The 54,214-nt window shown below is 45.8% G+C and overlaps 1 protein-coding gene across 1 annotated transcript; it reads right to left on the minus strand.

Moving 5' to 3' along the window:
- Window positions 1–29,081: 29,081 nt before the first annotated feature.
- Window positions 29,082–40,326, minus strand: LOC143981837 (uncharacterized). The gene is made up of 2 exons (XM_077479967.1): window positions 40,216–40,326; window positions 29,082–30,393 (listed from the first exon to the last, which is right to left on the minus strand). Exon 2 carries the CDS (start codon window positions 30,265–30,267, stop codon window positions 29,689–29,691), a length of 579 nt encoding a protein of 192 aa, XP_077336093.1. The 5' UTR covers window positions 30,268–30,393; window positions 40,216–40,326; the 3' UTR covers window positions 29,082–29,688.
- Between the last annotated feature and the right edge of the window lie 13,888 nt (window positions 40,327–54,214).

A 54,214-nucleotide genomic window follows, 5' to 3' on the forward strand; every position in this document is an offset into this window, starting at 1 on the left:
TAGTAGGGCAGTGGATGGTGTCAGGATGTTAGTAGGGCAGCACAGTTCACTTACGGAGTGTCAGTCAGCGTATACAATGGAGAGGTGAGGGGCCTCTTACCCGAGCAAGCACCAGATTCAGTGCAATAGTTTGTCGATCGGCTTGTACACTCTTGTACTCTCTCACTGGCCTCCCACCTGTCCCCTGTGACACTTCCCCCCACATGTCACCTGTGACACTGGCCCCCCCACTTGTCACCTGTGACACTGGTCCCCCACCTGTCACCTGTGACACTGGCTCCCCACCTGCAACACTGGCTTCCCACCTGTCACCTGTGACACTGCCTCCCCATGTGTCACCTGTGACACTGGCCCCCCCCATTGTCACCTGTGACACTGGCTCCCCACCTGTGACACTGGCCCCACACCTGTCATCTGTGACACTGGCTCCTCACCTCTCACCTGTGACACTGCCCCCACCTGTCACCTGTAACACTGCCCCCCCCACCTGTGACACTGGCTCCCCACCTCTCACCTGTGACACTGGCTCCCCACCTGTGACACTGCCCCCCCCACCTGTCACCTGCGACACTGGCTCCCTACCTCTCACCTGTGACACTGGCCCCCCACCCATGAAACTGACTCCCCACCTGTGACACTGGCCCCCCCACCTGTCATCTGGGCAGGGGACACTGATGGGCGGGTCTTTCGGGGCAGGGCACCTGTGACACTAGCTCCCGACCTCTCACCTGTGACACTGGCTCCCCACCTGTGACACTGCCCCCCCCCACCTGTCACCTGTGACACTGGCTCCCTACCTCTCACCTGTGACACTGGCCCCCCACCCATGACCCTTAATCCCCACCTGTGACACTGGCCCCCCCACCTGTCATCTGTGACACTGGCTCCTCACCTGTGACCACTGGCCCCCCACCTGTCACCTATGACACTGCCCTCCCATCTGTCACCTGTAACACTGCCCCCCCCCCCCCACCTGTCACCTGTGACACTGGCCCCCCACCCGTGACACTGCCCCCCCACCCATCACACTGCCCACCCCCCCACATAGTATGATGTGGGCAGTGTGATAAAAGAGGGACTATCTCCCCATCACACTGCCCCCAACCTGTCATACTGTCCCCTGTCACACTATCCTTCTGTAACACTGCCCCCCTCCTGTAACACTGCCCATCCATCATTCTGTCACACTACCACCTCCTTTCACAGTGCTCCCCCATTACACTGCCCCCTCCTTTCATACTTCCCAAGTATCCTTTTCCTGTCACACTGCCCCCCTCTTGTCACAATATCCCCCTGTCATACTCATACCTCCCAACATTTTGAGATGGGGATGAGGGACACCTACTAGCAAACATATGTAGGCATAGGACATGCCCCCTGCCACACCCCCTTAAAGGGGACACAACCAAAAAAAAAGGTTAATTAAATCCAAAAGGTTTTTTTTTTTTACCATTACTATTCCTTTATATTGGCTTTTAAAATTGACAAATGCGGCAATTTAAAATTTGGATGGAAGATTTAGCACTGGGAAGCACTTTTTGAAAGATAAAAAGTGCATTTTATATACAACTATATAGATCAGACCAAAATGATGGACAAATGAGGGGGAAAGAGGGACATTGCTCCAAATCAGGGACAGTCCCTCAAAATCAGGGACAGTCCCTCAAAATCAGGGACAGTTGGGAGGTATGCATACTGCCCCCTCCTGTCACACTGCCCCCTCCTGTCACACTGCCCCCATCATACTGCCCCGTGTTGTCACACTGCCCCTCTCCTGTCAAAATACCCTGTCACACTGCCCCCCATCCTTTCACAATATCCCTCAACATAATACAGGTCAGGGACCCTTGATGGTTTCTTGCACTGGGGCCCTGAAGGTTATAGTTACGCCTCTGTCTGTCAGGAAGTTTTGTCCCTGGAATTGTGCCCATGCATACGCCTTGGCCTCTGCCTATCTGCTGCACTATGGCCAGAATCTCCCTGCCAGTATTAGTGGAAGGGATAGTGCCCCTTTAATGGTGTCAGTGGGAGGAATAGTACCCCATCATTGGTCTTAGCAGGAGGAGTAGTGCCCCATTGATGGTGTCAGTGGGAGGAATAGAGCCCCATTAATAGTGTCAGTGGGAGAAATGGTGCCTCATCCTTGGTGTCAGTTGGAGGAATAATGTCCCATGGTCCGGATAAAGGCAAGCAGAGGGCAGCTTCTGGCCACTGGGCCGCAGTTTGGAGACCACTGCTCTAGATCTTAAAAATCAAGTATAAAGGGAAAAAAGTGGTGAAAAAAATAAATTGTGGGTTTTATCCAAATGTTTTTTGCACATTTATTCTTCATGGGCCATGTAACTCGGTGTGTAATAGAGGTATGTCTTTTGCTTACATACGTTGTGCTAAAGGGAAAGGAAGTAATACGAACATAAAGTTAGTAAAATACTTATACTAATGGTATCCATATTCTGACAGTTTTTAACATAATAATGTAACTTAAAGCAGTGAAATGTGACCGTATATATTTAATAACCCGGCTAAGTATTACATTTATCTTCCCCAACCTTTTCAGAATTTATATTTCCACTTTGGAAGACAAACAATCTGAAGCAAAAGTGCAGACAGAATTCTGTTCTCTTACAGGTTTAGGAGTTTAAATGATTCCAAAAGTATAGCCATAGCAGCCATACAGCTGTTATGGGGTCCGGGAAAGGGAGGGGCCTCACTAGGGAGGTTGTGCATGTAAAGATAACACTAATCCAGTCCTGTGTCTCACACCAGAACATCAAGCCCCAGAACATGCAAGTTTTGGCAGGGCTGGAACAAGTGGTGGTCAAGAGGGGCCGCTGCCTTGGGTGTAATGGTTTACGGTAGGGATGAGGGTGTCTTCCTTCTCTCACAAAGCTGACAGGAGGAGTGACAGTGGCATTGATTTTGACAAATGAGTGACAGTTGGAATGGGGGTGGGCAGGTTCGATTTTGGCATGGCGCTGCATGTCCTTGTCCCGGCACTGGGTGTGGGTATACTTTAAAGCGGTTGTAAGCTGCTGGTTGATTTTCTTTTTCAGACCTGCAATGTAAAGCCATAATGTGCTAGTATGCATACTAGAACATTATTTGAAACTTACCTGAAAAGGAAGTACTCCATCTTCAATTGTCTTCCTTTCGGGTCCGCAGACTCTGGCTGTGTGAGTGGCTGGAGCCGTGATGACGTCACTCTTGCGCATGCATGGGGGAGCCGTCATTTACAGCAGAGATATCTGAAGGAACGGCCTGGGTGGCTGTTCCTTCAGCGCGCATGTGCTGATTACATCATCGGCTGCTTATATAGTAAATATCTCCCAAACTATGCAAGTTTAGGAGATATTTACAGTACCCATATGTAGCCCCCTGTTCCCAAAAATGGGGCTATATTGTAAATTGACTGTGTTGTGCATTTCCCACTGTTGCTAGTAGGTGTCACTGGTACCACAGGACAGTGGGAGAATAACAACTAAGATAAAGTGGTTGTAAACCCTTACAAACCACTTTGACCTACAGGTAAGCCTAGATTAAGGCTTACCTGTAGGTCAGGGCCGTCTTTAAGGCAGGGCAAAAGGGGCAGCTGCCCTGGGCCCTGTCATTGTTGTGGGGCCCAAAACAGCTGCCTCATACTTGCCAACTATCTCAGTTTAAATTCCCTTGTCCCTTAAAGTTTTAGTCCTGTGCTGTGTCCCGATATCTCAGTGTAAAGTGCTGGTCCTAATGCTGCCCAACTCTGCCCTATTGATGTGTACAGATGACTCACCTGCAGACCCTGTGTTTACATGGAAATAACCGCCATTCATATGTAAATAGCGGCTGCAATACTAAGTAAAAAGCCAAGGCCGGTGGCATTGATATGTAAATAAAGGTGGCATTCATATGTATATCATGCTCCCCTGCAGTGAGGAGTTGAGTAGGTGCTGTAACCTCTAGCAACTAATCAGTGAGCCGCAATGTGTGCTGTAACTTCTAGCAACTATTCAGTAAGCAGTAATGAAATGCTGTAACTGCTGGCAACCAATCACAATTGCTGCCTGATTTGATACACTAAACTGATTTTAAGTCTAGCTGCTATTTATTGTATGTCTCAGAGCAGGTGGAGAGTGAAATTGCCGGGGGGGCAAGAAAATGTTTGCCCAGGGCCCAATCAATAATAAAGATGGTCCTGCTGTAGGTCCAAGAAATATCTCCTAAACCTACACGGTTTGGGAAATATTTACAAAAAGACAGACACCGCTGTCTATGGCGCATGCAGAGGTGCGCAGGCGCACTATCGCCGTTAGCAGCATGCCGCTGCTAATGGCGATATGCCGTTAGTGATGGCTCCCGTTCGCATGTGCGGGAGTGACGTCATGCGATGTGAGTGGCCGGAGCAGCGATACCCGGAAGAAGATGGATGCTCCGGACTACAGTGGACAGCAGTGACATCGCTGGCTCCTGTGTCAGGTAAGTGATACATAATGGGCTACTATGTGATGCACAGTAGCCCATTATGCTTTAACTTTGCAGGGAGACAAAGAAGTAAATCCATCAGGGTTTACTTCCTCTTTAAGCTGTACTGAATATTCTTTTTCCAGAAACAGCCCAGTAGGAGGTTCCTGCCGCTGTACATTCTGGGAGGGGGTATTTATTGAACAGATGCCATGTGCTCTAATTAGTCCTGACCTCGTGGACCTCCATGCCCGGAGGCTACGCTGCTGCAAGCTGTGCAAGTAGGCCCAGAAGCCTGTCTGGGGCCTAATAATTCTGAGGCGGTCCTTAGGCTGCCTTGCCTGATTGGAAGAAGCCGAGCCTAGCTAAGGAGATCCAGGGGAGGACCCTTGCTGGAGAGAGCCAGGATGAAGGCTGGTCTATCAGAAGGGCCTGGTGACTTACTTGGAGGACGCACCTACATCTAACCTACCCTCACAGTACTGTTGTGTCCTCTTAAAGGTTCGGGTATTGTGACGCTGTTCTACAATTCAATCAAGGTAATATATTCCTGGCTGCTGAGGTTGTGAGAGAGACTTATCCAGGTATCTGCTGGCTGCTAAGTCCTGTGAGAGAGGCTTATCCAGACATCGTACTATTTGTTAGGTCTGTGGCAGAGACCTATCCAGCTATACAAGATTCTGCTAAGAGAAAGCTGTTTTGTCCTTTATGCTGAAGAGTCTGTAAGTAATCTTCTACAAAAAGGTATCTGCAACTTTCCCCTCAACCTCTTTACTACTACTTCTTTTCAAGTTCTTCATTAAAGCATTGAAAACTATCTAAAGTGACTGGCGCCCACATTTGTTCTCACTTCCCATTATAGCCATGGACTCAGCCCTGGGGTGAATGTAAGCCCGCTCCCTGTCTCTGGAGGTACCTTTCTGCTCCCAGGAGATCCAGGGGGGCGCTACACATAGGTAAGCCTTATTATAAGCTTACCTATAAGTACAGGACTGAAGTTTACTTCCAGTTTAAAAATCTAGATGCAGTCTTGGTCCCCAATCATGACTGTTTCCTTACAGGAAGAACTGTGGTGCCTTCGCCAATATTAAAATCAGCGTCCACTCCAGATCATTCCATCTCTGCTTTCTTCTCTCCTTCTGCCAGTTAGGTTGTGTTCAGCAAATGCAGTTGTGTCCTGGTTACCTGGGAGAGGTTTCTCATGGTAATATGTTCAGTGTCATAACTACGATTGTAATAGCCTCTGTAATGCCACCTTTTCTTCAAGTCAAACCTGAACACTTTAGCGGCTCACAGCAATATTTGATAGTATAAACTATACATATGTTGCTATTACATAACATTTCTAATCATATGAAGTTAATAACAAGAGCCCCCTTTACATCAGAGTCCACAGCATTCCCCTTTTACATCAGAACTCGCAGAGTTCCCTTTCACTGTAAGGGAGGACTCTGCAGACTCTGATGTAAGGGAGAACTCTGGGGACTTTAACATAAGGGATGCTCTGGGAACCCTGATTTAAGGGGGAACACTGTGGCCTCTGGTGTAAAGGGGAAATCTGATGTAAGGGGTGCTCTGAGAACCCTGCTTTTCCCTAGTGTACTTACTCAGATGCAGAAGAGAGCAGGGGAAGACTTCAGTCACAAACAGGGATGGATGGTGAGCTCACTCACCCATTGGCAGTCAGCACTTCTCATCCAGATGTATCTGAGGCTGCTGGACTTCAAATTTCCAGCCCCAAAGTTCCTTTTTTGAGGCACAGCACCGGGGATTGGAGTGTGGGCAGATACAGAGGGGTAGGGGTGGGGGGAAGAGGTGCAGATCGAGCGGCAAACAAATCTATCACAACTTTTATTTATTTATGCAAAACCTGTATTCCAAAAGGGAATAAGAACTATGTCTATAAGGCTCCTTTCACACTATCGGTCCAATCAGGTCCACCTATCTGTTTTTCAGGCGGACCCAATCAGACCCCCTGTTCTCAAATGAAGAAAGGACAAGGTGCGCCAAAGTGCAGTAAGTAGGAACAGTTTTCATGAAGCTATAGTAAAGGTGGCCAAATGGCTACTTACAACTTAGCAGTGGACGTGTCACACTTTGTGATACAGAATCCATTGAGGTTTGCGTTCCACGCTGGTTGTCCTTCCAGTTCTGTTTTCCGGCATCCCAGTAGGTGCGTTCCACGCTGGTTGTCTTTCCATTTCCGGTCTCCAGTACTACCGAGGATGGACGGACGGCATGTAGCTAGGCCCCAATAACCAGGAACCTCTGCATATCCAATGGACTTCCATAAAGACGGTGCCTACCACCTGCAAGACCCACAGATTGTCCTGCCGTGTACCCTTATCTAAGGGCATCCATCTCCAGACCCTGCTGGGACCTCTTCCACCGCAGACTTCACAAGGGACCATGGACTCCAATACATGTACCTACATGCTTGATTCTCACTGCTAAGTTGTGAGTAGCCATTTGGCCACCTTTACTATATCTTCATTAAAACTGTTCCTACTTACTGCACTTAGATTGGCGCACCTTGTCCTTTCTTCATTTGTTTGCCAGAGTATTTTCTTCATCTCCTAAGGGAGCTTCCGCTGGTGCTAATTACCTTTTAATCTTCCCCCATCTCTCATTGCCGGGACTTCTATTGTAATTTTAACATTTATTTATTTTATTATATTCTATTTTTTGATTGATGCTATAATGTATGGTTAAGTCTTTGCGCCATTATTTCCCTTTCCTATTGACCCCCTGTTCTCTATGGAGTGGTTGATGTAAATGGACATTTACATCCAACCGCCCATAGAGAATGGGCTGTGTCTGTGTCCATAAGCGAAGCAGACACAGACCAGTCATCCGCCTCCTCAGTAGGATCGGTGGACAGATCCCCCGCTGAGTAAGCAGACTCCCGACAGAGTCCACTCCATGTGCAAGGGGCCTATTGCCTTATAAATTGTGAGTTGGAGCTTGGCCTACAATTTGTTAGTGTATCTAAACCTACTAGTACATCTAACACTCCCCTCCCCACACATTGAGGTTGATTTACTAAAGATAAATATACTTTGCACTGCAAGTGCACTTTAAAGAGGAAGTAAACCCTGATGGGTTTACTTCCTCTTTGATTCCCTGCAAAGGCAAAGCATAATGGACTACTATGCATCGCATAGTAGTCCATTATGTGTCACTTACCTGACACAGGAGCCAGCGAAGTCACCGCTGTCCCCTGTAGTCCGGAGCATCCATCTTCTTGGTGGGTCTCGCAGCTCCGCCGCTGTCATTCGACGAAGCCGCGATGACGTCACTCCCGCACATGCGCACGGGAGCCTCCACTCGCGGCATATCGCCGTTGACAGTGGCGCGCTCAGTGCGCCTGCGCGCCACTGTCTACGGCGCATGCGCCGTAGACAACGGTGCTTGTCTTTGGGCAAATATCTCCTAAACCGTGTAGGTTTAGGAGATATTTCTTGGATCTACAGGTAAGCCTTAATCTAGGCTTACCTCTAGGTCAAAGTGGTTTGTAAGGGTTTACAACCACTTTAAGGCTGGGTTCAAACTGCCGCATGGGAGCGACTCGCAGCAGGGGTCTGGTGCGTCCCTGTTCACCGCTTGATGTGCGATTTCAGTATACATTTTTGACTGGATTTGGACCTGAAACAGACCAGAAAACACACAGGACTCCTTTGCAATTCGCTCCAAAGCTGCTCCGGAGATGTGTGAACCGGCTCCATAGAGAGGCGGTTACAATCTCCTGACATGCGAATTGGATGCAGGGAAACGCACACCCAATTCGCAATAGTTTGAACCCAGCCTTAAGTGCACTGCAAGTGCATTTGCTCTAGATCTGAGGGGAAGCTCTGCTGATTTCTATCATCCAATCATGTACAAGCAAAAAATCTGTTTTTTTTTTCAATTTTCCTTGCGTGTGATTGGGTATTCTTTGCAAAGTGCAGCTTTACATCATTTACAAACGTTTGGAGTGTGTGTACTTGCAGTGCACAGTATATTTGCCTTTAGTAAATCAACCCCAATGACAATGCTGCTGCCTGATGTGTCTCCGGTGCTTTTTCATCCAGAGTGTGGGTACGCTAAGCCAGGTGGTGTGTTACTGGACAGATCGCCATGTGAAAACAGAGGGAAAAAAATAAAACAAATGCAGCCACCACATCTAATGACTGGTAAGTTGCAGTATATTAAATTTTTGGTTTAATACCGCTTTAAGAGCTCAGAGTCCTGTCGAAGAGGTCAGTGACATTCAAATCTGAGTAGACAACAAAAAACCCTCTAAATGAGCTGTAAATATCAAACTAAGACCAAGCGCTGGGTTGGAAGACAACCAGACAGCGCAGAAAGAAAAATGATAAAAAAAATAAAATTGCTTCCTCTTTCTTTTGTTTCATATGAAACCTAAAATTCTGCAGATGTTACAATAGCTATTATTATTAACCACTTCAGTACCGCCCATAGTCATATGATGTCTGCAGGAGGGATTTCCCATCCTAGCAGTGGCGGAACTACCGCCATAGCAACACATGCGGGCGCTATGGGGCCCGCAGTCAAGTGGGGCCCGGTGAGGACAGGCGCCACGGCTCCGCGGGAGATAGCCGGCGGCTCCGCGGGAGGTCCGCGGGCGGCTCCGCGGGCAGTCCGCGGCTCCGCGGGCGGTCCGCGGGCGGCTCCGCGGGTGGTCCGCGGGCGGTCCGCGGGCGGCTCCGCGGGTGGTCCGCGGGCGGCTCCGCGGGTAGTCCGCGGCTCCGCGGGTGGTCCGCGGGCGGCTCCGCGGGTAGTCCGCGGCTCCGCGGGTGGTCCACAGGCGGCTCAGTGAGTGAGAGCGGGCGGTCAGAGGATCCGTGGGAGGCGGATGAGAGTGGCCAGTTCGCTGGTGAGAGAGTGGGCTGGCCAATCAGGGAGCTGACAGGCGGGGAGCATAGAGATGACATCATCTCTGGCCGCCCTGCATCCCTGCAGTGCAGTTCCCCCCTGACTGGGCAGGCAGCCAGGAAGCAGAGAGCTGACATTATCTCTCTGCTGTCTGACTGATAATCTGCTGCCTGACTCAGTGACACAGCAGGAAAGTGGCAGAGCAAGTGACAATCCATAATGTGTGGCAGGCGACGTGGCAAGTGACAATACGTAACGTGTGGCAGGTGACGTGGCAAGTGAAAATCCATGACGTGGCAAATGACAATCCATAATGTGTGGCAGGCGACGTGGCAAGTGACAACCCGGGACGTGGCAAGTGACAATCCATAACGTGTGGCAGGTGACATGGCAAGTGACAACCTGGATGTGGCAAGTGACAATCCATAACATGTGGCAGGTGACGTGGCAAGTGAAAATCCGTGACGTGACAAGTGTCAATCCGTAATGTGTGGCAGGTGACGTGGCAAGTGACAACCCGGGACGTGCAAGTGACAATCCATAATGTATGGCAAGTGACAATCTAGGATGTGGCAAGTGACAATCTGTAATGACGTGGCAAGTGACAATCCGTAATGTGTGGCAGGTGACGTGGCAAGTGACAACCTGGATGTGGCAAGTGACAATCCGTAACATGTGGCAGGGGACGTAGCAAGTGAAAATCCGTGACGTGGCAAGTGACATTCCGTAATGTGTGGCAGGTGATGTGGCAAGTGACAATCCGTAATGTGTGGCAGGTGACGTGGCAAGTGACAACCCGGGACGTGGCAAGTGACAATCTAGGACGTGGCAAGTGACAATCCGTAATGTGTGGCAGGTAACGTGGCAAGTGACAATCCGGGATGTGGCAAGTGGACAATCCACAACATGTGGCAGGTGACATTCTGCAACGTGTGACAAGTGACAATCTGCATCTGGTGGCAGGCGATGTGGCAAGTGGACAATCCGCAACATGTAGCAGGTGATGTGACAAGTGACAATCCTTAATGTGTGGCAAGTGACAATCCAGGACGTGGCAAGTGACAATCCATAATGTGTGGCAAGTGATGTGGCAAGTGACAATCCAGGACGTGGCAAGTGACAATCCATAATGTGTGGCAAGTGATGTGGCAAGTGACAATCCAGGACGTGGCAAGTGACAATCCATAATGTGTGGCAAGTGACGTGGCAAGTGACAATCCAGGACGTGGCAAGTGACAATCCATAATGTGTGGCAAGTGATGTGGCAAGTGACAATCCAGGACGTGGCAAGTGACAATCCATAATGTTTAGCAAGTGACGTGGCAAGTGACAATCCAGGACGTGGCAAGTGACAATCCATAATGTGTGGCATAATGTGTGACTTATCTATCTTGGCAAGTGACAATCTGGGATGTGGCAAGTGGACAATCTGCAACATGTGGTAGGTGACATTCCGCAACCTGTGACAAGTTACAATCTGCATCTGGTGGCAGGCGATGATGGCAAGTGACACACTCAGGGATCCCACTGATTTTGCATTATGGTGAGTTGAACTATTTCATTTTATATAACAGAACAGAAATTGGTTAGAAGGCCTGGAGGTCTGCAATGTGTTCCCTTCAGGGGCTGCATACAGTATAGTGCATACTTTGTTGTTCAAAATTAATATAAGCTGTTGCCTGGGTACTGTGCCACATGGGTGTGGTAGTCTGTTGTTCAATGGCATTAGTTCATTTTTTTTTTTTTTTTGATGGGGGGGGGGGGCCCATACAACATTTTGCTATGGGGCCCTGTGATTTCTAGTTACGCCCCTGCATCCTAGGCGGGCGTCATATGGGCTTCCCGGCCATCTGGGGTCACAATAAAAATTGCAGTTCGCCGCCATTACTAATAATAGACACTATGGCTTTTGCACAAACCAATCAATATACACTTATTGCGTTTTTTGTACCAAAAATATGTAGAAGAATACATATCGGCCTAAACCGAGGAAAAAAAAATTGGGATATTTATTATAGTAAAAAAATATAGTTTTTTTTTCAAACTTGTCGCTTTTCTTTTATTTATAACGCAAAAAATAAAAACCGCAGAGATGATCAAATACCACCAAAAAAAAGCTCTATTTGTGGGAAAAAAAACTATAAAAATTTCATTTGGGTACAGTGTTGCATGACCGCGCCATTGTCATTCAAATTGTGACAGCGCTGAAAGCGGAAAATTGGCCTGGGCAGGAAGGGGTGAAAATGCCCTGTATTGAAGTGGTTAAACACAAAAAAGGTGTGGTTTGTGCTAATATTCAAGGGCAGTCACATATTTTGAAGATTGGACTCCACTCAATTCCAAAAGCAGGATATTAATGGAAAGCAAAACTCTGCCATGAAAAAAAAACTTTTCCATAGTTTTCCAGATGAGCAGAGGTATTATAAGTACCCAAGGGCTCATTTACACTTCCTTCAAAACATGGTTTCAGACACGCTTTTTTAAGCTCTCTCAGTGCCAGTCAAAGCTCCTGTCAATAAATAAAATGGTTAGCTTACAGTCCTGTTTACACCTTGCGCTTGCTTAGCTTCAAAAATGATACCCCATGTCGCTTTAGTGGTGCTTCAAAGCCTCCATAGAAGTCTATGACAAAGCTCGCTTGAAGCACCTGTAGCTTTTGAGAGGCTTTAATTCAGCTTTAGCTTCACTTTGTTTTGGAGAAATTGCAGGTATGAGATATCAACACACGGGGGGCGTGGCCAGCGCATGAGCTGAATGGAAGCTCTGTGAGAGAGCTCTGTGACACGAACGGGCATATTAGCGACAATTCACAGCGAATATCGGTAAAAAAGATACGAACAGACAACGGAAGAGTTCCTGAATCCGAAGGTGATGTCAAAAAAGCGGAAAGACGAACGGAAAATGAAAAAACTAACCACATTCTCCTCTCAGTCAGCGGGTGGGAGAAAAAAAGATGGCACAGATCCTCTCACAGCTGCTGTACCAGCAACAGCCTCCTCAGGGAGAGCGCAATACACTGACAGGCCTGATGCTGCTCTAGAAGAATCACCTCAGAAAACACATCTGGAATCTCCTCATGAGGAAGATTACCTCAGCCCTACATGTCGCAGCCCGGCTAAAACTCGTATCAAACTGGATTTCACAGGCCAGGAGGTAAGCTATAAAAATACCTCATATTAGTCAAGATAACACAGTCATAACTCCTATAGCTTCACCTATAGCCGCATTCCCCACTAATAACCAGCCTATTCTGGACACCCAATTAAAAGAAATGCTATTAACTTTACATACTTCGCTTCATACGGATATTTTACAACTCACAAATCAATTCTCCAAAGCAGTGAACTCCTTAGGTGAAAGAGTACACACTATTGAGAACTCTATGGGAGACATGACCAATACTATTAATGATTTAATAGATGCTCATGAAGAAAATAAAGCTGAAAAAGAGTGGCTTAAATTTAAAATCGCAGATTTAGAAGACCGCTCAAGGAAGAACAATCTCAAAATCAGGGGTATCCCTGAAAATATACAGCAGTCTGATCTTAAAAAATATGCCACTGACTTATTCTCCAACTTGCTGCCAGCTATACCAGCCTTAGAGCTCACAATTGATCGTATCCATCGGATTCCGAAACCGTCATTTCTCCCTCCACAGATACCACGTGATGTACTACTTAGAGTACACTTCTACCATGTTAAAGAACAAATCCTATATAAAGTGCGACATCTAGGACAACTTCCTGTTAGGTTTCCTGGTGATGAGCCCGACTTGATGGAAGAAGACTTCTCTTACAGCTCTGGTTCAGGGACCACTGGAATGGAGACAGTGGCCCCGTGAGCGCAGCGGGGTAGGAGTGTCTGACTGGAAGCAGCGGCTGGTTCTTCTGGATGCTGGAACTGCAGAGAAGTTGGTAGACAGGCAGGCAGCGATCAGCAGGCAAGGCAGTGGCAGCAAGGACTGGGTGCAGCACACTTGAACAGCAGAAGAATAGTCAGACGGGCCGGGTCACAACGGATAAGCAGGCAGGTAAGTACAGCAGGCAGAAGAGAAGTGCAGGCAGGCAGAGGTTCGGCAACAAAGGTACAGTCCAAAGCAAGGTCAGGCAGGCCGGGGTCAGAGCAGGAGAGGTCAGCGAGGTCAGACGGTAGCCGGGTCAGATATCACAACAGCAGGCAGATAGCAGGTATTTCGGGTACAGAGCTGCAGACAAACAGCACTGAGTAGATGCAGCAGCCTTCTTTAAATAGGCCCACTGGCGCCAAATCGCGCTGATGCGCACGCGCACGACGCGCACGCGCACGCGCGTGCACGCGAACACCGCGAACGGCGCGATCACGTACGCGCACATCGCGTACGCGCACCCGCGCATCCGCCCGTTTCGTGCGGGAGAAACCCTGACATTGCCCCCCCCCACAAGGGGCAACCTCCGGGTGCCCACAAGGTGCCTCTTTTCCGGATGAGCAGAGAAAAAGGCACGGACCAGTCTGTTGGCATGCAAATTACCATCGGGTTCCCACGAATTACTTTCTGGACCGTACCCCTTCCACTTAACCAAAAACTGTCTCTGACCTTGTCTCCTTCTACACTCGAGGATAGCCTCTACCTCATACTCTTCGCTACCATCGATAAAAATGGGTTGAGGTGGTCTGGAACTTCTACCCGGGAAGGGATCGGGCACCGAGGGCTTCAGCAAGGACACATGAAAGACCGGGTGGATTTTCATTGAATCAGGCAAGACCAACTCATACGACACCTCATTAATCCTTCTCTTTACAGGAAAGGGTCCCAAAAATTTGGGCGCAAGTTTCTTAGAAGGACAGGCTAATTTAAGATTGTTCGTGGAAAGCCATACCTGATCTCCGACCTGCAGGTTCAATTCCCCTCTTCTCTTCCGATCAAAGGCCTTCTTGCTGTCTGCTTGAGCTTTGGATACCGCCTCTTGTAACACCCGATTGTTATGACTGAGGAAGGTCACTGTGTCCTGAACCGCTGGAACTGGTGACTCTGGAAGAAAGTCAGGCAGAAAGGTTAAGTGAAACCCGTAATTAGCAAAAAACGGGGACTGCCCTGTGGCTGAGTGACTAGCGTTGTTGTAGGCAAACTCCGCAAGGGGCAGCAGAGATACCCAATCATCCTGGACAGAGGACGTGAAACATCTAATGTACTGCTCCAGGGTCTGGTTGGTACGCTCAGTCTGTCCATTGGTCTGGGGGTGGTAGGCAGATGACAGAGCCAGCTCGATCTTCAAACACTCACACAGGGCCCTCCAGAACCGGGAGGTGAATTGGACCCCTGTCAGACACGATGTTAGCAGGTACTCCATGCAGTCTGACTATCTCCTTTATGAAGACACGGGCCGTCTCTGGAGCAGATGGAGTCCCTTTCAAGGGCAAGAAATGGGCCATCTTAGTCAGTCTATCTACAACCACAAAAATGGCCGTGCAACCTTCAGAGCAGGGAAGCTCGACAATAAAGTCCATCGTGATCATCCTCCAAGGCCGATCAGGTGCAGGAAGAGGCTTCAGAAGTCCCCAGGCCCGATTCCTTGTTGCCTTGCTCCGGATGCACACAGGACAGGAGTCGACATACTTCTTGCAGAAATCCTTCAGGCCGGGCCACCAGAAGGTACGCTGTACCAATTCCAAGGTCTTACGGGGCCCAAAGTGTCCTGCTAACGGGTGATCATGGAGGAGGGCTAGAACTTTAATCCGGATGCTTTCAGGCACAAAAACTTGGCTCTCCTTCCATAGAAGACCCCCTCTGGAAATCAGTGTGACCTCTGGTGGTGCAGGTGAATTAGTGGATGCCTCCCTGATCTGCGCCAGCAAGTCTGGTTGCACAAGTAGAAAGGTACTCGCAGGTAGTATGGTGTCCGGAGCAGCAAGGTCTTTGGGGCAATCGTACATACGCGAGAGCGCGTCTGGTTTCACATTTTTAGATCCGGGACGGTAAGTAATGTGGAAACAGAAACGTGAGAAAAACAGGGCCCAACGGGCCTGTCGGGGTTTCAGACGCTTGGCAGTCCTCAGGTATTCGAGGTTCTTGTGGTCGGTGTAGATCAGCACTGGATGAACTGCACCTTCCAACAAGTACCTCCATTCCTCCAAGGCAGATTTGATAGCGAGTAATTCACGGTCACCGACATCATAATTCTTCTCGGCAGGGGAAAGCTTTCGGGAGAAGAACCCTACGGGGTGCATCAAATCATTGCCGCCTTGCCTCTGGGACACAACTGCCCCCACAGCTACTTCGGAAGCGTCCACTTCAAGAATATATGGTAGGGAAGGATCTGGGTGGCTGAGGATGGGGGCAGAGGTGAACAGTCTTTTGAGTCTCTCAAAGGCCTCCTGGGCTTCCGACCCCCAGTGGAAACGTACACACTGTTTTGTCAACTGGGTAATGGGGGCAATTATGGCGGAAAATCCCTTAATAAATTTTCTGTAAAAATTTGCAAAGCCCACAAAACGTTGTACCCCCTTTTTATCCGTAGGTGCAGGCCAGTCCAGAACAGCGGAAACCTTCTGAGGATCCATCTTGATGCCAGCCGGGGAGATCTCAAGCCCGAGGAATTGGATGTTCCGTTGCTCAAAGCTACACTTCTCGGCCTTAGCATACAGTCCATGCTGACGGAGCCGGAGTAGCACCCTGCCCACGTGACCCCGATGCTGTTCGAGAGACCCCGAAAAAATCAAAATGTCATCCAAGTAGACGATCACAAAAATGTCCAGGAAGTCCTTGAACACATCATTAATAAGATGCTGGAAGGTGGCAGGAGCATTACAAAGGCCAAAGGGCATGACCAGGTATTCATAATGCCCGAAACGGGTCCTGAATGCTGTCTTCCACTCGTCCCCAGCCCGAATGCGAACCAGGTTGTAAGCCCCCCTTAAGTCCAACTTGGAGAAAATCGTGGCTGATCTCAGTTTCTGAAAGAGCTCCGGCATCAGAGGAAGAGGGTAACGGTTCTTGACCGTGATCTTATTAAGCTCACGATAGTCCACGCAGGGCCGGAGCGACTGGTCTTTCTTGGTCACAAAAAATATTCCAGCGCCTGCTGGGGAGGTGGAATGACGAATGAACCCCTTCTCCAAGTTTTCTGTAATATAAACCTTTAAGGCCTCCTGCTCCTTTTCAGACAGGGGGAAGATACGCCCAAACGGGATCTCAGCTCCTGGAAGAAGTTCAATAGGGCAGTCATAGGGGCGGTGAGGTGGAAGTGTGTCTGCTCCTCGCTTGCTGAAAACATCTAAAAATTCATGGTATGGTTCAGGCACCAGCTGGCATAAGTCCTGATCAGAATCAAGGCAAAGAAGGGTAGAGGGCACAACAGAATTCACACAAAGACAGTGCTCTTGGCAGTAGCTGGACTGGAACTTGATCTCCCCTGTAGCCCAGTTGATGCAGGGATTATGGGCCTGAAGCCAGGGGATGCCCAGGATCACAGGAAATAGAGGGGAAGAAATCACATCAAGGGTGAGGAGCTCCTTGTGCTGGGAAGGGGTACAAGCCATCAAGGGTAGCGTCTCTTGGGTTACTTGCCCTGATTTGATGCGGGACCCATCAGCCAAGAACACAGACAGTCCGTGGGTTTTCTTCTGAAGGGGCAAGGCTTGCAGACTGGCAAAGGTGGCATCGACAAAACAACTGCAAGCCCCAGAATCAATGATGGCGCTGGTGGAGACCGTCCTTCCCTGGAACTGCAATGAGAGAGGGAGAGCAAGGTGGGTTGTGCTGGCTGGCAGGGGAACAGGAACAGGAGACACAGAGGAAAGGCACTTATGTGTCTTAACAGGGCAGTTGTTAACATAATGTCCGGACCCCCCGCAGTAAAGGCACAAATTCAGCTGGCGACGATGGGCACGTTCCTCTGGAGACAAGGTGGGACGCATCAATCCCAGCTGCATTGGCTCAGGAGTGTCAGGAGCAGGACTGGCAGGGTCCCTTTGCAGAGCAGGCTGAGGACAGAAGGTGGGAATAGGAACCCTTGCAGTCATCCAATTCGAGCGCTGGGACTGAGTTGAGCGCTCGGCCCGCCGTTCCCGAAGTCGACGGTCAATCTGTATGGCCAAGGTGATCAACTCCTCAAAAGAGTCCGGGATGCCGACACGGGCCAGTTCATCTTTCAGTCCCTCAGAGAGGCCCATGCGGAACTGATGTCTTAGAGCAGAGTCATTCCATTGGGTGTCTGCGCTCCAGCGCCGAAAGTCAGTAACATAGTCCTCAGCCGCACGGCGGCCCTGCTGGAGCGCAGACAGAGCAGATTCGGCTGTGGCAGTTCGCTGAGGATCTTCATAAAGCTGTGCCATAGCCTCAAAGAATGAAGAAAGGGAATGGGTAATAGCACTGTCACCCTCCAGGAGACGGTGGGCCCATGTCTGGGGTTCTCCCTGTAGTAGCGATATCACAAACCCCACCTTGGTAGCTTCAAGTGAAAAAGTCCTGGGTTGGAGGGCGAAGTATAGCTGACAGGCATTACGAAAGGCCCGGAACTTGGATCGGTCTCCTGAGAACCTTTCTGGAACAGGTACTCTCGGTTCAGGAGGGAGCATCACCACTGCAGGCTGGGTAGCAGGCTGAGTATGAAGAGGAGGTGATGCTGAGGTGGAAGGACTGGTACCGGAAAGGTGTTGAACTTGCTCTTCCAGTCTGGTATATCCCTCTTGGAGCGACTTCACAGCCTGTGTAAGGGCCGCTAAGTGGGTGCAGATCTCCTTCATGGCAGAAGCTTCTCCCGCAGGCTCAGTCATGGGCTGTTTGTACTGTTAGGTTTCCTGGTGATGAGCCCGACTTGATGGAAGAAGACTTCTCTTACAGCTCTGGTTTAGGGACCACTGGAATGGAGACAGTGGCCCCATGAGCGCAGCGGGGTAGGAGTGTCTGACTGGAAGCAGCGGCTGGTTCTTCTGGATGCTGGAACTGCAGAGAAGTTGGTAGACAGGCAGGCAGCGATCAGCAGGCAAGGCAGTGGCAGCAAGGACTGGGTGCAGCACACTTGAACAGCAGAAGAATAGTCAGACGGGCCGGGTCACAACGGATAAGCAGGCAGGTAAGTACAGCAGGCAGAAGAGAAGTGCAGGCAGGCAGAGGTTCGGCAACAAAGGTACAGTCCAAAGCAAGGTCAGGCAGGCCGGGGTCAGAGCAGGAGAGGTCAGCGAGGTCAGACGGTAGCCGGGTCAGATATCACAACAGCAGGCAGATAGCAGGTATTTCGGGTACAGAGCTGCAGACAAACAGCACTGAGTAGATGCAGCAGCCTTCTTTAAATAGGCCCACTGGCGCCAAATCGCGCTAATGCGCACGCGCACGACGCGCACTGGCGTGCACGCGAACACCGCGAACGGCACGATCGCGTACGCGCACATCGCGTACGCGCACCCGCGCATCCGCCCGTTTCGTGCGGGAGAAACCCTGACACTTCCACAACCATATAATACAATCCAGATTTATGCTGACTTGTCTAAACATACTCTAGATATGAGAAGACAACTTTCCACGATTACAAAAGCTCTGCGTAATCATAAAATTGAATACCGTTGGAAACAACCATCTAAACTACTGATACAGAAGAACGACACCTACCATACAATCACTTCTGTGGAACAAGGCATTAAGTTACTTCACGCATGGGGTCAGGGCTTGACAAATTTGCTTGGAATCTAGGAGCCAGCTAAAAAAGTTAGGAGCCGGGTCGGTAACGGCAATCCAGACCTGTCCCTGGCCTGACATGGAGACGAGTGAGGGGAGGATAGCGCGGCCCCCCCACCTGTCTCCATGTCATTGCCCATAGCTCTTAGAGGGAAATTTTTTTTTTTTTTTTTTTTTTTCAAATGACAATTTTTTTTTTTTTTTTTATTGCATTTTAGTGTAAATTTGAGATCTGAGGTCTCTCTGACCCCAGATCTCATATATTTAAGAGGACCTGTCCTGTTTTTTTCAATTACAAGGGATTTTTACATTCCTTGTAATAGGAATAAAAGTGACAATTTTTTTTTTTTAAAAGCACCGTGAAAAAATAAAAAGTTAAAATAAGGAAAAAAAAAATGTTTTAAATGCGCCCTGTCCTGCCAAGCTTGCGTGCAGAAGCGAACGCATACGTGAGTAGCGCCCGCATAGGAAAGCGGTGTTCAAACCACACATGAGGTATCGCTGCGTTCGGTAGAGCGAGAGCAATAATTCTAGCCCTAGACCTCCTCTGTAACCCAAAACGTGCAACCTGTAGAATTTTTTAAACGTCGCCTATGGAGATTTTAAAGGCTAAAAGTTTGTCGCCATTCCATGAGCGGACGCAATTTTGAAGCGTGACATGTTGGGTATCAATTTATTCGGTGTAACATTATTTTTCACAATATAAAAAAATTGGGCCAACTTTACTGTTATATTTAATTAAAAAAATAAGACTTTTTCCCCGAAAATGCGCTTGTAAGTCCGCTGCACAAATACGGTGTGACAGACAGTATTGCAACGACCACCATTTTATTCTCTAGGTTGTTAGAACTCCTAAACACACATATATATATATATATATATATATATATATATATATATATATATATATATATACACACATACATACACATACACACACACACACACATTTTTTTTTTTTTTATTCTAAGTAAAGGTGAGATGGGTGGGCAGTGAAAGCTTCATTAGCATCGCTGGCTGTCATACCAACAGCCACCACTAGATGGCGCCAGATTACAGAACTAAACATAGGACCACAGAAGGCCTCAAAGCCGCGGCCTCAATTACCGGCCGGCGGCGGCGCGGCCCGACACGATCACGCCAGGGGGGGGGGGGGGGTGGAAGGAGACAGGATACCCCCGCTGTGCTGCCCCAGGCGCCAGATCACAAATTCTAGTCGCCAATGCGATCTGGCGCCCGGGGTTTGTCGAGCCCTGCATGGGGTATTATCCCCGAACCAACTCCACCTATCGGAGCTAAGAAGAATCTGGAGAAACTTACGCCACAATGGCATTAGCTTTCATTGACTAGATCCGGTCAAAATACAATCCTATCTATAGGAAACCGATCTATCAGCTTGCCCGCCGTGCCGTGCGATACTAAATCTTTGGAACAGCTGACCTTTGAACTAATTCCCCATTCTAATGTTGCAGTATACATTGAAATGTTTACCACTGCAAGTTAAGTTTAATGTTTGGTTATATTTTTGTTTGTGCTTTTACTTTTATTTTTTTCTTCACAGTATCCTATACACAACTCATAGCATTCAAAGGGACAGGTATGTTGTGAACCTACAAAATTTGAATCAAAACTTTTCAGTCACTAAATTTTTGGACATTCATAGTCATTTCAGACTACAGATTGTTCACATGGAAGTAGAATTTAAAGCTATTATCAGGCTAGTATGTACTTACTTTTTCCATCTTATTAATATGCTTTTATGAGTATAAAGTTAATATCTTTAAATACTAATGGTCTTAACCATCCAGCAAAAAGAGCATCGATGTGGCAAATGGCTAACACCCAGCGATGTCAAATATTGTGTATACAAGAAACCCATTTCAAAACAGGCGCTACTCCCACTTGCACCCATAAGAACTTTCCTCACATATTTACAGCATCAGGCCAACAGAAAAAAAGAGGAGTACTTATTGCCATACATCATTCAGTTAATTTTCAATTGCATGAATCTATTGTAGATACCAATGGACGATACCTCATATTAATATGTACCATTGATAATACACTTACTACATTGGTAAATGTGTATGCGCCTAATAAAAGGCAATCCCATTTTCTGAATGGCCTGATGAGAAAAATAGGTAAATGCCGAAAAGGTGCCTTAATAATTTGTGGAGACTTCAACACAATACATGAACAAGAACTAGACACTTCTAATCCCAAAACCAGAACCAACTGTGCACTTAAATTTTTTTTGAATAAAAGCGATCTCTATGATGTATGGAGATGCCATCATCCTGGAGATCGTGAATACACATATCATTCCCTGGTACATAATACCTATACTCGTATTGATTATATTTTTACGGATAAGTGGTTATTGCAGCGGGTGAGGGAGTCTGACATTGCACCCATCACTTGGACTGATCATGCCCCAATTAGTATGACTATTCTACCTAAACACTCTCAAACGACCCATTTTCTATGGAGAACAAATGCATATCTTATCAAAATGCCTACCTATGCTACAGCTATACAAAACCAGATAACTGAATTCTTTAAATATAATGTGGGATCGGTGTCAGACTCCGCCACCCTATGGGGTGCTCATAAAGCATTTAGTAGGGGAATCCTAATGCAACTGAATGCTCAATTCAGGAAAAATAAAACAAAACTCATTGAGAAACTTACTGCTGACATTAAAACATTAGATTCCCAAAACCAATCTCACCCATCACAACAACTGAAAACTAAACTACAAATATTACGACAGGAACTCAGAACGACTTTATTGGATACATTTGAAAAACATACTAGAAAACTTAAAGCTAAATATTACCATACTAGCAACAAAGCAGGAAAAAACATGGCACTTCGGATCAAAGGCAGATATTCCAAATCAAAGATTCCATATCTATACCACCCTATTACTAGTGAAAAATTGCAAGACCCCCAAGACATAGCGAATGCATTTAGCTGTTATTATAGCTCCCTTTACAATCTTAAAGATGATTCTCAAACTCCCACACCTACCCCAAGGATAATACGTGATTTCTTAGATACTATTAGTCTCCCATCATTAACTACTGATCAAATCTCTGATCTTAACGTCCCATTTTCAGTGGAAGAAATTGCTAGAACTATAGACTCCCTGCCCAACAATAAATCTCCGAGCCCAGATAGAATGATAGGAGAATACTATAAATTACTTCGAGATATACTGGCTCCCCACTTATGCTCACTTTTTAACGAAGCGGCATCCAAATCAGAATTTCCGGCTGAGATGCTTCAGGCCTTGATCATAACACTGCCGAAACCAGGCAAAGATCCCAATGCTCCCCAAAATTTCAGACCAATTTCATTATTGAACATTGACATCAAAATATACGCCAAAGCAATAGCGAATCGACTGATGAACTACATACCAGACCTCATTCACAAAGATCAATCTGGCTTTACTAAAGGTCGACAATCTTCAGATGCAACAAGACGTCTGATTGATATTATACACTTCACTGAGAGACATCAAACGCCTTCTCTGCTCCTTTCTTTGGATGCAGAGAAGGCGTTTGATAGGGTCCATTGGGGCTATTTACAGTCAGTGCTTTTAAAATTCGGCTTTCATGGAAATATTTTATCGGCAATTTTTGCACTGTATAAGGGCCCCTCAGCGAGAGTATACACAAATGATATGATGTCTAGGCCCTTTGGCATCTCGAATGGAACACGACAAGGTTGCCCCTTATCTCCTTTAATATTTAATTTAGCCATCGAACCTCTAGCAGAACGTATACGATCTGACACAAAACTATCTGGTATAAAAATTGGGCAAATAGATAATAAAATAAGTCTGTTCGCAGATGACATAGTGCTTATAGTGTCTGATCCTATTTCATCTCTCCCGAATCTCCAAAATATACTAACGACATTTGGAGCAGCATCATATTATAAAATCAATGAAACTTAGGGTCCTTTCACACGGGGCGGATCAGTTCTGATCCGCCCCGTGGATATCCGTTTGCTCAGCGGGGATCACTCCGTCGATCCCCGCTGAGCAGGGAGATGACAGCTCCGTCTCTGCACACTGCGCAGGGACGGACCTGTCACAGCGCCGCTCTCCCCTATGGGAGATCGGATGACGACGGACCGCAGTGCCCGTTGTCATCCGATCCGATCCGCAAACGGATGGAAAAATTGCTTTTTCCTCCGTTACACTTTTTCGGATCGGAGCGGGTCGGATGTCAGCGGACATGTCACCGCTGACATCCGACGCTCCATAGACCTCTATGGAGCACCCGTTCAGGTCCGCCTGAAAAACTGACAGGCGGGCCTGAACGGAACGTCAATGTGAAAGGACCCTAAGTCCAATATTTTAGATCTAGGATTAGATAACACAACCAGGCAGTTATTGTCTAATAAATACCCCTACCACTGGAAAGACGAGGGGATTCTCACTAACAAAACAAAACAGTTATTTAAAACAAACTTTTTACCATTTAAGAAACATTTTGAAACAGATCTGACAACACTTAGTAAATTCAAATTTACATGGGCTGGTCGCCTGGCAGCTTTCAAAATGATGACCTTACCAAAATTATTATATCAACTCAGGTCCCTTCCAATATGTATCCCTAAATACTACTTTAAATCCTTACAAAGCAGTTTGGGAAAATATCTATGGAATGGCAAAAAATCCCGTTGCGCATACCATATACTAATTAAACATAGAAATATAGGTGGTGCGACTGTACCTGATCTACAGGATTATTATGACGCAACTCTTTTGACCCAATTGCAAGAATGGTTCTTGCCTACTCCTAAAACTTTATGGGGACAAATTGAGAAAGACATCACACGACAGCCTAATATGCAATTCTGGTTACTTAGTAGGAAAATTAAGTCCACAATTACAGCTCAATACCCACCAACGGTGAAAGCGACGCTACACTCTTGGCAGAGAATCATCACATACAAATGGGATAAAACTCCAATCACGGTGTTAAACCCTTCTCTAACAATTATACCAACATTAATTCCTGGCGTACAAATACACGACTGGAATTTGGGTGGGGATATCAAACTTGGTTCCTTCTTCCAACAGGGCTCATTAAAGTCTTTTTCTCAGTTAAGTAATGAATTACAGCTTCCGAATTCTGAGCGATCTACATATATTCAAATAGAAAAGTGTCTGCTACATAATCCACAACTCAGAGCTTCAATCCCGGTTAAAATATGGTCTTTCCTCAATAACCATGCCACCTCACAGAAAGGAGTAGCTACAATATACCCAATTCTAGGGGAAAAAAACATACCCAGCAAACTACCTTCCTTCCTTAAATGGGAACAAGATTTGGGGCAAGACTTTTCAATTAAACAATGGATGGCTTCCCTACGAAGCATATATAGGGCCACTGCATGTGTTACACTATGGGAACTGGCACATAAAATTGTTCAAAGACAATACCTGACTCCACATATCCTAGCAAAATTCAAGGGGAACTCGTCACCTAATTGCTGGAGAAATTGTACCCAATTGGGGACCCTATTTCATATTATGTGGGACTGCCCAAGCTTACATAACTACTGGCAGGCAATCTCCCATTTACTCACTTCCGTAACAGGTATTGTCCTTCAACTTTCACCAGAACTAGCCATTCTGAATATGAATTTACATACGATTCCCAAACAATATCGTAAAGTAGTAACACATATACTTTTAGCTGCGAGACTATCCATAACTAGAAAATGGAAAACTGACTCTCTTCCTACTATGACAGAAGTTATAGAATTAACCCAACTCCACCACTCCTATGAATTGTTATTTCCTAATGACAAATCCCTATATATTAAGGAACAACAACTATGGGAACCTTGGAGTACATGGTACAAAAATTATACTTCCACAATTTAGATAATGCTGATTCTTTAATCATATAGAAGAAAGAACTACTGTGCGTTTTAATATATTTTTTTTTTTGGATGGCTTTAAAAATAATTTCATAGCAAAGTGAGAAATATATCACATATTTGTTTATCTGAATTGAGCTGCGGAGTAAGAATAGATCTTTATTTTCCTTCATAAAAGATAACTACTGTGTTTGAATTTCCTTTAGGATGTTGGCCTAGGTACTCCAAGACACAGATAGATCCCTCTGAGGGGTGTCTTGGGGTCCAGAAGTGGCCATTATCCATATCGCTATTTATAAATCTTACAATAATTATATTACGGACTTTATTATACAAATTCTAAGAGACTTACTCTTGTTCAAGTCCCTTTATGACTATGAATATTAGATACTTAGGAATACTACTTTATTCTTTATTGTGGATTATTTGTTTCTATGCTATATTATGCTGAGAAAACCCTGTCACTACATTTTACTGTGTTATGTTACTTTTATTACTATATATTATTTTTTTTTTGTTTTGTAACCCTTGTTGTAACTAACTCTGCTAAAAATCTCAATAAAAACATTTGAAAAGATATCAACACACAGGGCATCTGCCAAACTTCATTAAATATTTTAAAAAGCATCGCTGGAACATCAAAAACACATCAAAAAAGCATGTTGAAGCGGTAGGCGCTTTAATGTGCGTTGAAGTCAAAGTGTAAATGAGCCCCAAGAGTCTTTAAAATGGTGGAAACTGGTTGCTTCACCTGAACAGGATGGTGGTTGGACATGGGTGGTTCACCCCACACAATCCATTTACCAACCCCTAAAATAAAAAAGGTTAAGATGAGGACCCCCCCCCCATTTTGTTTTCTTCTTTATCATGCCTTCTCCTTTCCTTTTCCCCTAGACCACTTTGACCCTTGACCCATTCTAAGTGGGCTCCTCCTACTAAAGTGCAATTTGAATACTGCCCCTTGAAGCTACATCCATCTTAGGGTGATAATCCTGCTTCAAAGTTACCACCTTTCTCTCTTCCACCCCCCCCCCTTTTTTACATACCGTATTTATTCATTTTTAGAGGGAAGTTTCAGGAAAAAACTGGCCATTGCCATCAATGCAGCAGCCTCGCCATTGCCATCAATGCAGTAGCCTCACCACTGCCATCAATGCAGCAGCCTCCCATTGCCATCAATGCAGCAGCCTCCCATTACCATCAACGCAGCAGCCTCCCATTGCCATCAACGCAGCAGCCTCCCACTGCCATCAACGCAGCAGCCTCCCATTGTCATCAACGCAGCAGCCTCCCATTTCCATCAACGCAGCAGCCTCCCACTGCCATCAAGGCATTAGCCTCCCACTGCCATCAAGGCATCAGCCTTCCACTGCCATCAATGCAGCAGCCTCACCATTGCCATCAACGCAGCAGCCTCCCATTGCCAACAACGCAGCAGCCTCCCATTGCCATCAACGCAGCAGCCTCCCATTGCCATCAATGCAGCAGCCTCCCACTGCCATCAAGGCATCAGCCTCCCACTGCCATCAAGGCATCAGCCTCCCACTGCCATCAATGCAGCAGCCTCCCACTGCCATCAATGCAGCAGCCTCCCACTGCCATCAAGGCATCAGCCTCCCACTGCCATCAAGGCATCAGCCTCCCACTGCCATCAAGGCATCAGCCTCCCACTGCCATCAATGCAGCAGCCTCCCACTGCCATCAATGCAGCAGCCTCCCACTGCCACCAATGCAGCAGCCTCCCACTGCCATCAATGCAGCAGCCTCACCATTGCCATGAATGCAGCAGCCTCACCATTGCCATTAATGCAGCAGCCTCACCATTGCCATCAATGCAGCAGCCTCAACATTGCCTTCAATGCAACAGCCTCACCATTGCCATCAGTATAACCTGATCAATGCCCATCTGCAGCCTAGAGGGGACACGGAGGGGGGCGGGACGAGTGCCGACAGATTACATACAGTGAGAATCTTCTATGATAGACAGAACAGTGGTCCAATGGCGGCCCAGGAGACGAGACTTCCTATTACAGAGGCCGCCAAGTAAACAGGAGATTCTCACTGTAATCTGAGGGCGCTTGTCTCACCCCCTCCCTGTCCCCTCCGAGGCAGCTAAAATTGAAGTATTGGCGTATAAGACGCACACGCTATTTGCACCCGATTTTCATGGTGAAAAAGGTGCGTGTTATACGCCAATAAATACAGTACTCAATACTACTCCCCTGACGTGGGAGCTTTCTAGACACCAATAGGTCCTGTGTTCATACCAAGGCCCCATGGAGGAGCTCAATTCCTTGCTTGTCAAGAGGGAGAATGCTTTTGAGGGAAATGCCTACGAAGGGCGGTAAAAACATTTGTCGAACTTGTATCTTTTGGTGTTTATAGTCTACCTTTCTGTCTGTCTAATTCCACTTCACTTTATGGGATACACCCATATATACCCATTGGCCTCATTGGCCTGCCTCTCCATAGGCTATCCCCTCTTCAGTCATGAATGCTGCTGCCAGACTTATCCACCTTACCAATCGCTCAGTGTCTGCCAACCCTCTCCTCTAATCCCTACACTGGCTCCCAATCCCCCAGCTAATTAAATTCAAAATACTAACCACAACATACAAAGCCATTCACAACTCTGCCCCGAGCTACATCACCAATCTTGTCTCCAAATATCAACCAAATCATCCTCTCCGTTCTTCTCAAGACCTCCTCCTCCCATGCTCATTTCCAGGATTTCTCCAGAGCCTCTCCCATCCTCTGGAACTCACTACCTCCACTGGTCTGACTATCCCCTACTCTTGCTACCTTCAGGCGATCCCTGAAAACGTATCTCTTCAGGGAAGCCTACCATGTCTCCAACTAATCTCCTACCACTTGTAAGCTCTTCTGAGCAAGGCCCCTTTTAAAGTGGTTGTAAACCCTTACAAACCACTTTGACCTACAGGTAAGCCTAGATTAATATCTCCTTAATCTACATGGTTAAGGAGGTATTTTACAAAAACAGGGCACCGATGTCTACGGCGCAGGCGCACTAGGTGCTGCAAGTGAAGGCAAACATGCCGCCACTTACAGCTCCCATGCGCCGGAGTGACGTCAACGCTGCTCCGGCCACTCACAGCGCCAGAGCAGTGATACCGGGAAGAAGATGGACGCTTCATGCTACAGGGGACAGCGGTGACATCGCAGGCTCCTGTGTCAGGTAAGTGACACATAATGGGCTACTATGAGATGCATAGTAGTCCATTATGCTTTACCTTTGCAGGGAGACAAAGAGGAAGTAAACCCATCAGGCATCCTATGCAACAAAAATGTAATTTTTGGAGAGATACTTTCAATAGGAACACGTCTAAAGGAATGCAGGCCCAGCAGATTTCCTGATGAGTGCCCTGCAGCTGCACACCTGACAGTTAATTATCAAACCACTCCCATAAGACCCATTCAGTACAGAGGCACAGACAAACACAGGGGGATTACTTCAGAATAACAAAAGGTAGGAATCTGAAATACAGTTTGTTATAATCCTTGCAATGCACATTGATCACCAGAGGGGAATGTTTTTTTCTCAACAAAGGTGGAGTTAAACTTTAAAGAGTAAGCAAACTTTCCCACTCTGATGCTGCTTTTCATTTAGTCCATTCTAATAAGTAATTATCAAACTAGAGCCACTGTAATCCAGCCCAAATCGCATATTACTTACTGTTTAAAGAAACTTAAAAAAACTTGTTTCCAGGGGTTAGGCAGCGCCATCTTAAGTATTGTTTTCTGAGTCAACATTGGAGTGTTTTTCCGCCCTTACATTGAGCACTTCCTTTATTGTTAACCAAGCCTCCTTCTCGAGGCAACGTTTCTATGGCAACCCTGCTTCTCTGTTCATAGCTGACTTGTTTTATTTCATAGTATTTACTTGTGCCAATTGTCTAATGTTTGCCTATGTCAGTCTTATCAGCTTCAGCTGATAAGACTGCAGTAATGGCCAGGTTTACACTGCATGTCATGTCACATGGTCACATGGTGCGTAGGAGGAAGCTCTGAGTGATTATGCAGTCTCCTGGGATTTCAGTAGTGTGCCGTAGGAAGTCCTGATAACAGATAGACAAGCACATAGAGAGTGTACTGTAAATCAGGGGTGATCTGGGCATGCTCAGTGACTTCATTCTAAAGAACAAAAAGGATTACAACAATACTAAGCAAGTAAGGAGATATCTACAAGCAGTGTTCATTAGGGTTTTTTATGCTGATTTACATGGGACAAAGTTGTGGGGGAGAGTTTAAAAGCAATTTAAACATTAAAAAGACACTGGACAGGAAAGTGGTAAAAACACAGTGCTTTGTAGGTTTAAATGAAGTAAAACCAAACCACATAAATTAGATCAATCAACTAAAAACCAAACCAATGATTATGTAAACTTTAACCACAATGTTAAAGAATCGAGCATAAACCTGAAAGTGCAGTCTGACACAAATACTAAAATGAAACATACAAATGTGGACGACCATACCCTTACGGCTTCCTAAAATGGCAAGCAGTATTATAGCCAAGGGTCCTTTTTAATTTGTTTTAGGTAGACCTTAAGGCGCTGTAAATGCTATTACAGTTTCATAAATCAGGGCAATATGTATTTAATTTTAGCAAATATCTCACAACTGAACAGAAGCCAAATTGAAAAATGTTCAACAACACAACATAAGGTGGGGGACAGACAGACTGTAGCAATACAAGAACAATGTCATTTTTAACAGTCCTGAGACCTAGAGCTGCCTTGGCTTAAAGCTGCAGGTAAGAATGGAGCGTCCATCACATAAATAACATCATATAAAGTTCATCTCGTAATGTAATCAGGGGCACAGTGCAAGTCACTGCCTATATCCATGTCTTCATCGTTTTCACAGGGAAGATTGCCCATACCTGGGGTGTCTGTATCAAGTACACTACAGGGCAGTGTGAACTGGCTCATGTTTACTACATCTCCATTGGGATGGCTCTTTGGAGATGCAACCATTGGGACGCCTGTCCAGAGATCAGCAGAGTCTCCAAGAGATACAGAATTTAAATCAATGGTAAAGTGGTTCTCTAGTGAGAAGTTCAAAGAGTCGTCAAAACCATTTGCCAAATTTGAAAGGAGGTTCCCGGAGCTACCAAAGGCATCTTCAGATGAGGCTTCCATGCTGCTCTCTGACAATGGGATGACTGCAGGGTGCCAGGCGTCCCCCATGGACATCATGTCCTGAACCCCTGAGCCTTCTAATAGCTTAATTTCTCTAAGGTCCTGGAGTACACCTCCTGAATGCTCTCTGGTTGGGGCTTCATTGCTGGGCACACTGTTGTCTTGATTTAGGGCTTCTTGTTGGTCCTCATTCCCGGCATTCAGATTATTTGCAAGGTATGGAGCACTGCCCATTGTTGCAGGATCCTCATAGGTGTTCTCATTCTCAAGGCTTTGTAGAACCTCCGTATATATCGTGAGGCACAGAGGAGATAACTGATCAGGTCTATGAAAAAGGCTTCTTGAGTCTGGAAGAGATGCCTGCAAAGGAAATTAAAGTTTTTGGTCCGTTTCTTTAAACATTCTTAACCAGTTATGAATAATGTGCATCATTAAGGGGTGTGTAAATATAAAAAAAAAAAAAACAAAAAACAAACACATGCTCCTATTTAACCCTTTGGTAGCCCTTAGTTTAAACCATTGAACTCCAGAAGGTTTTACCCCCTTCATGACCAGGACATTTTTTTGCTGTTCTGCACTGCACTACTTTAACTGCCAATTGCGCGGTCATGCAAATTTTTATTCCAAAAATAGAGCTTTCTTTTGGGGGTATTTGATCACCACTGGGTTTTTATTTTTTGCGATAAAAACGTAAAAAGACGGAAATAAAAAAAAAAAAAAAAAAAACAACAATATTTTTTATGCTCTGCTATAAAACATATCCAATACATAAAAAAAAAAAAAAAAGAAACAAATTTCTTCATGAATTTTGTATGTATTCTGCTACATGTCTTTGGCAAAAAAAATCCCTATAAGTGTATATTACTTGGTTAGAGTGAATGTCATAGCATCTGGTATAGATACTGAATTTTTCACTTATTTTTTTGTTAATATACTAGTAATGGCGGTGATCAGTGACTTATAGTAGGAATGTGATAGTATGGCAGGCAATCTAAAACTGGCTGGGGGGTACACTAAGTGACTAGCTGACATCACTAGTGACACAAATACAGTGATCAGTGCTAATACTACACACTGTCACTGTACTAATGACACTGGCTGGGAAGGGACTATCAAAGGGTTAAATGTGCCTAACTATGTTTACTGTGTGTGTTGTGTTATGTGCTGCTTTTACTAAGCGATCTTGCTGTTTTTTTCCCCCTGCTTAGCAGAGAATTAAAAAAAATAGCAAGATCGCCTGTCAGTGTTCAGAGCTCTGTGTTGTTTACACATTAAAAAAAAAAAAAAAAAAAAAAAAAAGCTTGAAATTATATATAAAAATAAACTTTATTTCATTAGTAAATAACCTCACTATGCTTTGTAATAAAAAAAAAAAAATTTTATTTTTTTGTTAATTTTTTTATACAGATTGTATTTAAAATGAAATGATACTTTTCAAACAATATTGCCAAATAAAGCCGTGTTTGTACTGAAAAAAAAATGAATTACTTTTTAATTTTAAAGTGACATTAAAGTAAATTTTTTTCATAAAACAGGTTACAATAATATAATTTACAAGCATAAGGTTGACCCGGGGATGATTGTCTCTGTCTTAACAAAATGACAAATTGTCTTTAAAGTGGCATTAAACCCAAAAGCAAAAGTGTATTATATTGTAGATTAAAGAGGAAGTAAACCCTGGTGGGTTTTTCTTCCTTTCTAATTCCCTGCAATGTAAAGGCATAATGTGCCAGTATGCGTCGCATACTAGCAGATTATGTGACACGTACCTTCAAACAAAGCCCGCGTTGTCCCCGCTGCAGGCTGCATCCATCTTCACCCGTCTTCCGTCTGGGGCCGTGGACTCCGGGGCTCTGTGAGTAGGCGGAGCTGCGTGACGTCACTCCCGAGAACTGCCGGTCACGGGCACACCTGCCCGAAGAAACGCCACGAGCGGCTGTTCCTTCAGCGCGCATGCGCCGATGACATCATCAGTGCAGTAAATGGTAAATATCTCCTAAATGGCGCACTTTAGGGAATATTTACAGTACCCATAGGTAAGCCTAGAATAAGGTTTACCTATAGGTACAACTTACAAAGGAAGGTTTACAACCTGCATCAGTTTTATTATGTTTTTTTCCCTCTGTTTTCACCTGGTGATTTTGCCAGTAAAAAACTTCCTGTATTAGAGTGCCTCCACTCTGGATGAAGGAGCACTGGAGGTGAGATGTACTGCACTAGCAGATTTAGACTAATGCCCTGTACACACGGTCGGACTTTCCGACGTCAAAATCCGTCAGATTTTTTCCAACAGATTTTTGCCCAAACTTGTCTGACATACACACGGTCGCACAAAGTTGTCAGAAAATCTGATCGTTCTGAACGCGGTGACGTAGAACACGTACGACGGGACTATAAACAGGCCAGTAGCCAATAGCATGCGTGGCACTTTGTCAGAATTGCCTACACACAATCGGAATTTAAACGATTGGATTTTGTTGCCGGAAAATTTTAGATCCAGCTCTCAAAGCTTGTGTGTCGGAAATTCCGACAGAACAAGTCAGATGAAGCCCACACACGATTGGATTTTACGACAACGCGATCCGATCGCACATTTTCCGCTGGAAAGTCCAACCGTGTGTACAGGGCATAACAAATTGAAGCCAAACTCCAGCTCACACTTTATAATCGGTTAGCCCTTGTACACACGGTCGGAGATTCCGACAACCAAATCCGTCTGAGTAATTCCGATGGATTAATTCCGGAAGAGGTCCGGAAGTGATGTTGCATACACACGGTCGGACTAAGTTGTCGGAAAATCCGATTGTACATAACGTGATGACGTTATTTCGTTACGACTGGACTACGTTCAGGCTAGTAGCCAATAGCTTTGGTCTAGGAATTTGATCTGAGCATGCGTGACACTTTGTCTGTCGGAGTAGGCTACACATGATCGGAGTATGTCCGATCGGAGCATTTTGGCGGAAAATTTTACCGGCAAGTTGGAAAAGTTGGTCCGTCGGATATTCTGACGGAAACAGTCCGATTATCATTTTGGGATAAAGGTTTGCATGAGAACATAAAAAGCTGATCATTTTAACCCCTAGGTAATGACGGCACGCAAATATGTGTTTAATTAATTGAAGCAAATATGTGGCCTCTCGGCAGGTGGGCCTTGGTATTTGGGCCTTGGTTTTAGCAGACACAGCTGTGCCGAGACCACGCTCCCGACACAGTTACCAGCGGCTAACGGAAAGCATGAAGTGATTGGGAGATTTGTGATCATGTGACTGCTGTAACAGTCAATCATGATGGTCACATGATTAAACCCCTCCCTGCTTCCCAGCATATGAAATCCCTTAAAGGGGCGGGAGACACCGGCGTAAAGGAGTTAATCACCCCTACCAGTGTTAAGTGCAGTGGCGGCCCATCCATAGGGGGCGCCTGGGCGCCGCCCCCCCCCCCAGTCACCAAAGAAAAAAAAATGAAAAAAAAATATTTTTTTTTAAAACTGGCCCTTTAAAAAAAAAAAAAATTGAAAAAAGGTCCTTAAGTGCACTGTGTCCGGGCGCCGGGCGCAGTGCAGTATGGGAAACACCACGTCAATGCAATCATGAGATTGCAGACGTGGAGCTTCATTTGCGGGATTTTAACCCGCCTTGTGGCGCAAATGAAAGTGCCAATTAGCTTCCACCCATTGTTGTTTAATTTAGAGGTTTCTTCCGGGTTTTACGAAAACCGGAAGTGACCTCACAGCTCCATTCTTTGCATGGCCCGAGCGGAGCTGGAAGCAAGGTAAGTGCCTTGCAGCCCTGGGGCTTTTTGTTAGTACTGTTAGAAGCCAGATTCGATCCCCCCCCCCCCTTTTCACTACACATTCCAAAAAATTGAATGCAAGTGTGATTATAACCCTCCTGCATTTACTCCACTGAATTTTGCTCACAAATCGGCTGATATCATCAGAACTCTGTATGTCACTCTGCTCTTCACCCCCCTTCAGGTAGACTGCTCCGGATACAGTAACTCATGGCATGGCAGCTGCCAGCTACTTTGTGGGACTCTGTGATAAGATGGGGAAGCTTCACAGCAACAGGTTGTTTTAAAATGTGGAAAACTCAAAACGGACATTCAGGCTGGGAAGAAGTGTGTTCTGTGTATGTGTGTGTATTGTATGTACTGGGTGTTCTGTGTGTGTGTGTGTATTGTATGTACTGTGTGTGTTCTGTGTATGTACTGTGTGTATATTATGTACTGTGTGTGTATTATATGTACTGTGTGTGTGTGTGTGTGTATTGTATGTACTGTGTGTGTGTTGTATGTACTGGGTGTTCTGTGTGTGTGTATGTTGTATGTACTGGGGGTTCTGTGTGTGTATTGTATGTACTGTGTGTGTTCTGTGTATGTACTGTGTGTGTTTTATGTACTATGTGTATATTATGTACTGTGTGTGTATTATATGTACTATGTACTGTGTGTTCTGTATATGTACTGTGTGTTCTGTGTGTGTGTGTGTGTTGTATGTACTGTGTGTGTGTTGTATGTACTGTGTGTTCTGTGTGTGTTCTGTGTATGTATTGTGTGTACTGTGCGTCCTGTGTGCATCCTGTGTGTGTTCTGTGTATGTATTGTATGTACTGTGTGTGTTCTGTGTATGTACTGTATGTTCTGTATGTACTGTGTGTTCTGTGTGTGTGTGTATCGTATGTATTGTATGTACTGTGTGTTTCGTGTATGTATTGTGTGTACTGTGTGTTCTGTGTATGTATTGTATGTACTGTGTGTGTATTGTATGTTCTGTATGTACTGTGTGTTCTGTATATGCACTGTGCGTTCTGTGAATATACCGTGTGTATTGTATGTGTTGTGTATGTACTGTGTGTATTGTATCTGTTGTGTATGTACTGTGTGTTCTCTGTATGCATTGTGTGCTCTGTATGTACTGTGCGCTCTGTGTATGTATTCGGGTATTAGGAGCCATGACTGTAGAGGATGGGTAGATAGGGACCTGGAGGGGTTTGCGCCCCCCCAACATTTTTTATCACCAGCCGCCACTGGTTAAGTGGTTTGTCTCCTCTAGGTAAAGTGATTCATTTAGCTGGAGAGCTGAAAAAGCTATGCTTTTGAAAAAACAACAGACTTGCTGGCTGTTTCACCAGATGAATAGAAGAAAGAAAGACTAAAAAAGTGAAACTAATGCAGTCATCATATCTAAGAATTGGTAAGCTGCAATATAATAAATGTTTGTTTTTGGGTTTAATACTGCTTTAAAGTGGTTGTAAACCCACAAACAAACCAAAACCTGCAAGACAAAGACATAATGAGCTAGTATGCATAGCATTATGTATGTATTACTTACCTTAGAACAAAGCCCCCTCAGCGGTCCTCGTTCACCACTCTGGCCGGTGGCATCGCTCCCGGAGTTACTTCCGAGTATCTCAAGCTCCGGCGCTGTGATTGGCCGAAGCCACGATGACATCACTCCCGTGCATGCAAGTGGGAGCCGCTGGTAACGGCACAGTCTTGTCCTTGTTTAGGAGATATCCGTGATAGCTAAAGGTAAGCCTAATTATAGGCTCACCTGTAGCAAAAATTGGTTGTAAAGGGTTTACAACCACTTTAAACACAACTGCGGCAAATAAAAAGGCTGCACACCAAACTTCCATAGGGAACTATACTAAAATACAATTAAAGGAATTGTTCACATTATCACTTATAGAAGTAGCTAGGGTTGCTACCTGTCCGGGATTCACCCGGACAGTCCGGGTTTTTAATCATGTGTACGGGTTTCAGTCCACCTGAAACCCGGACACATTATTCAGACAGGAATGTGGGTCGGAACAGGGTCTGACAGGAGGGTGCCACATTACTATTCTCTTTGGAGTGCCCAAAGGTGTCCCAGGTCTGTTACAATCCTATAATGTATATTAATAAAAAAAAAAAAGTCTGAGCGCCACTAAAGTGTTTGGCTTAAAGAAAAAGTGGCAACCCTAGAAGTAGCAGTCCCATAATGGAACGTGGGCACTAGAAATAAAATCAGGATCTGAAAAAACAGGGATAGGCAGAGACCAGAGTTGGAGGTAAAATCAGAATTTACAAACAGTTAGTAGGCACAAGGCTGAAGAAATCTGAAAATGCTGGTAGGTGTAAATAGGTTTTGGTAAGCAGGGGAATCTCTACACAGGTCCAAATGGCAGTGATCTCTGCTGGTGGCTTATGGAAGTACAGTGGGTAGTGCCGCCTACAGGACAAACATGGTAATGCAGATGATGACAGAAGCTAAAAGAAAGAGAAAGGCAGAGATAAAGAGAAAAAGAAAGCTTCATAAAGAAAAAACTGGTATTAAATTAAATAGTAGATCCATGATATGATTCAAAGATGAAGGGCAGGATTGCACCTCTGCAAAGAGACCACAGCTTACCCACAAATAGCAAGGGTCCCACTCATACTGGCAGCTGAGAGGTTTTTCTACTTAAGCTGTGGCTGTTTTATGAAGAAAATGAACTATAGGTTCAATTGGGATTTAAAGTTAGATCTCTATATCATATATATATATATAATCAATTTATGTATTAAAAATATATATAGTTAGTAAGTGAATTTGACTTTATATTAGCTTTAAGTAATTTCCTACACAGCAGGACTGTGTATGAAGAAGGAGATGAAGAAGCACCACTGAGAGTCAATCAGACTAGTGCTCTCAGTCTACTATGAGCAGCATTCTGATAGGAGGTGAGAACAGAGTGAGAACAGTGATTGGCTTCCCAATGTGATGATGCCCCTTTGTTCTACAATCAGAAGGCTAGAGGTGAATGAACAACTAAACTATGTAACACCCTTTAAAGGAAAGCAAGGTCAATAATCTGATTTCTAGCAAAAGTCCCTGGAACACAAAACTGGCTGAACAGAATATTTAATCCTTTGACATGTAAGTCAGTTCAGATATATTTATTTCAACTCTGTATTTACCATTTTGATTAGAGTTTCATTTTAAATCCCAAGTCTGGGCTTATTTTTTAAATTTATAAAAAAAAAAGCAGCGACTTCAATGAAAAAAAAAGAAAAAAAATGCTATAGCTGCCCCCTGCAATACATTATTTTCACCACAAGATGTCCTTGCCCAGCATTATTCAACCAGGAAGACCGGGTGGATACAGGGAATGCAGAGCGTCATGGGCCCACCCACTAAGTGCACCCTTATTTACAGTGAGTGATGCAGAGTGATAATGGAATATTTACATCAGCATAGAGCTGCACGATTCTGGCCAAAATGAGAATCACATTTTTTTTTGCCTAGAATAAAAAGATCACAATTTTCTCACAATTCTTGTGATGTAAAATCTTTCACATTATACAAAAAAAAATGGGCTAACTTTACTGGTTATTTTTTTTTTTTTTAATTCGTTAAAGTGATTTTTTTAAAAAAAATTGCATTTGAAAGACCACTGCACAAATACAGTGTGACATAAAATATTGCAACAACCCCCATTTTATTCCCTAGGGTGTCTACTAAAAAAAAAAATAATTATATATATATATATATATATATATATATATATATATATATATATGTATGTATATATATATATATATAAATATAATGTTTGGGGGTTCTAAGTAATTTTCTAGCAAAAAAAAATGATATTAACTTGATAGGTTTCGCGTTTAAGTGGTTACACTTTTTTTTAATTACACACAGTCTATTCTATTGACAAATTGTTATAATGTTTATACTTAAGTTCAACTGATAAAGAATGTTTTGATTCTTGGCAGAAGGCCCAGATTTTCTCTTCCTTTCTTTTAGGGCTGTGGCTTCAGAAGAGCAGAGAGAATTCTTTGTATAGAAAGAATTGTGAAACAATTTAGTCAAGATTGCGATAACGATTCTTGACGATTAATAGCTCTACATCGGCATCACTCTTAGCATCGTCGAAGACCACCCATCGCTGGAGAAGATGAGGAGAGGACCTAGCGCTTTACGTGACCAGCCTGAGTTCATATGGAAAAGTTAACTATATACACAAAAATGGAAAATATATAGCACGTGTGGCCTCCAGGAGGGAAGGCGGAGCACTGGGGCTTTAACAACAATAATCTTATTAAAACATATTAATGTTTCTCTGTTTCTGTTTGCAGTTATTACTGGAATATCGCACCCCGCATAGGAGCTGCTGGTGAATAGGGATCACCCACCCTGCACACACAGGCACACCGAATTTACACACTTGAGCCAGGAAACAGTCTGGCAACTTTGTTTTTTTTTTGTTAATGAACTTGAATGGAGATAGGAATATCATGGGATGCTCACTCAACTTCAAAGAACTCTCCTATATACAGTCTATATACACACTCCTCAACTTCAGCTCTTACTTGCTTGTAGAGAACACAGGCCCAGCTGGAACACTGATAGTTAATCAGACAAAAGGCAGCAGTCAGATTTGGTAGCAAAGGCCCTTTACAGGCAGGGACCCACCTTACTCTCCGCCCCTATTTAAAAAGCCAATTACAGGCAGGGACCCACCTTACTATTTAAAAAGTCAATGTTCAGTATACATTCCTGTGGCTGCTAATCCCAGCACTACGTCTTTAAGCACTGCCAGCCCACCTGGCTGCAGGTGCCCCCTTTCACTAGCCCACCTGGCTACAACTTAACAGTACTCCCTGACTGTCACACTCACCAGCCACCTGGCTGACTTCTCCCTGGAGATCTTCCAGACGTTCTGACTCTCTCCCGCTGTCCTCACACCTGCTCCCGTGCATCCAGAATAGGACTCCTGTGTGTGTCGTAAGAGGATCCCTCCAGTACCCAAGCCCCAGGCCTGAGGTCACCCCCCAGACTAGGGGGCACCCTCAAGGGACACCGACAGTGTCCTCAGCACTCCATCTCCAGGTTTCACCTCACTCTCTGCCCCTATTTAAGAGGCACCCACCCCCTGCCAGCCCACTTGCTGGGCAGTAACTGGGGCCCGCCTCAATACTCCATGCAGCTCATCCTAATCTCCCACCCATTCTTTTGAAAGCTTTCCAAGGTTCCACAAGTAGGGCAAGGGACCAGTGGTGCTGCCTGATGAGTCATCTGTGTCAGGACTCTGCACAGGCCAGTCAAGTTCCTCCACCGCAAACTCGCTCATCCATGTCTTTATGGACCTTGCTTTGTGCACTGGTCCAAATCATTTGGTGGAGGGAGGATTATGGTGAGGGGTTGTTTTTCAGGGGTTGGGCTTTACCCCTTAGTTCCAGTGAAGGGAACACTTAAGGTGTCAGCATACCAAGACATTTTGCACAATTTCCTGCTCCCAACTTTGTGGGAACAGTTTGGGGATGGCCCCTTCCTGTTCCAACATGACGGCGCACTAGTGCACAAACCAAAGTCCATAAAGACATGAATGAGCCTAACCCATCCCAAAGGTTTTCTATTGGGTTGAGGTCAGGACTCTGTGCAGGCCAGTCAAGTTCCTCCACCCCAAACTCGCTCATCCACGTCTTTATGGACCTTGCTTTGTGCACTGATGCACAGTCATGTTTGACCAGGAAGGGGCCTTCCCCAAACTGTTCCCACAAAGTTGGGAGCATGAAATTATCCAAAATGTCTTGGTATGCTGAGGTGTTGAGCGTTTCCTTAACTGGAACTAAGGAGCCAAGCCCAACCTCTGAAAGACGACCACATACCAAATGATTTGGACCAGTGCACAAAGCAAAGTCCATAAAGACATGGATGAGGGGGTGGAGGAACTTGACTGGCCTGCACAGAGTCCTGACCTCAACCTGACAGAACACCTTTGGAATGAATTAGAGTGGAGACTGCAAGCCAGGTCTTCTCGTCCAACATCAATGCCTGACCTCACAAATGCACTTCTGGAAGAATGGTCAAACATTCCCATAGGCACACTCCTAAACCTTGTGGACAGCGTTCCCAGAAGAGTTGAGGCTGTTATAGCTACAGAGGATGGGCCAACTCAATATTGAACCCTACGGACTTGTTTTTGCAGGTACATGCTCTAGGGCTGAACTTCACAACTCAGTGAGTCAATGACCTTGGGAGAATGTGACATATCAGGAATCCTGACACACCACTTCCTATGGGTGCATTCCAGGCAGCCTTGGGAGCTGCCATCTTCCTGTCCTTACATGTTCTTTAAAAACAAAACAAAAAAAAACTTAACTAGTAAAAATGTCTCTAACATAAGAGAGATGCTCTTATCTTACCAAAACCTTTGGGGTGAAAATCTTTTTCTTGCTGATATATCCTGTTTGGTCAAGGAAGATTAGAAGCAGCAGCAATATAATGAAGAGAATTACTCCAGCAGCAATCCAAAACACTTTTTCCTGGTGCCTCCATGGCAGCATACCTGTGACAAGCTCCGCCTTGGCTCCTCCCTCAGGACTAGTGAATATTATAAAAGAAAAGGTTAGTACAGCCCCCGCATTCTCCTTTTTTTCCTCATACCTCATGGCAGTGAATCCTGGTCGGCGTCCTTACCTTCTGCATTCGGCAGCGTCCGTCCGGGTTCAAGCCTCTCCCGGACGCAGTTCCTTCTCTTGGGCAGCTAAATGCGCTTATAAGGTTGGAAGTCCCTTCTGTAGGATCTTTTGGGACAAGCAGTTTGTCTCTTAAGTAAGAGCTTTACCTGCAGTATGGGCATTCAGGCTCCAGTCTATGGCAGCAGAGGTAGCAGCTTTGCTCTGTCCCTGAGGTTTGTTTTTTCCCTCCAGTCTCATCTGTCCTTCCTGTTTGTCACTCCCAGACTCACTAGGGGCCGCGCGCGGCGAGTCTGTGTCATTTTATAATAGTCTAGCGTTCCCGCCGTCGTCTGCGCATGCGCCAGCGGGTTGTATGTTTCGACGGTCAGTTTTGACGTTCGGTGCGTGTGCGGTAGCGTCGGAAGCTTCGGCGGCCATCTGTTTTGAGGGCAAATGGTTCTTTTTGCCCTCAGAGTGTCAGAGGAGGAGCTTTAGCACGACATCACTTCCCCTCCTCCTATTTATTTCCCCAGCAGCACAAGTGAAATGCCTGTGGTCAACAAGAGAATTACACTTTAGAGTTCCAGGCTATTCCCACCCCTGTTAAGGTAAGGCATGTTTTAAATGCATTTGTTTTTGTACATGTGATCATCCGAATATATTGGTATAGCTCTGATGGAATGTCTCTTTTTCACTTAAAAAGAATTAATTTATTAATATATTAAATTATTTAAATCGGAGCCTCCAAAAAAAAAAAAAAATATATATATAAAAAATGGATTTAAAAAAAAAAAAAAAAAAACACAAAACACAACACACAGTAACGGGGGGTGGGAATCGTCACTTTTGTAGGCAAATTCCCTTCTTTTCCGTGAATCAGCGCACGACGGGTTGACGCCTTTTCCTCTGACTCTTTCCTAGCCGTTACCTCTGCTAAGCCGCCTAAACATGAGCCTTTCGCCGCCCGCTCAAGATCCTACTCTACTTCCAAGGTAAGGACCTACGCCCAGGTAAGTTTAAAAAAAAAAAAAAAAAAGAGTGCACTAAGGACGATACTTTTGTATTTCAGTCCTGTACGCCAGAAGACGTCTAAGAAGACCTCAAGGCGATATGGAGATGACGATGATGATTCCTGTCACAGCAGAGACAGGTCACCCAGACATGGGCATTACAGAAGCGGCAGGAAAGCTTCAGCTAAGAGGCGCCGTCATTCGCGCTCCCCGAGACCTAGACCTACCAGATGTCAGGCCTGCGGAGGCTCCCCACTTCCGGACAAACTAATTTGTCGAGATTGCCTTAGAGACTATGCAGCAGACAGAGAGTCTGAGAGCCTACAGGTGGCAGATCTCCTTAAAAAGGCAGTAAAAGACTCCCTTACGGAATTGGTCGCTATAAGGCCGACACAACAACCGGCATCTCCTCCTCAGGAGCTGATGGCTGAGGCCTCCATTCCTGGTCCATCCACCAGTGGAAGTGGTCGTCTGTTCCCTCCCTCCTCCTCTAAGCATAAGGACGAAATGGCCATTTCAGAGGATTCCTCAGATGACACAGATGCCTCTGGCTTTGCCTTTGCCATGGTCCAGCCCTATGTGCAGGCCGTTAAACAAGCAATCGGTTGGGAGGATTCCAACGTGGAGGTCAGGAAGTCCAAATCATACTTCCCCTTCCTTAAGCGCCAGATCTCCTTCTTCCCTCTTATGGAGGAAATCAGGGAGGTGATCGAGGAAGAATGGGGGAGGACAGACAAAAGACTTTCCACCAATCGATTGGGAAAATTATACCCTCTCTCCGAGGCAGATTCCAAAATGCTGGACGGCCCGCCGGTGGTAGATGCCGCAGTGGTAAGGCTGGCCAAGAACGTCACTTTACCCCTAGATGATTCAACCTCCTTCAAGGACCCTCTGGATAGAAGGATGGACCTTGACCTTAAGAAGGCCTATCAGATGGCAGGATATGCCTGTAAACCTGCAATAGCTCTGACATCAGTGTCCAACGCACTACGCGTCTGGACAGATAATATAGAGTCGGCAATCCAACAGGATATCCCTAAAGAAGAGATAATAAGGGCATTGGATGAGCTGAAGCTCTCAGCCGACTTCATTGGAGAAGCCGCCATCGATTCCATTCGTTGCTCCGCAAGGGCAATGCTTCACACAGTAATGGCCAAAAGGGCACTGTGGCTAAAACCATGGGCAGCGGACGTTGCCTCGAAGCAAAATTGGTGCAAGATACCTTTTGACGGTAAAGCCTTGTTCGGGGAAAAACTCGACAAAGCCATCTCTCGGGTCACCGGCGGAAAGTCAGGCCTACTTCCTCAAGACAGGCGATCTAGACGTTTCAGATCCTCTGCACCAAGGTTCCAATATTCCAAAAATAGGGACTACCGACAATCAAGACAAGGGAAAGGCTTCAGGCACAACTGGAAGAGCACACAGTCTACGTTTCTCAAGTCCAGGAGGCAGAGGCCGGTACCTACCCCACAGGAGCCATCAAAATCTTTTTGACGCCAGGCCAGCCCAAGTGATCCCTGTGGGGGCCAGGTTGAAACAGTTCTCAAAGATTTGGGAACAAAAATGCAGGGATCCCTGGGTAGTTGCAACAGTCAAACACGGTCATTCCTGGTCCTTCCTAAACCAACCCCCCAAGGACTATTTTTCTCCGACAAGGGTGTCAAGATCTCCTCAAAAGGCGGAAGCTCTGAAGCGATTTCTTCTTTCCCTACAGGAACAACGGGCAGTAGTTCCAGTGCCTCCATCCGAGAGATTTTCAGGTTTCTATTCCACCCTGTTTCTAGTCCCCAAAAGAAACGGAGGGTGGAGACCTGTGATAGACCTAAAGAGGCTAAATCGCTACATTTTTCTGGAAAAGTTCAAGATGGAGTCTCTTCAGACGATCATTCGCGTAGTCCAACCAGGGGATTGGATGTTGTCAATAGACCTGCAAGACGCCTACTTACACATACCTATACTCCCTACGTTCCAGAAATACCTGAGATTTGCGGTGGGGCAAGTACATCTCCAATTTCGGAGCCTTCCGTTTGGCCTCTGCACGTCACCCTGAGTCTTTACAAAAACCCTGATTGCCATCATAGCACCTCTGAGAGAATTGGGGCTCCGGGTGTATCACTATCTGGACGACCTTCTACTCCTGGCGAAGAACCCAACCCAGTTATTAGAACACAGGGATATCCTGTTAACAACACTAGTGGATTTCGGTTGGAAGATAAACTACGAGAAAAGTCTTCTCTCTCCGACCCAAGAGATGGTCTATCTGGGAGCCCTGTTCAATACAATGAAAGGATCAGTGTCTCTCCCACCTCAGAAGGTATCTTCCATTATCCAACAGATGAAGAAGGTGAGCTCGAGATCCCACCTGACAGCCTCAAATTGTTTGAGCCTGATAGGTCGGATGTCATCATGCATCCCTATGGTCCCCTGGGCCCACTGGCATTTGAGACATTTTCAGCTGGAGTTCTTAAGAATGTGGAACAAACGATATCTATCCCAACCCATACACCTGACAACCCGGATGCTCAGGAGTCTACATTGGTGGATGAAGAGACAGTCGCTTCTGAAGTCTCGCCCGCTAGGGCATGTCGACTGGATCATAATTACTACCGATGCCAGCGCAGCTGGTTGGGGAGCACATTCCAACAAGACCTCAGTACAAGGGAGATGGTCCTTCAATGCAGCAGGCGTGGTGTCCAATGTCCTGGAGCTCAGAGCGGCCTATCTTGCACTGCTAGCCCTGGAGTTCGAGATTTCGGGCAAACCAGTTCTCCTCAGGATGGACAACAGGGCCGCGGTATCTTATGTGCACCGTCAAGGAGGAACGCGCAGCAGATCCCTCCTGAACGAGGTGGAGCCCATATTCCTCTGGGCCGAAAGGAATCTGAAGGACCTGAGGGCAGTCTATCTGCCCGGCCATCTCAACTCAAGGGCAGACAGCCTTTCCCGCAGGTTCGCAGACACCAACGAGTGGTCCTTACACCCGGAAATCTTCAACTGGATAATGATCCAGTGGGGGCCCCTCGAGCTAGATCTCTTTGCGACAGCATCCAACACCAAACTTCCAAGGTTTATCTCGAGATTTCCGCACCCCCAGGCGGAGGCAACAGATGCCCTATCAGCCCCGTGGGCATGCGATCGGGCCTACGCTTTTCCCCCACGGCCCCTCATACCGAGGTTCCTGTCAAGACTCGTGAGGGAGACATCGACGGTGATAGCGGTTCTGCCATACTGGCCAAGAAGGCCTTGGTTCCCTACGGCAATGGATCTGAGCACCAGTCCTCCAGTCAAAGTTCCAATAGTACCCCTCCTCCTGTCGCAAGGATGTCACACCCACCCAGATCCCCGCAGGCTGGACCTTCACATCTGGCAACTGAAAGGGAAAGGTTCCAATCCCTAGGGTGCTCCGACAAGGTGATCGCAACCCTGCTCAAGGCAAGAAAACCATCCACAAACAACATATATGATAAAGTATGGAACAACTTCAAGACCTTCATGCTTGATAGAAACTGTGATCCAGGTTCCCCTTCGTCATCTCAAATTCTTGAGTTCCTGCAGGCAGGCCTGGACCTGGGTCTTGCATTGAGTACTTTGAAGGTACAGGTGTCAGCGATCTCAGCAGCAACCAGTAGAAGATGGGCGGAGGACCCATTGTTAATCCAATTTTTTAAGGCCGTCAGGAAGATCAGACCACCGTCTAAACAATCTTTTCCCACTTGGGACCTTACGGTCATCCTGGAGTCCTTAGCCAATCCACCCTTTGCCCCTTCGGACTCAATATCACTCTGGAACCTAACTTTAAAATTAGCCTTTCTGATAGCCATAACCTCCGGCAGGCGGGTGTCAGAGCTCCAAGCTTTGGGAGCAGATCAGGATCATATTATTTTTTACCCAGATAGAGTGGAACTTAGAACAATACGAGGGTTCATTCCCAAGGTCGCTTCATCCTTGAGCATGTCAGAACCCTGGGCACTCCCAACATTTTCTGAACAGGACTCTGTCACTCTTCATGAATTAGACATCGCCTCCACTCTGAAATGCTATCTCCAAGCCACAGCTCCATTCCGGGCTTCCATCAGACTGTTCATAATTCCCTGGGGAAAACGTAAAGGAAAGGAGGCATCAGCCAGAACGATCGCTTCATGGATCGTCAAACTCATCCACAAGGTGTACAGGACAAAGGGACTAGAGACCCCTTCAGCGGTCAGGGCGCACTCCACAAGAGCGGTCTCTGCCTCTTGGGCGGCAAGAGCGAATGTGTCGATCGAAACTATTTGTCGGGCAGCAACCTGGTCATCCCAACACACATTCCTGAAACATTACAGGGTGGACCCAGGAGCTCTCTCCTCAGTGGAGTTTGGCAGACAGGCAATCACTTCGGCCTTAGCCTCTTCTAAATAATAAATTCTTTAATAAACCTCTAAGCATTATCCCACCCGTCTCAGCTAGTTATTTGTCACAGGTATGCTGCCATGGAGGCACCAGGAAAACAGAAAATTGTTCCATACTTACCGTAATTTTCTTTTCCTGGTGCCTATCCATGGCAGCATACAATCCCACCCTCGGTATTCTATATTAACGAGAATGCGGGGGCTGTACTAACCTTTTCTTTTATAATATTCACTAGTCCTGAGGGAGGAGCCAAGGCGGAGCTTGTCACAGGTATGCTGCCATGGATAGGCACCAGGAAAAGAAAATTACGGTAAGTATGGAACAATTTTCTGTTATTGTCACCTAAAAAAAAAAAAAAAATACACATTATTTTTATTAACCTCTTCAGCTCCGGAAGGTTTTACCCCCTTCATGACCAGGCCATTTTTTGCTATTTAGCACTGCTCTACTTTAACTGGTAATTGCGTGATCGTGCAATGCTGTACCCAAACAAAATTTATATGAATTGTTTCACACAAACAGAGCTTTCCTTTAGTGGTATTTGATCACCACTGTTTTATTTTTTTGCAATATAAAAAGACTGAAAATAAGAAAAAAACATTTTTTTCCTTTCTGCTATAAAACATATTCAATAAAAAAATAAAATAAAATAAAATATATTCATACATTTTGGCCACTTGGTAAAAAAACAAAAACAAAACGAAATCCCAATAAATGTATATGAATTGGTTTGCATGAAAGTTATAGAGTATACAAACTATGGTATATACTGTATATTGGATTTTTTTTTTAATACTAGTAATGGCGGTAATCAGCGACTGATATTGGGACTGCGATAGTGCGGTGGGCAATCTGACACTGACAACTGATGCTGACTAACTGCCACTGACACTATTACAGTGATCAGTGATAACAATATACACTGTCACTGTAGTAACATAGCTTCCAACTGTCCCTGATTTGGAGGGATTGTCCCTGATTTGGAACAATGTCCCTCTTTCCTCCTCATTTGTCCCTCATTTTGGTCTGATCTTATAATAAAATGCACTATTTATCCTTCAAAAAAAGCTTCCCATTGCTAAACCTTTCCTTCAAATTCCAAATTTCTGCATTTGTGAATTTCTAAATCCAAAATAAAGGAATAGTAGTGGTAAAAAAAAGCCCTTGTGGGGGGTTATTTCTTCTTTAACCACTACAATACAGGGCACTTTCGCCCCCTTCCTTCCCAGCCCAATTTTCAGCTTTCATCGCTCTAGCGCTTTCAGTGACAATTGCGCGGTCATGCTACACTGTACCCAAATGAAATTTTTATCATTTTGTTCGCACAAATAGAGCTTTATTTTGGTGGTATTTATTCACGACTCCGTTTTTTATTTTTTGCGATATAAGCGCAAAAAAGCGGAAATTTGGAAAAAAAACAATATTTTCTTTTTTCTATTTTAAAAGAAATCCAATAAAATCAAATTTTGTCATAAATTTAAGCCAAAATGTATTCTGCTACATGTTTTTGGTAAAAAAAATTCCGTTAAGTGTATAATAATTGGTTTGTGTGATCACTGACATATGTATGCAAATGATAATGTACATATGTGTGCAGGTGATCACGTACATATGTGTGCACATAATCATTGGGACAAGTGATTTTAGTGGGACATATGTGGGGGACATGTTTTTATTATTAGGGACATGTGTTTTTATTTTTTGGGGACATGTATGTTTTGGGGACATGTGTGTTATGGGGACATATGTGGGGACTGTGTTTGTACTGTGTGGTGTGTTGTGTGTTTACACTAGACTGAAGATCAGTGAGTAAAAAGCTGTAAAAAACAGCTCATACTCACTGATCATCAGCCGGCTGCAGCAATCTGCTCTCCTCTCCTCAGCGATGACTTCTGTGTGAGGAGAGGAGGAGCCGATTGCCTAGCAACCGGCTGTTTGTTTACATCACATGACGGCCGTGATTGGACACGGGCGTCATGTGATCAGGAGGGCCAATCACAGAGCCCTCCTGCCGATCTGAGATGCGCCGTGTCCCGGTGACACGGGCGCATCGGGATCGCGCCGCTGCGCGGGCACGCGCGCGCGCGATCCCGCTCCTCCTGATGGACGTTCCTGAACGTCCTATCAGGAGTAGACGGCTCCCACCCGGCCGTATATGTGCATTGGCCGGGTGGGAAGTGGTTAAGGAGGTGTGGCCAGGGGTGTGTCCTATGCCTACATACTTTTGCTACCCTGTTTCCCACGAAAATAAGACCTAGTGTGATTGTCGGTGATGGCTGCAATATAAGCCCTACCACCCAAATAAGCCCTACTCTGTTTCCCAAAAATAAGCCCTACCCCGAAAATAAGACCTATAAGGACTTTAACTATGGCGTATTTGAGGGGTAGGGCTTATATTACAGCCATCACCGACAATCACGCTAGGTCTTATTTTCAGGGAAACAGGGTAGTAGGTGTCCCTCATTCCCATTTTAAAAAGTTGTGAGGTATGTAGTAATGACGCTGACTGAGAAAGGGTTAAAGAGGAAGTAAACTTTCTCTGCTGACCTTTACCTATAGCGTACACACGACTGGACTTTCTGACAGACCAGGCACGACGGTCTTCCCGACTTTCTGCGGAGTTCAGACGGACTTTCTGAACGAACGGACTTGGCCACACACAAGCATACCAAAGTCCGACGGATTTGACCGTGATGACGTACGACCGGACTAGAATGAGGAAGTTCATAGCCAGTAGCAAATAGCTGCCCTAGCGTCGGTTTTCGTCTGTCAGACTAGCATACAGATAAATGGATTTTTCGACCGGACTCGAGTCTGTCGTAAAAATTTGAAACATGTTCTAAATCTAAAGTCCGTCTGATTTTTTGACAGCAAAGGCCCGATGAAGCCCACACGCGATCGAATTGTCTGGCGGATTCGTTCCGTCGGACCTTTGATGTCGAAAAGTCCAACTGTGTGTACACAGCATTACCCATCGGTAGTGTAAATATCTCCTAAAACTTGCACTGTTTAGGAGATATTTACATTAAATGCAGCCTGTGACATCACTGGCGCATGCACTCTGAAGGAACGGCCATCTGTGCCATTCCTTCCGAGCCCCATGCGGTGAACGGTGGCTCTGTGTAGTGACGTCATTGCAGCTCCAGCCATTTACAGAGCCAGAGCCCGCAAACCCAGAAGCAAGATGGGTAAAAATGGAAGTGGCTACAGTGCCGACATTGCGGCGCTGCAACAGCTTAGTTTTCAGGTAGGTTTCACATAGTGTGCTAGTATCCGATGATTACTAGCACATTGCGACATTACCTTGCAGGAAGAAAAAAAAAGTAATAATGTCCAGCGGTATATAAGCTCTTTAAGGGTAATCAAGGGGTTAAATGTGTGTCTAACACGTGTAATGTGTGTTGATTTTTACTAAACATCTCTTTGTGATCCCTTTGCAGGGATAAGAAACAGAGAGATCGTTCCCACTGTACAGAGCCCTGTGTTGGTTGTGATTGGACACAGCCGTTTAGCAGGTCCCGGCCATGAATCATGGCTGGGACTTACTGACAGACTCCTGCTGTGTACAATCACAGCGTGTGTTAGTGGTGGTGATTGGGGGGGGGGGGGGTACATACACGCACCCTAAACCCAGAAGCGGCCTGTGATGTATAGGTACGTCACTTTTCTTGCACGGGCTGCCAGTCTGCAGTACATTGCAGGCGGGCAGTCTGCAAGAGGTTAAAGTATAACTTACATTTTTTTATTTTATTTTTGGATAGTGTGGAGAAGGATTCACTGGTGTGTGTGCCCCCCATTAGGGAGATTCATTCACCCTCACTATTTGTTCTTGTTACGGCTATCATCTTGAATGAAAGTGGAAAAGAAAAATCCCAAATTTTGGGTTATCACCAAAACAGTAATAGAGGGGAAATCTGCCCCTGAAGCTGAAAGAGCAGATTTGTGGATTCTGTGTTATGGATCTGAAAGCAGCTCATAGGGTTGTGCACAGGGGGTGTGCTGGGTGTGCCTGGGCTCTGCTGTCTGTCACCCCCTCCACTGCGCTGGGGGCTTCCCTCCTCTCCACTCCTGCCGGAAGCTGCTGCAGGCACACAGGATGATGTTTTAGGACAGAGAGTAGGAGAATGCAGTCAGTGATCGGCACTGATAACAAATTGTTTGATTTTGTTTTTTTAACAGCTAGTCTACCAGCCACCGCAGTTGTACTGCGGCAGCATGGCTCGGCTGCGCAAATCGCCGTTATGCTACGTTGGTAGCATAAATGGCCACTGGGGGGCTCTTGCGCTCCCCGAGCCGATGTGAGTGCCCGGCGATTTCGATCACCGCCGGGCTCCCGCGATCGCTCGGGGCACACGGAGAACCGGGTGCTGTGTGTGTAAACACAGTTTCCGATTCGCTGCACAGTGAACTGACAGATCGTCTGTTCATACAGAGTATGAACAGCGATTTGTTAGTTTCCCTGCACAGTCCCACCCCCCCTTCAGTTAGAACACTCCCTAGGATACATATTTACCCCTCCCCTGCCCCCTAGTGTTAACCCCTTCACTGCCAGTGACATTTTTACAGTAATCAATGGAATTTTAATCGCACTGATTGCTGTATTAATGCCAATGGTCCCAAAAATGTGTCAAAATTGTCTGACGTGTCCGCCATAATGTCGCAGTCACGATAAAAATCGCTGAACGCCACCATTACTAGTATAAAAAAAATATTAATAAATATGCCATAAAACTATCCTCTATTTTGTAGATGCTGTAACTTTTGCGCAAACCAATCAATATACGCTTATTGCAATTTTTTTTTTTTTTTTACGAAAAATATGTAGAATAATACATATCGGCATAAACTGACAAAAAAATATTTTTTATATATATTTTTGGGGATATTTATTATAGCAAAAACTTAAAAATAATGCGTTTTTTTCAAAATTGTCGCTCTATTTTCGTTTATAGTGCAAAAAATAAAAACCGCAGACGTGATCAAATACCACCAAAAGAAAGCTCTATTTGTGGGGAAAAAAGGACGTCAATTTTGTTTGGGAGCCAAAAGTGGTCTGGTCTTTGGCCAGCCAAATGGTCCGGGGAGTAAGCAGTTAACTAATTTGATTCCAAAATGTCCGAATTTTTCAATTTCTGAAATTTTGAATTTCTGAACTTTTGAATTTCCGAAATTTCGAATTTCTGTAATTTCGAATTTCCGAATTTTACATTTCCGAATTTCGAAAATGTTGAATTTTTGAAAATTCTAAATTTTGGAAAACAGAAAATTCGAAATTTCAGAAATTCGAAATGTCAGAAATGTAGAATTTACGAATTTCTAAATTTTCAAATTTCGGAATTTTTGACATTTCAGAAATTCAGAATTTCGAAAATTGGAAATTTTGGAAATTCGAATATTCAACATTTCATAAATTTGAAAAATTAAAAAAATTGGAAATTTGAAAACTCGAAAACCCGAAAATCTGAAATAATAACTAACTAATAATAAATATTAAATTATAGGTATTGGAATTTCCTTTCAAATTTGGCTGAACATAACGAGTATGCATTTTACTGAAGCTATGATTTACCTGAAATAACTAATAAAAAAAATCAGAGTTAATGGTCATGTGACCGCCTGCACGGCTCCGCTAATTTTGCTGGTTGGGGTGTTAAGACTCCTTATGTGTTTGTCACTATGGTTTCATTCACACTTGCAACCAGGAGGTAGTAAAACCAGGTGGTTGAACCACAGTTTTACAGCCCACTGACCTTCCACATGAACACTGACAGTTATTTAGGGCTGTACACACGGTGCTGCAAAAAGAGAGGCACGGAGCAATGCCGAAGGAGGGCCGGCATGACGGGGTGGAGCCAGGTAAGGGGTGAATGCCTGGGGCTGGCCGGCGGATCTTCTGCCTCGGGACAGTCGGCCAACAAACGTAAGGGGTGTTGTTGGGCTTTCAACGAGGGGACTTGCAAGTTCGGCACCACATGCAAATTTAAACACGAGTGCTCCGGCTGTAGTGGCTCCCATTCCTTTACTAGATGTTCACAACGAGGCAAGGGTGGAAAGGGGGAGCTTGCAGGAAAATGGGAAGACGCCGGTGAGCATAACAAGGATGCGCCCATTTCTAGGTAAGTATCCGCGGAGGGAGGCGGCGGAGCTGCTGGTTTTAGGATTCGTCGAGGGCTTTCGGATTCCGTGTAGACTGGCACAACCACCACCTCCTGCGGATAATTTTAAGTCAGCGTTGGCCCATCCGGGGGTGGTTTCGGCGAAGTTAGCGAAGGAGGTGGAGTTGGGACGCATGGCTGGTCCGTTTTCCTCCCCGCCGCTGGATAGGTTGGTAGTTTCCCCTTTGGGGGTGGTTCCCAAGAAGGAACCCAACAAGTTTAGGTTAATTCATCATCTGTCCTATCCCAAAGAGGGTTCGGTGAACGAGTTCATAGATGCAGATCTATGTTCAGTTTCTTACACTTCCTTCAACACTGCGGTGCGTTGGGTTCGAGCATATGGGCAGGGAGCTTTATTGGCAAAAACGGATATTGAATCCACTTTTAGGTTGTTGCCGGTGCATCCGGACAGTTTTCATTTGTTGGGTTGCAAGTGGCAGGGGTCATACTTTGTTTATCGGTGTTTGCCCATGGGGTGCTCCATTTCATGTTCCTTGTTTGAAACTTTTAGTTCTTGCTTCGAGTGGGTGGTCCGGGAAGTGGCTGGGCTTCAGTCGGTCATCCACTACTTAGATGATTTCTTGTGTATTGGGCCGGCCGAATCTAAGCAGTGTAGGATTTTGTTGGCTACTGTGCAGCACATGGCGGAATGCTTTGGCATTCCACTGGCAGCGGAAAAAACTGAAGGCCCAGTGACGGCCTTGTGTTTCCTCGGGATTTTGATTGATACTGTGGCCATGGAATGCCGCCTCCCGGAGGACAAGTTGACTGACTTGCGGGTGGCAGTTGTTGCGGTGCGGGGTGCTGGTAAGTTGACGCTGCGCCGGCTTCAGTCACTTCTGGGGAAGCTCAACTTTGCTTGTCGAATCATGCAGATGGGCAGGGTTTTTAACCGCCGGCTGGTGGCAACTACAGCGGGGGTTTCGACGCCAGGGCATCACATTCGCTTGACACGGGGACATAAGGCTGATCTGGGGGTTTGGGAATCCTTTTTGGATTCTTATAACGGCAGGTCTATGTGGATGTCGGAAGCCTTGTCCAGTTTTTACTTGGAGCTGTTCACGGATGCAGCGGGATCGGCAGGTTATGGGGCATATTTTGGGGGCCAGTGGAGTGCGGGCCCGTGGCCGTTGGAATGGTGTGAGGCGGCATTTACTCGGAATTTGGCCTTTCTGGAACTATTTCCGATTGTGCTAGCGGTGGAGCTTTGGGGGTCACAGTTTTGTAACAAAAAAAACAGTTTTAATTGTGATAACATGGCGGTGGTGCAGGCGATTAATAGTGTGTCAGCGTCCTCGCCACCGGTGATACGTTTGTTGAAGCATCTGGTGTTGGCATGTTTGCGATGCAATGCTTTTGTTTATGCTGTTCATGTCCCGGGGTGCACTAATTCATTGGCCGATGCTCTTTCTCGGTTTCAGTGGGACAAGTTTTGTTTGTTGGCGCCGGGAGCGGCGCAATCGGGAGTTCTTTGTCTGGCATGGCTGTGGCGGATTGCCTTGGAGTGACCGCGGCGCTGATTCGACGGTCGGTGAGTGAGGCGACCTGGTCCACATATTCAAAAGCCTGGGAAGAGTGGTTTGGTATGGTTCGGAATTTGGGTGAGGTGGTTGATGTCGGGGACGAGGTATTCTTGGTGTTAGCGGCGTTGGCGTTTTTGTTTAAGTTGATGGGTCGCAAGGATTGCACTAAGGATTTTTTGGTGCAGCAAGCGGTTAAGGGGTACCGCCGGGGCCGTTGATCGGTGGATTGTCGCCGCCCGGTGTCCTTTGAGTTGTTGGGATCGTTGTTCCAGGTGCTGCCAGGAGTGTGATCATTGGACTATGAGGTCCTGTTGTTTAAGACGGCTTTTTCCTTGGCATTTTTGGGGCGCTGCGTATCGGGGAATTTGTTTCTTCATCAAAAAGGGGTTTGATGGGTTGCAGTCCGCCGATGTGCATTGCAGCGGTGTTTCTATGGTTTTTTGGATCCGGAGGTCCAAGACTGACCAGGTCGGGCGGGGGGCGAGGGTGGAGTTATTTGGTGTGGACGGGTCTCCGGTTTGCCCGGTACAGGTGGTGTCTCGTTTCCTGGAGTCTCGCCCAGCTGGGTCAGGACCCCTTCTATTGCATGCGGATGGTTTGGCATTGTCTAGGTATCAGTTTACGGTGTTCAGGAAATGTCTGGGGGTATTGGGGTTTTGCCCTTCGG

The sequence above is a fragment of the Lithobates pipiens genome, unplaced genomic scaffold, assembly GCF_037356315.1.
Source record: "Lithobates pipiens isolate NorthernLeopardFrog02 unplaced genomic scaffold, aLitPip1_a1.2 Scaffold_16, whole genome shotgun sequence".
In the NCBI taxonomy this organism is placed as follows: domain Eukaryota; kingdom Metazoa; phylum Chordata; class Amphibia; order Anura; family Ranidae; genus Lithobates; species Lithobates pipiens.

Excerpts from the sequence above, each read along its gene's own strand:
- LOC143981837 (XM_077479967.1), bottom strand. The coding sequence starts at position 30,267 with ATGGGCAGTGCTCCATACCTTGCAAATAATCTGAATGCCGGGAATGAG.